At 59.9% G+C, this 66,941-nt stretch overlaps 5 protein-coding genes across 5 annotated transcripts in view; 2 read left to right on the top strand and 3 right to left on the bottom strand.

Moving 5' to 3' along the window:
* The window catches only part of LOC106498521 (uncharacterized), a 10,053-nt gene extending 5,558 nt beyond the window's left edge, over positions 1-4,495 (top strand). The window contains exons 5-7 of the mRNA XM_067313084.1: positions 2,200-2,381; positions 2,976-3,034; positions 4,219-4,495. Coding sequence (XP_067169185.1) covers positions 2,200-2,381; positions 2,976-3,034; positions 4,219-4,369 — 392 coding nt within the window. The 3' untranslated portion in view covers positions 4,370-4,495. The remainder of the gene's footprint in view (positions 1-2,199; positions 2,382-2,975; positions 3,035-4,218) is intronic.
* A 2,124-nt stretch (positions 4,496-6,619) lies between these two features.
* On the top strand, positions 6,620-9,544 carry LOC106498530 (bone morphogenetic protein 2-like). Its single transcript, XM_013959786.2, has 5 exons — positions 6,620-6,891; positions 7,072-7,208; positions 7,608-7,730; positions 8,120-8,318; positions 9,138-9,544. The coding sequence occupies exons 1-5, from the start codon at positions 6,621-6,623 to the stop codon at positions 9,542-9,544; spliced, it is 1,137 nt and encodes a 378-aa protein (XP_013815240.2). The 5' UTR covers position 6,620.
* Positions 9,545-12,334: 2,790 nt separating this feature from the next.
* On the bottom strand, positions 12,335-14,796 carry LOC106498531 (potassium voltage-gated channel subfamily V member 2-like). The gene is made up of 2 exons (XM_013959787.2): positions 13,549-14,796; positions 12,335-12,607 (listed from the first exon to the last, which is right to left on the bottom strand). Exons 1-2 carry the CDS (start codon positions 14,794-14,796, stop codon positions 12,335-12,337), a joined length of 1,521 nt encoding a protein of 506 aa, XP_013815241.2.
* A 2,259-nt stretch (positions 14,797-17,055) lies between these two features.
* NDUFA7 (NADH:ubiquinone oxidoreductase subunit A7) lies at positions 17,056-18,418 on the bottom strand. Its single transcript, XM_067312732.1, has 4 exons — positions 18,346-18,418; positions 18,183-18,232; positions 17,645-17,794; positions 17,056-17,318 (listed from the first exon to the last, which is right to left on the bottom strand). The coding sequence occupies exons 1-4, from the start codon at positions 18,394-18,396 to the stop codon at positions 17,222-17,224; spliced, it is 348 nt and encodes a 115-aa protein (XP_067168833.1). The 5' UTR covers positions 18,397-18,418; the 3' UTR covers positions 17,056-17,221.
* An 829-nt stretch (positions 18,419-19,247) lies between these two features.
* Positions 19,248-39,652, bottom strand: KANK3 (KN motif and ankyrin repeat domains 3). Its single transcript, XM_067312665.1, has 11 exons — positions 39,547-39,652; positions 29,371-29,452; positions 27,125-28,957; positions 26,710-26,809; positions 26,412-26,627; positions 25,542-25,629; positions 24,801-25,020; positions 24,254-24,396; positions 23,691-23,891; positions 23,465-23,563; positions 19,248-23,187 (listed from the first exon to the last, which is right to left on the bottom strand). The coding sequence occupies exons 2-11, from the start codon at positions 29,405-29,407 to the stop codon at positions 23,131-23,133; spliced, it is 2,994 nt and encodes a 997-aa protein (XP_067168766.1). The 5' UTR covers positions 29,408-29,452; positions 39,547-39,652; the 3' UTR covers positions 19,248-23,130.
* Positions 39,653-66,941: the final 27,289 nt, after the last annotated feature.

The following is a 66,941-nucleotide window of genomic DNA, read 5'->3' as shown; positions in this document are numbered from 1 at the left end:
GTCAAGTCAGTGAAGACAAACTGATCTGTCTTTGTCAAAATGAAAAGTCTTACTGAAGTGATTTTCCACAATTGCTTGCTAAAATCAGTTAGTTCTCTTTAAACTTGTTGATGTTATTTTATTGGCATTTCTGCATCTGAAACCATCCTACTGAAAAGCTTTCGGGCAGCTCTTCTTGTGACATGACTGTGCAACAGCCACTAGAGAGGGGCAGAGCCCTGCCGTCCTCATGGGGACTAGGAAAGCAGCAGTGGGGCCTGAGCTTAGGTGGGCTGGGAAGGCCAGATGGGTGGCCTAGAGGATAGGAACTAGAGGGGCTTTGCTTTTGGGTGGGTGTATGATCATCTGAGAGCTTTAGGAGAGATCTGTACACAGGGACTCTGTGCTCCTGCAACCGTACAGCATGTGTAAACCTGCAGCAAGACACTGCAAAGGGGAAGGAAAATTAGGCAGTGTGAAGTGGTTTTTTCCCGGAGTGGGAGAATCAGTGGAGACATTTACTTCCCAGATGTGTGACTGGAAGGTGCAGGTTGATGGCTGTTATCTCCAGAGTGGTTAATGGAAGATGGCTCATTCAGTGATAATGGCCCAGGGCTGGGAAATGCGGACTCACTCCCAGCTTTGCCTCTGCCCTAGGGCAGGTCTCCACACTTTCCTTCTGGATATTCCCCTTTAAAGTCAAGCCGGGTCCAGCCACAGTGGATCTGGCGCCTTCTCCTGAGGCCGGCTGCAGATACTTTGGGGGAAAGATGGGCTTTTTCATTTCATATAATTGGGAAGCAACTGGCATCCCTGAAAAGACCAGGGGCACGGTGGACACCAGGGTGAATATGAGCCAGCAGTCACCCTCGTTGCAAATAAGGCAAATCACATCTTGGGCTACGCTGGGAGGAGGGCAGTGGGAGGAAAGGATCGGGCAGAGGCAAGGCAAATGGGAGACGGTGGTAAAAAGCTGTCTTGCACTAAGGGGTATCCGCAGGGGTTGATTGCAGCTGGAAGCATCGGCAACCAGGCAGGTTGTGGAGCAGCCAGAAATTTCACATGCAGGATGGGTGGACGTTTGCTCCCCATCACGTATCGTAAAGGAGTGTGGATGGAGTGTGGATGGAGTCTGACTGTCTTGGGGTGGGCATCAGCAGGAGATGGGCTGACATGCAGCTATTTACTTCGCTAGGATTAGGAGGAATTTAAAACACAGGTGTCTCAAAGAGAGCTGGTGACCTGCAGCTTCTTGGAGCAGCTTCACCCAAACTTCACACTAGATATTGGGCGTACAGAAAGCACCTTGCTTTGGTGACCAGCGTGGCTGATGTGTGCTGATGCTCTGATTCCCTTTCTGGACCCTCTTGTCTAAATCTCTGCTGTCCATTTCCAGTCCAGCCCATTAGGACGGCACAGAAATAACCCAGTAAGGAAAGTGGATGGTCTTCTGCTCATTCGCGTGTGACTCAGCCCTCTGAATCGGAGGAGCAGAGCCAGCGCAAGGAGGGCGTTGGGAACCCATGGCCAGGGGACAGGGGGGCCGGCCTGCCCCTTGGGACCGCGGGGTGCTGCTGCATCGACTCAGCTCTCTGGCCGCGCGCCGTGGCGGCTCCTTGGCCGTGTGAGCTGCTCGGAGGTTGGGCGGGCTAGAGCCACCAACAGGGAGCTGGCTTGTGCTGGGGACGGCAGAGCTGGCAGCTGGGGGGGGTCGATCGCCTTGTGTGCGACGGCACCCTGAGCAACTCCAGAGAGAAAGGCTGAACGGTTAAATGGCAAATAATGTTCCCCAGCTCCCTGGTGTGAGAGCACATCTCTGGAAAAAGCTCCCCCATGAACATTTTATGTTCAAAGACCTTCTTTCTCAAAGATAGTGCGTGATGCTTCATACCGTCTCCCTAGAGAGGCGACTTGTGAGGGATCAGATGTTTCTGCTGGTATTCAGTGTTTTCATCCGGAATAACCTCACTTTGCCCCGTGGTCTGAAACTGAGAGGGAGGAACAAAATCTATGGCTGAGGCCCTGAGCTGGCAAAAGAAATGAGCCCCAAACTGTTAACCGAGGAACCTCACGCAGAAAGCCAGCACCTTCCACACCAGGCATCGGGCGCTGGCGCCTGAGCCGTGTCTGCTCCGCGCGTCGGACCCGTGGGGAAGAGGCTGCAGCTGCAATGGCCTCAGATGCAGCTCCGAATTAAATTTCCTTCTCATTTCCTTTCAGATGGACTTTCCTGCCTGCCCACGAAGTTTAACACTGCTCTGGTCAAAAACCCAAGTGGCAGAGAGGTGGTTCGGACTCTGGAGAACTGTGAAATGAAGGAAAAATGCTATCGCGTTTCCCAGGTGGAATATTATTACGAAATTGTTCACAACTCTGCGGGACACAGAGAGGAACGGCTCAAGGTTGGTCTCCTACAGCTCGGCCTTCCCTCCCGCAGGCTCAGCTGGATCGCTGCATCAGCATGCTGGATTTAAATGGTCCAGCGGATGCTCTGATACAAGCAACTTCACCCAGTAGAGCTAAGCACACCCTGGCCACAAACTATTGTAAAAATCACACATGTAAATTATTCTACCGGAGAAAATGTATTTTACTGCCACCAATTTGTTTACACGCCAGTGCCATAAAGTAACAAACTGCCATTTCTTTGCAGCGAGAATTTATTTTCGAAATAATTAAGGAAACAGGTATTTACTTAAAATATGTCTTATGCTCCAATAGTAGCATTTCATTTCAACAGAAACTACTCCCTACTTCAAGACAGGTTTTGTGCACAGGTGCCTGTGGCTCAAAAAGCCCTGGTACACCCCCCAAATACTTCTCCCTACAAATTTGCCTCCCTTATACTACAAGACCGATGCCCGGGTGCCCACGCCGCTGCGGTCTGGCTGTGTATTGAGCCCGAGGATGCAGGTGGAGCGCAGCTGGTCTCCTGGGGTGTCCCCAGCGTGGTGCTGCAGGGGATTTTCATGCCTTTGTTTTGCAAATCTTTGCAGGAAATTGATGTGGGAAGGTGCTTGGGCAGCTGCTCCGCAGGGGATCCCTGCTTGCTTAGGTAAGCACAGCTGGCAGGATTTCGGCCTGTCCCCCCAGTAACTTCAGCGAAAGCCCTACGGCTATGCAGGGTCTCCGATGCTGCAGGAGAGTTTTCCCGGCACGTCTTGTTCCTGGACATGTCCGCACACATTCACGGTCAGGTCTGAGCTGCCTCTGGGAGCCTTTGCCGTTTCCATTTGTGTTGAGTAACGTCTCCGTGGTTCCCGGGCAGGATTCGGGAGGGTAACGCAGAAACAGGTTTTGAGCAGCGCTCGGAGCTCACCCTCTTGGACATTTCTAGACGTGTAGAGACTGGCTGCGAGGTCAGGGATGAAGGGGAGCAGCATCTGCTCCATCGCTCCGAGGGATAAATAACCTGCCCGCGATGATGCTGACTTACGCTGGCAGCTGGTTATAGAGCGGTGATCCCCCAAGTTCGCCCCCATCCTCCCCAGACACGGATGGGAATGTGGTCCTGATAGCGGCCTTCTCTGCGGTCTGGGATGTGCCGTTGCCACTACCCGCTCTGCCCCACAGCCTTTCCCGGGGGCTGCGGAGGGGCAGGGGCCGGAGCTGCCTGCGGGGCGGCCGGAGGGGGCTGAGGAGGAGCGGGATGCTTTCGGGCAGCCTGGTCCGGGTTTGGGGCGGGCAGTTGTTGCAGGCCAGGAGAGCGGCGCTTTGTGTTGCCCGCAGACATACTCGGCACGTGCGGCGTGTTCGGTGCCGGGAACGCGGTAAACGCAGAGGGAGGCAAATCTCACCGCGGGGAAATAAAGAAGCCCTGTTCTCCGTAGGCAAGGAGGGAGGAAATGGTTTGCTGAGTTATGCTGGGAGTAAGGAATAAAAACTCCCTTGTCGAATGTCCCCTGGGAGAGAGCTGCCTCCCTTCTCCTGCCTCCCTTGCCCAGGGCATCTGCCCTTTTTCCGGGTGATAAAAAGCAGTATTTTGGTACTGTTCCTACTGCCTTGTCCTCAGTGCAGTGTCCATTGGCTTAACAGGGTACCAACAGCTGAGGGCAGGGGCTTTTTGATCCACATTTGTCACCTGAAACGAGCAGGACCCCAGACTGCGGCCTGTGAAGGCACGTGAGCTCGGGGAGCAGGCAGGAGCTGCCCCGTCGGTGGGGGACCCCGGGGTGCTGGGAGGGCCGGGGGCTGCGCCACCCTTCCCCGGGGAGTTACTGCCTTTGTCTCTAACTGCAGGGAGTCACAAGGTGGAGAGAAATGTCTGGTTCGGGGAGAAGCTACCTCCGGCCGCTGCGCCCCTCGCCGCTACGACGTGCACACGTTCAGGAGCCGCAGAGACCGCGTTCGCACCATCCTTGCCATCCGGCAGTGCAAGTGCAGGGGCTAGCGGCTCTGGGGACCGGGCATCGGGGCGTAAGTGTAGCCGGGCTCGTGCACTGCCGTGCCCGGTGTCCTGCAAGACCCCTGCCAGACTGTCTGTACTATATGTAAATGAGAGAAGGCTATTTTATGAATAAAAGATACTTTAAAACAGTGCTCGTATAAATCAACTGCCTACAGAATATTTGGCAGCTTTTAAAATAAGCATCATGGGCAATTCGCAGCTCCTTGGGGCGCCGCTGTTCGGCTCCCTGGCCCATCGACCTGCGCAGGCATCCCGGGATGAGCCCGAGTGCGGCGCCGCGGAGAGAGGATGTGGCTGTCTGGCACGGGCCGGAGGGCGTTAGGGGCCGGAGGGCTGCTCCCGCAAGCTGCTCCCATTTACAAAACCTGAAACAGGGAGAAAAGAAGGAAAGGGGGAGGGTGCGGTCCAGGAGAAGGCAGGGGAACATGTTGTGAGCAGAGGTGGGGATGGAGGTGTCCCCTCTGCAGTGCGTCTGAGCCCGGGTTGACCAGCATTATCCTGCGGGACGCACAGCTCTGGCTGGCAATCAGGAATGTGCCCAGGGAAGAGGAAGGAAAAGATCCAAAGGATTTGAATAGTTTCCTCTTTCGATTAACTCAAGCCTGTGCCGCATTGCCTGCAATTGCCTCCCTGTGTATTCTGGATAATTAACAGCCCTTTCACCCTCCAAACATCAGGTTAGAATAAATTATAGATGCCAACTGGCCGAGCAGCCTGCAGCTTTTCTCCTAATCGTATTAGCCTGGAAGTGTCTCTGCCCTGCGGCAGTGGGGATCCAGACCTGCCTGGCCGGGCAGCACGACTCCGTTTCCGCCTGGTCTGAGCCCGGAGCAGAGGTGGGCAAGTGGCCTGGCTGGGGCTGCGGCTAGAGATGGATGGTGCCTGCTCCGCTCTTGCGGCTCCCCGTTTCCTTCCCAAGCTGCTGGGGAGAGCCAGTATCTGAGGGCCCCGTTCACAGAGATTTCCCTATTCACGGGTCAGTCTAAGATCTAACAGATCTAATCCTGCTCCTTTTATCTGCTGTGCTGGTTTTTAATGTACAACAGTAATTTTTCTGTTAAGTCACGGGACATTAAAACAAATGCCAAATGTGAAGAGTCCGCACGTACCGTATCAATGCATCTACCTTTATCAACCCAGCTTCTCTCTGGTTTGGGAATATTAGCAAGGAATTGGCTTTTATCCCATCATCCTGAGTTCGTAGGGTTCTCATAATATTTCGCTAATATCAATCATGCAGAAGATATCAGCAAATGCCCTTTAATCTCTAGGAAGCCTGGTTGTTTGGTTTTTTTTTAAAAAAAAGCTTAATTTCAATTCTGTTTCTCCTGGTGGTGGTGAGTTACTGCTAAACCACAACACATGGCATCGTTGCAAAAGAAAGAACTGCAAACCCCGGTACTGGTTATTCTCTGCTGGAAACGCACTTTACATGATGTTTTTCTGCTTGCAGAGCTTGTTTGTGCAGATGGTTACAGCGGCGCGTGCCGGTGGGAAATGCGGGTTAGGCTGCAGTCCATCCGCAGCCGAGGTACGTGTGCCGCACCAAGGGTCCGGCAAGCACCAGATGAGCCCCCCTGCCCTGCACGTTTGGTATAGGGACGAGTGGCCAAGACACCCACGTGCCACGAAGCGCCCGGCTGTTCCTCGCTCCGGCGTGGGGCCGCAGCGGGGGTTTGCAGCCTTGTCCAGCCCGTTGAGGCTGCACAGTCCCTTAGCCCGCGCCTTTGGATACACAGCCGTGAAATCTCCGCCTGGGCTTCCCGGGGCCCTGAGCCACCCAAGAGAAAACGATGCTGCTCCTGCCGGCGGCCCCGGCCTTTCCTCTCCCTCTTCGCTCGGAGCTGACGAATTCCTCAACACAAAGGTCCTCCTGTTTGTCCCATTAGTGCCATCATTAAAAACCAGTTAGTCTCCTAGGGAGAGCAAACGCAGCCCAGCCCAGGCCATGCCAAGGGACCTGGGCAGCCCATCCCGCCTCCGAGACCCCGCGTCCCCCTCCGGAGCCCGGCGCGCGCAGGTGAGCCTTCCTCCCCTCGCGCTTGTGTACTGGGGCTAATTGGCGAAGGGCGCTCAGCAGCCCAGCTTCGCACCTTGTTAGCGTGGCAATTAGCTCTCTTTACCTTCCTGATGGCTCATGTGCATATTTGGCTCCAATCCATCTTTGGGCCGAGTTATAAATGTGATGCTGGGGAGCCGGCGGGAGTCGAGTTGGGGCTGGGACAGGAGAGCCATGCTGGGGACGGTCCTGCTCCTGCTAGCCCTGGTGAGGCCGGCGTGCCCACGTAGCCCGTCCCCAGACGATGCGGCGAGCTGGCGAGCCGAGGCGCTCAAGAAGCTCCTGGAGGTCTTCGGCATGGAAGACCCCCCGCCGCCCCCGGCTCACTTCAAGCAGCCGCCCCAGTACATGGTGGATCTGTTCAACACCGTAGCCAACGCGGACGGCGTCACCAAGAACCCCGGCATCCTGGAGGGGAACACGGTCCGCAGCTTCTTGGATAAAAGTAAGAGTCCTTGGTGGTCGCTGCGACGCTGGAGATGGGCTGCGGGGGCCGGGGGGGGGCGAGTCCACGTGTCTCTCTTGGTGCTGCATGAACGTGGGCTGCGGGAAGGGGCTGAGAGTGGCCGGCAGAAATTGCTGCCGCTGGGTTTGGCTCCGCTTTCTAACCCGTCCTTCTCTTCAGTTCACAGCGATAAGATGCGTTTCCTCTTCGTCCTGTCCAGCGTAGCCAAGAACGAGAAGATCCTGACAGCGGAGCTGCATCTCTTCCGCCTCTGGCCAAGGGTCACCGACGGGCCTAAAAGGCACCACTTCTGCCAGGTGAGGAGGGGGACGGGGACGGGGACGCGGGGACGGGCCGAGCCTGTGCCTGGGGACGCTGCTGGCTCTCTGCAGTCACTCGTCTGCAGGCAGGAGCCCAGCCCGGTTCTGGTTCATGCGTGGCCTCTCGGAGCAGCTTTCCTTCTGGCTCTGCAAAGTTAATACAAAGCGTCACCCCATTTCAGAAGCGCTGCAGAAGGAATTGCAGTGATTTAACTACGGCAATTTCTTAGACATGATTCCATTTGGGCATACACCAGCTCCGACTTCAGAGGTTTCTGACCTCCCAGACTGGCAATTCCCCCTATCGCTCTCTCTTTCTCCTTTTGAATCTCTATTTCGGTGGTATTTCCCCTCCGACAGGCCCCGGTGGTAACTGCCCTTTGCCTCCTTCCTCAGGTGAGCATCTACCAAGTTCTGGACAAGACCAAACCGGACTCCCCCGAAGGGAAGAAGCTGCTGGCGGCCAGACTCATCTCGCTGCAGGGCTCAGGCTGGGAGGTCTTTGCCATCACACAAGCTGTGAGTGCTTTTACCCGAATTTGGGTAGTACGGAGGGAAAAACGCTTGTACCCCGCTGCCGGCCCACGCCGCGCTCTTCCCCTCCGCTGCCGCAAACGTGCGGCGTGCTGCAGCCTGGAAGCAGCACCAGCCCCTTCCCCAGCCCTGGGGTGTGCGAGCCTGGGGCTGGGCAGCGCCGGTCAGCCCTTAGCAGGGCTCCGGGCTGGGGGACGGGGGGTGACAGCCTGGTGACCTGGACACCAGCCTCCTCGGCCCCCGTTCTGAGCTGCTGCATCGCCCAAGGGGCAGTGGCTCAGCTGGCCTGGCCGGGGACGCTTGTCACCTGCCATGGGGACACCCCAGAGCAGTGCCCTCGTTTCTCCTGCGGTGACACCGGTTTCGTTCCCCAGGTTCGCGACTGGACGGAAGACGAAAGCAGCAACCAGGGTTTGTTGGTCGTGGTCCACAGCCTGGGCGGGGGCCCGCTCGACCCCCCCGTCGTGCAGTTCGCCTCTGGCCGGGACCACCACGAGAGCAAGAAGCCCATGCTGGTCCTGTTCACGGACGACGGGCGCCGGGGAGCGTCCCTGCCCACCGCCGGCTTCTCAGGTGCGTCCCGCAGCTCGGAGGGTGCCGTGGTCCCCTGGCTTGCAGGTCCTTGCTCCGGGTGCTCCCTGTGCCCGCTGTGCTCGCTGCGACGCGCTCCCACGCAGAGCCGCTCTCACCTCTGCTCCAGCAGCCGCTCGGTCCCTGCTGCACTGGTGCTTTTAGTTATTACGGGTGTTGCTTGGGCTGGAGGGAGACAGGGTGATGGTCACTGTGCTGGCAGCTCCGACTGTACGGCTGGCAATCCCAGGAGAGTCCGGAAAGTCAGCAGAAAACTTTCCCCCCCACACTTTTCTCCCTTTATCCCATGTGTTGAGGAGGGCGTGCTCCTTCCCCGAGCCGAGTTCCCTGGCACACCGTCCTGTGCTCTGTAACCGCCTTTGGAAAGCCGTACAGGAGCTGTAAATGACAGCACTTGCTCCCTGCATGGTGCAGTTATTAAAACCTGTTCGTTTTGGGTTCTCCTGAGAAATGGGAACAGGGAATTTGTGAAACTTGTAGCTGGTACTCAGGAAAATTCAAGGCTCGTTCTCCAGCCAGCGGGAGCAAACTTAGCTGGCTTAGTCTGAACACGAGTGCAGGCTTGCAGGCATAAATCTGGACTTTGCGTGCGCTGGATCAGCTCCATTCTGGCAGCGTGAGGCTGTCGCCTCTTGGTGGCTCTGCCTGCCCCGGTCTGGCTGTGACCCAAGGGCTTGGTGTGCCAGGCGGCTGCAGACGGACAAAAGCCACGCAGAGGGGTGGCCAAGGCTGCTGCTTCGCTCTGTCCCTCGTTTCAGGCTCGTGCAATCCCTAATGGCATCATTTTCTCATTTCTGGTAGATTTACAGCCTCAGGCTCCCATTCTCCCTGCTAAGATGACGGTGCCAAAACTGAACGGGCCACGGAGCACTCGCTCGCTGGACCGGCTTCAGCCCTGCCAGAGGCATCCCTTGTCCGTGGACTTTGAGGAAATCGGCTGGTCCGGCTGGATCATCTCGCCGCGGGGGTACAACGCCTACCACTGCAAAGGCGCCTGCCCCTTCCCGCTGGGCGAGAACATGCGGCCCACGAACCACGCCACCGTGCAGTCCATCATCAACGCCCTCAAGCTGAGCGAGGGCGTGAGCAGCCCCTGCTGCGTGCCCGACAAGCTCTACTCCATCAACCTCCTCTACTTCGACGACGACGAGAACGTGGTCCTCAAGCAGTACGACGACATGGTGGCCGGGAGCTGTGGCTGCCACTGATGCAGGAGGGGCAAGAAGGCGCTGCCACTGCCACGTCGGAGGCCGGTCCCGCTGCCCGCATCCCTCCGAGAGCCCCGGGAGGCTGCACGGTGATTCCCCCCGATGCACAACTGCTCTGCAAGAGTCTCCGTCCTGCAAAAACCCTCAGCGGTGCCAAAGAGACCGGGGGGAGCAAAGCAAGGCTGGGCCTGGCTCTTCCCATCGTGGCCGGGGTGGCTTCGCCCCCAGCAGTGCCTGGGAAGGCTCGGGGCTGAGCTTTGATTCAATTGACCCAAACAAGCACGTGCGATTTGGGAGCCCGGAGAGGGGGATGGCTCCATTTCGGGGTGCCCTGTGCAGGTTTCCTTGCTCACGCGAAGGCTTCCTGCAGGCTGTACTATATGTATATAGCAAGAGCACTAATATATGACAGAAACCGCCTGTACAGTGGCCTGTAAATGTCTGTACATTGCTGCATATTTGTGACTTGTAAAATGAATTCAGAGAATTAAACCTGCAGTTCTCAGGGGAGGTTTCTTTTGTGACCGCTGCCCGATGGGGCTGGCAGGTACGAGGTCTGGGATGTGAGCGCCCGGAGGCAATCGAGGTCTGGGATGTGAGCGCCCGGAGGCGATGCTGCTGAGCGCGGACGGGTGGCAGGGAAGGACGGCTCCAGGGGAAGGCAGCCGGAGGAGGCTGCCCTCTGCCCGGAGGGAAGGTTCCTTGGGAAAGAGAAATGGGGAGAAAAATGGAGATGACCTGCACTGGGGGGGGTCGGGATCATTTCTGGGGGGGGTGTAAGTATAGGGGAAGTCAATGGGGGGACCGGGGAGCTGGTGTAGGTGTTGAGGGGGTCAGTGGAGGTTATGGGGTCCCCACCTCGCGCCCGCTGGCACAGCTCCGTTGTCCCATGCATGCTGTCCCCCAGTGGTCCAGGACTCGGCGGGAGCGTGTCTGAGCCGCAGGGCCCGTCCCTGCCAGACGGCTGATCCACTCCGAGCCTCTCTCCAACAGTTTCAAAATAGCAGCCGCTTAACCCTGGCCGCAGACTGACACCGGTGCCCCCGCCTCTCCCGCAGCAGCTCTTCGTCTCCGAGTTCAGCTTGCAGGTGAGGAAATTGCACCCCAGCCTGGCAGACAACGATCTCCCTGCCCGCCGCTCACCCAAAAGCGGCATCCGCGGCTGTCGGCCTTTTCCTGTGCCCTGCGGGGTCAGGCCCTGCCTGGGGTCCCTCTTCCCACCCCGTTCAGCAGAAGGGTGCATTCCCCAGGGATCTCGTTGGCTGGGTACAGTCACACACCCGAGGGCAAATGCTTCCCCTGCAGCCCATGGACACGTCCCCTACCACCACTGGGATGTGACCACAGGACAGAGCCAACCTGTGTGTCCTGCGCACACACAGACATTAAATTAAACTTGCTGTTTGCCCTCAATTACAAGAAGTTTTACATAAAGTGGGTACCCAATAATCCAAGATGATGAACTATTTTGGCCTGGTTTAGTAAATGCCCATTCCGGGCAATACTCGGGCAGCCTGCTCTGCATCCCCAGCACAGCCGGTGCCCGTGGCTTCCACCATCGGAGTGGCTCCAGTGGCAGCCTGCCCCAGCAGCGCGTCAGGCCCTGAGCTTCGCAGGCAGAGGTGCAGCTGGAAGGAAAGCAGTTTTGGCTGGATGGACATAAAACTGCAATCTTTTATACTCTGTGCGCAGCTAAGCCTGAAGAGATGGTCACACAGCTGCATCCCTCAGCCGGTGCATGGAGGACATCTGGCCGAGGTGAGCTGCAGAACGCCTGTGTCCTGAGAGTGTCTCTTCCAGCAGCTCCAGACAGCTCTGCAGCAAGGCAGGTTTGGTCTCCTGACCCCCTGACAAGCCCTGTGACCCTACCACAGCTTGCTCTGGGAGCCAGGCAGCAGCTCCAGAGGAAGGTTTGGAGCCTTCCCCCTTCTTCTTCCCATGAAGTTGATCACGTCCCTCCTCTGCACCCAGAGCTGAGCCCTTACAGGGGATCAGAGCTCCCTGTTGGTAGGACACCTGGTGACACTGAAGGAAATCCAGGGTTTGGCAGAGGGGAGCATGTCCCAGCCAGGAGCCACCCCAGCCCCACGGACACCATGGCCAGGCTCCTCCCAGGCTGCTGAGCGCCACCATGGGTCTTCACCCAGGTTTCCACGCTGGGCTGAGCCTGGTTTGAACTCTCTGTTTGGCTAGTAAATGACCACTGATCGCAGGCTGCTGCCTGGCAGGCTGGAGTAGGGAGAGCCCTTGTGTGTCCTGCTCAACCCAGGAGCGGAGCAGAGCCTGGGCAGGTATCACATCAGGCTTTATGTCAGCACATGTGTAGACTTCTACCACCCTCCACACGGTGAAAGTCTAGCCTGATGCACCCCACTTGCTTGCGTCCTGTGTCCTCAGGGTGTCCCATTCCCTAGCTGACCTGCCCCTTGATCATGACGGACAGACATCCTGCCATGTCTGTACAGTACTCCCTGTAGCTGCTCCTTTATTCATGCTCTCCAGGACAGCGGCATCCAGCATGCAATATTGAGGAAGGTCACAGCACAAGGACAGTCACGGCCATGCTTCATCCCTCCAAACAGCCTGAGCTGTCACAGGTACCTCTGCAACGGCACCTCCCCGCAGATGCTGCCGTGACTTGCTGCTCACTGTCACTCCCCATGTAGTGAAGCCTTCCTAGGGGACAGGACCTAGAAGAGCAGCTGCAGGGGTGGATGGCTAGGACAGAGGGCAGGAGATGTCACAGTGGGAGGCAAGCTGGGGTTTAAGGGGCTGTCTGGGGGTGAAGGATCAGTGGTGGCAGCGGGGATCGGCTCCACAGCACTCCGACAGCTTCCGCAGGGCTCGCTCCTTGAAGCGGATTTTCCTGGAGATCTTGAGCGAGAGGCTGGTCTTGTTCTCATGGGTCTTCAGCTTGGCATAGTAATCGGAGAACTTGTTGTAGAGGATGGAGATGGGCATTCCGTTCAGGATGATGCCGAAGGAGATGCAGCCAAACGCCACAATCCTGCCGAGCACCGTGTTGGGCACGCTGTCTCCATAGCCCACAGTGGAGAGGCTGACCTGGGAAAGAAAAGGATAAAATGGTATGTGTTCAAGCCCAGCAGACCTCTCCTGGCTGCTCACCCACTGAGGGGATTCTCATCCCTGGTCATTTAAACACCTGGATTGGCTGATTTCGCTAAGAGACACTTCCGCAGGGAGGTATTAATTAGAGGCAGGCAGCCTGTGGTGGTGGAGGGAGATTATAATAGCAGAAGTGACTGGTGGGATCATTTTGTCTGCAAATCAAAAACCCCTCGTAACCCCTGGGTCTCAAGTGCTTTAGCTGTTTGTCAGCTCAGAGTTAATCCCAGGTTTATTATAGCACCTGGCTCAGCAGAGCTGCTGGTGGCACAAGCAGGCAGCGAACAAGGGCAACCCAAAGGTTCCTGCCCCTGACTGCAGTGTGCTCTGGTCTGTGTTCTCTTTCTGGGCCTAGGCTGGAGCAAGGTGTCACCACATTTCCCCGGTTCCCATCCCTGCGCAGCCCTGGGTTCCTCTCCTCAGCCCCACCAGCGCTGACCCCTGTGCCTCTTCTCATGTCTCATGAGCCCGGCCAGGCTGCCTCTCCCTGGACAAGCCTCAGGTCAGTCCGAGCATCCATCCCCAGGGGATAGATGGCCACCCACGTGCTTGGGTCCCAGGTGCCATGACAGATAAAGCCCACACTGAGTCATGCCCCCCTTGGCACAAGGCCAGGCCTGGATGTTCCCGGGCCACCTCTGACCCAACATCCTGCTCCCGTGCTTGGTTTTGAGCATCTGAGCTTAGTCCCAAACTCTGATTTCCTCCCTCAAAGCATGCAGGGCTCTGGGCTTCCCACTGAACCTGAGCCAGTGGGAAAACTGGGCCCATTTCTGCCTCCTGATCAGCAGCTAATGGTGAACCCCTCCAGCACTGAGGCAGCCCCTGCCCGTGGAGTCAAGCCACACACCTCTCTGGAAGAGGTACCCACGCCTTACCGCTGCCCACCACCATGCATAGGGGATGCTGGTGAAGTTGGTGCCTGGGATGTCATGTTCCACAGAGTGCATGAGAGCAGAGAAGGTGAAGACCCCCATGGCGATGAAGAGGAAGAGGCAGCAAACCTGCTGGTAACACTGGCGCATGGTGAAGCCGAAGGCCCGGAGGCCGGTGGAGTGGCGTGCCAGCTTGAGGATGCGGAAGATCCTCATGAGCTTGATGAGCTTGAGGACTTTTCCCAGCTTGCTCACATTCTCCATCTTGTGCAGTTCCTCATGGTAAAGTACGTCTGCTTCATCCAGATTTTCAAAGAGAATCTGGATATAGAAAGGCAGGATGGCCACTAGGTCTACAGCATTAAATGCTGCCTGCAAAAACTTCTGGAAGCTGGAGGAGGATATGAGCCGCATGAGATATTCGGAAGTGAAGAAAATGGCACAAATCATCTCCAGCAGCTCCATCCACTTCTTCCCAGTCTTATGCTTTATCTCCTCCACTGTGCTCAAAGTCATGCTCACGATGGAGATGAGCACAAAGAAGCTTGACATGACAGCAATGATCTTGGCTGGGACAGAAGAGTAAGGGTTCTCAATGAGGTTCCAGACCATCTTCCGAAACTTCCCCATGCATTTGCCTTCAAAGTGCACTGTTGACAAGTCCAGGGGTTCCAGTTCTGCCTCCAGCTCCTTCTGTATTTTCAGGTAATCACTGAGTTCATCTTGCCTTTCCTCAAATAGGATCCGGCAGCAGCGCTGGGCGTATTTCAGATGAATTCCCCAGTACTCAGTTTCCTCCACAAAGTGACTGGGGCACATCTCATCCATTATCCACAGGACACCGCTGCGGTAGAAGTGGAAGATATAGTGGAAAATTGAAGGATCTCTGTCAAAGAAGTACTCATTCCTCTGCACTGAGTAGTCATCGCAGAGCTGCAGCTTCTTCATAGGGTCGGTGTAAATGGCTAGCTTCCCAATCCTGGTGATGGGATACCGGGCAGCTGCCTTGTAAGCTATCTGGAATGATTTGCCTCCCACATTAATGTTGAGGAAGTACTTGTTCCTTAGGATGGGAATTCTGCTTTTCTCCTGGTTTCTGTCTGTCACGTTCTGCATGGAGCTCCATTGCTTTATCAGGCTGTCCTGCGCAAACGGGATGTAGACTTCCTCTTCCTCCGGTGTCCGGCAGCAGCCCCGGTGATCCCCAATCTTCAGATTGGCAGAGAGACTTGCACGCCTCTTCCCCAGCATTGTGTCTGACCCTTCAAAGCAGTGATTCCTCTTACAGGCTGTGGGACAGTAACTTTGGCTTCACAGGAACATTCCCACCAGCCATGTGCGGACTAGGGCAAGTGCTTTCAGCTCAGAGGAGCAGTGAAGAGTTACTGCTAAGGGGCACTGCCTGCGCCACGTGGCACCTGCCAGGTTCCCAAAGCCGATTGCTTATCCGATTGAGATTTGCATTGTAGGAGCTGGAAGCAGCTAAGTGTCCGCTCCTTAAGACAATAATGAGATTGAAGCACTAACCCTTTATATAAGGGACTATTTCCAGCTCTGCACTTCTCTTTTTCCTCATTCTGTTCTTATTAGCTGTTTGCATTTGTCACATACCATCCTATTTCCAAGCAGGGCATCTACTATAGCAAGCTGAAGAGACAGCATGAACTTGCCTACATCTAACCTTTGAATGCCTCTTTTGCAAAGGACATGAAGGTGCAGACATGCATCATCCACCTGCGGCCTTGACTCCTAGACACTACAGAATCCCCAGGCATGGGAGCAGCTGAAGCCTCTGCAAGGAAAGTGCAAGGAATCAATCAGGCTTCCAAATCACCCTAAGATCAGCATTCAAAGCAGTCCCCAGTCGAGATGTGACCTTGAATAACCAGCTCAAGAGTGCCAACAGACCTTTTCCAATTTAAGCAAAGCCTTATTTGCTGTTATTGTGATTAGCCTATATGAACAGAGGGGGGGAAAAAAAATCCTACTGGAAAGGCATAATAGGGAAAGCAGGGAAATTTTCCTCACCCCTCTCAGATAGGGAGGACTATTGGGGTAACAGGAGAGAAAGCTGCTCAAGAAACCAACCAAGCAGAAAAGCAAGTAGAGAACCAGTTTTGCCTGCTCTTGGAAGTAGAAATAATATTTCCAGGTTGTCCTTCAGTTTTAAGTAGATTCCTATCCACTGAACTGTCACATCTTCTCACTACTGCTGGATCCTTATTCTTGCTCATCTCCTGCGTATGCCTCTGTCCAGCTGAGAGCAGCTTGGTCCTCCTATCCACACCTGAACTAGTAAATGAAATGTGCTGTGACCATTCCCTGGCACCAAGGCCAACTGATACAGAATAATTTTCCTCTGTCCTATTAAGTTGAAGTAGTCAGAATTGCATGTTCTGGAAGAAGGTACTTCAAAGGAACCTCCTGAGGGAGCCCTAAAGTGTTTAAATACTGTCTCTACAGGAAGAAGTTTAAGGTGAGTCTAACTTTACAGCGCTTCCTCTGCCCAAAGGAGTAAATATAGCCCAAGGTAAGTTACGATGAAGGCAACTGGCTCAGAGAGGCTAGAAGTCACATGATGGAAGGGTTTCGTCATGCTTATCACCCCCTACTCTTATCTTTATTATGTAACCAATAACACTGCAAGATCTCTTAGCTTCACCTTAAGTCAACTCCCCACCCCACCCCAGTGCTTAATGGTTTTACTACCAAAAAACGCTAGGAGAACCCCAACGCACAGGCAAAAAAAGCAGAGAAAACACTAGCAATTGATTCTCAAAGTCCTCTGATTTTCCCTCTGAGCTTGTAGTTACAGGGGAAAAGGAGTCTCAACATGAGAGCAACAGCCAAGGTAACAACAGCAGAGGCCCTTACCCACTCACCTAGTCAACTGGACAAGGTGGCAGCACGCAATGAACCTCCAGCTCTTGGTTTTACTACCACAGGGCAGCCCCACCTGCAGGGTTATTCAGCATACAGCCCTGCCTGGCTTGTTTGCCAGGCTCAGTGGGCCGTATCCAAATCAACTAAACAGCAACTGACCCTATATACAGAAGGACATAAGTTTGGAATGGAATGAAGTAGGCTTTAGCAACATCTGTATCCAACCATTCTTCTTAAATGGCAGCCTTAAAGATGTAATGTCAGAACAAACTAAGAGAGACTAAATCTGGTTATTTGACCAGGACTTTGAGGCTGCTGGGAAGCAAGTATTTCTAGACTGAGAGGGCCATATGCTATTTAACTGATGTCTCTTACCAATAAAACAGAGTATCAGGTCCTTTTGGGCTTTGCTCAACTCTGTCCTTAAGTGATATTCCAACCACATTTAGGGGTCTTACCTTGGATTAGTTATCATCGCATACAATTAACTTGCAAATCCTCTGAGCCAAAGCTCAAAGTTGTACGCTATGTTGCTATTCCCTCAAGAAAACAAGTTTATGCCAAAGTTGATATTAAAAATAAGTAATCTGTGTAATTCAAATAGAACAGACAAAATGGGAGACATCACAGCTTTAAATATATTTATTAGTCATGCACCAGCAAAACTAGGATAAATTCAATACAGACAGCATCATGGTAGCTGAATCCAATGTGGGCTTCCAAATTACTGTGCTGCTTCTTAATGAGCTATGACCTGTACATCCAGCACCTCCAGCCTCATCGTATTTATTTCTCACAAATAAGGCTGGTCTTTTGAAAGCTCCCACTTCTTAAGTACTGGCCCTGGCGTCACTGGTTTCTTCTCAGCTGTTGTCACTGCAGACCCTGAACTGGGAGAGAGGAAGGATGAGAGAGGTAATTAGGTTTTAATAACAGCTTATAGAGAGCACTCAGATTTAATCAAGAGTACAAATTTGATTAGTGCTAGAGTGTTTAGGTAAGTCAACTTCCAAACAACTTGTTTACTTATTCAAGAAGAGATACAGAAATAAAGTATTAGTTCAGTGTCCTTTTATTAACCTGCTAAATACAACATTATTTATTGGAAGAGTTCTGTATTTTTAGGGATCATCCAGGCACATCAAACTAGGCTCAACCCTGCTTATCTTGCAGAGTCACAGCTGTAAAACTGCAGGACAGCCTAGGTCAGACCTACCTGCCAGCTTGAGCCCCTGCAGCAAGGGTTTTCTGTGCCGACGCGACAACAATTGGCGGGAAAGCCTCTCTGCGTCCATCACGGGTGCAATAATAGTTATTTGCAAACTTGTGACTGGGACCCACTGGGAGCTGAGGTGGCGGCTGGGTTCTAGACAGCAAATGTTTCAAGAACTTCAGCACGTAAGTTATGATTAATAAGTCTCTGTATTAATGTGAAACAGAACGCAAGCGCTGCAGTGCTGTGCTCTGGCCAGCCTGCAGTCGCATCAGTTTTTACAACAGCTAAATGCACCCGATACAAACACAACCATGTGAAAACACAGAGCTGGGAAGTAACAGCCCCTTTGCCCCATCTCTGCAGTAACCGCCCCTCTTTCCGGAGGGCGCAAACAAGAACTCCTGGAACTGCGGGGCTAGAAAACGCTTGTGGTCCCGTTGCCGGCTCGGGGAAAAGGAGAGCAGGGAGCAGCGCTAAGGTCTGGCCGCCCCCGGGCGGCGGCAGGGCCCGCGGCGGGGAGCCGCCGCCCGCCCGTTACCTCTTGGAGATCTCGGTGTAGCGCAGCGCCAGCTTGGCCTGGAGGTCCCGCTGCAAGACAAGGCGAGAGCGGCTCAGGGGGGTGCCCGCCGGCGCTCGGCGGCGGCCTGCAGGGTGCGCGGCGCCGAGCACAACCCGGCAGCGGGGCCCGGGGCCGCCCTTACCCCCGCCGCGAAGTTGCGGAGCCGCTGGATGATGCGGGTGGCCGTCGCCATCTTGGCCGCCGTGAAGGGCGGGGGGGGGTGGGGGGGAAAGGGACGCGGCGCGGGCGGTGCCGGGAAGGCGCGCGGGCGGTGCCGGGAAGGCGCGCGGGGCACGCCGGGTCTCGCGAGACTTGGCGCTCTATAAAAGCGGGCGGGGCGGGGCCGGCCCCTTCTCTCTGCCGTGAAGCCGCCATGGACACGAGCCGCGTGCAGCCCATCAAGCTCGCCAGGGTGAGGGGCCGCGCCGGGCCGGGGGGGTGGCAGCGGGGAGGACCGGGGCCGTCTCCGCGCGCTGACGCCGTGTCTTGTGCCCGCAGGTGACCAAGGTGCTGGGCCGGACCGGCTCGCAGGGGCAGTGCACGCAGGTGAGCGGGGTTGGGCTGGGGCCGGGGCCGGGGCCGGGGCCGGGCGGGGGGGGGGCCCAGCGGGCCCGGCCTGACGCGGTGCCGCGCTCCAGGTGCGCGTGGAGTTCATGGACGACACGAGCCGCTCCATCATCCGCAACGTGAAGGGGCCGGTGCGCGAGGGCGACGTCCTGACGCTGCTCGAGTCGGAGCGCGAGGCCCGGCGGCTGCGCTGACCTGCCGGTGAGTCCCGTTTCCCTCCCCCCGCGGCGGCCCTTCTCTGCTCGGCCGGGGGCTGCCTGCCCCGGGACTCGCCTGCCGGCGGCCCCCGCTGAGGGATACTGGGCCCTGAAGCTGCTCAGACCTTGCCTAGGTCACAAGTAATACGAAATGTTCCTTTTTATTTACCTCTTCTACCCTTTTGAGCCATTCAGAGCAGCAGCTCTATAGTCAAAATGAAACGGTCTCCACTGTTTTCCTTCCAGGTGATGAAAGCCTTATTGCATTTGCTCAGAGCTGCTAGTTGACATCTACTCTGCCAGGCATGGATCACAGAAGAAGAGGACGGCGTTTGGAGTTAATGCAATAAAGTTTGTTTGGTTTTTTTTTCCAATAGTGTTTTCTCTAGGTCTCAGTTATTGAACGGGTGAATGTTCTGGCTTGTCTCAGTGCTTATGCATCTGCCTTTTGTAGTTGCATTCAGCAGAGGGACAAAAGCCTGGTCTGCTTATTGCAGAGGTTACGCTTACCCTTTTTGGATAAAATGCCTTCATCTTGATATTAACATGTTTTTGTGGTTTATATTAACCTGCCTTTTACAGCAAAAATAACTAGCTTTATCTTGATTACAGTGACCTTAATCATGACCTTTCCGATAAATGTTTCCCTCTGTATAACCACTGAGGTGACACTATTAAGCTTCATGGACCTTTTTGGAATTTCACTGCACTTCATAGTTGAGCTTTGGACTGGCTTGCAAGGCAGCTGCCTGCTGCTTCTGTTTTTCTGTGGTCAGTAAGCTAGTCTATAAATGTTACTATAAATATAGCTACTTGCTGTCTTTCATGGCAGTCACCCATAGATAGTGAGTGTTTGCGCCCCTTAGAGGAGCTAGTAAATCAGTCTCATTTAGTTTTGTCCTCAACTTTCCCTTCTGCCACAACATCAGCTGGAAAGGTTTATTGTTTTAGGCCATTATGTAGTGGTAGAGATGAGACTGAAAGGATTAGAAATGAGACTGAAAACTGCTGTGGTACAGGCAGGAGCAGGTTTGTAAGCACTTTTTTTGTCCCTGTGGCGGAACTGGCGTTTTCCATCAGTTGAGAGTGATACTGGTTTGTGATGTGTTTGAATCGAATCAGGAGGTCTGTGGCTCCTGATCCTGCATTCTTACTACATTGTTTTTTCTATTGGCAGTGTTCCTCCTCCCTGAATGTGCTTTACTTTTGACACTTTACTGGCAGGTGGGAATGACTTATCATAAAGTTGAGGAGGGCACGTCTAGAATAGGTGCTCAAATCACTAAACTATGGCAGATAGTGAGTATTGTTCAAGAGCGTTTGTGGTTTTTCCCCTGCTGAGGGCATGCGTGGTGTGCACAGAGTCAGGCCCGTGTGCAGTCTTAGACGGATTTTGCACGCTGGAGCAAGCCCTTGTCTAGTGTGTGCCTGTGCTGTTGCTTGATCTGTTTTTGTTTCCTCTTTGGTTTGGAGTTTGAGCATAGGGTGAATCTGTGTTCTCATGGTTTCTGTGACACAGCAGAGTACTCAAGAATTATCCATGGGGGTAGAGAGGAGGTGTCCACCTTGGAGTTTACTTCTCCAGCTGCTGTTTGTTTGCAGCACAGCTTTGGCAGGGACCAAAGAGTGTGTGTGCTCGTGCCAGGCCAGCGATGTGTGGCTGAACAGCTGTGACAGGCGCAGCGTGTGCTGAGTGACCAAGACGCAAGGGATCAGCTGTGATTCAGGGCTGGGATGGAGGTAAATTAGCAGTGTGTGTGGGGGGGGTTCAGAACAACTGTAGCCCTGCCCAAATATCTCTGCCTGGTCAGTGTGCTCCCCAGCCAAATGAGGAGGGAGGTGACCTTGCGTCCCCTCTCCCATTCAGATGATTGCTCTAAAATAATGCAGCTTAACAATACCAGAGCACCAAAACAAACCAAGCATAGCAAAGGGCTACGTTTGCTCCCAGCATTGTTTTGTCCTATCGAGTGATACAAGCCAGAAAACACCACCTCATGATACCTCAGTCCAGTTTCTGACTGTGGGGGTAATTCAGTGAGAAGAAAAGTGCAACAGATTTGGTCAGTCCATCAACTTGCAAGAAATGAATTGAAACATGGTGGCAACTGCTCACAGCAGAAGTTGTGCCCAGGCTGTCCCTGTGCTGAAGATGTGCTGGGTGCTTTGGCTTGACCCAGACGAGGAGGCAGGAGACTGCTGATGGTCACTGTGTTGTAACTTCAAAATAATTTTACTTTAAATTTTATTTGTATCTTAAAAATAAACATCAATATTAAAATATCAGTAAACAAACCTGTGAAACCAAGCAGTGAATATGAATTACATACAGAGCAGTGTACTAGGGAGTTGCTGTGAGCGTCTTGTATTAACCTCAGTGCAAAGCTGAAACAGGTCCATGGCAAGAACAGCAGGGTGTTGCTCAGAACAGGATTATTGGGGAGTATTTCCCAGCTTACAGCGTGGCTCAGACCAGGTCTGTGTGGCGCAAAAGCGATGGTGGAGAGGAAGATGGGCCAAGGAACAGAAATGGGGGCTGGGGCACTGCTTTCCTGCTTTGCGGAGGATTCTGAGAGCAGAGCCTGCTTCACATGCAAAAGCCTTTTATTCTCCCAGTCCTTAGTCCTTACCTTGCGTGTTCCCACCTGCCTTGCTGCACACACAGACACAAACATAGACTTTTACATACGCATCCATCTTCACAGGCCCTAGGCTTTCTCTGAGCTCTTATAGCTCTTCTTTCCCACCTTTTTCCCCGGAGTGGTCCTCAGCCACTCTCCTCCCCCTTGAGAAGGAAAGTGGGCAGAAAGGGACTTATTTGTTGGCTCTAGTTGTCTTCACAGTAGGTAAGAGTTTAGCACGGGCAATGTTTACAAGGTAATTTCTGTCTCCCTCTGGAGAAGGTCCCTGCTCCCAGCGGGGGGTACGGGCTGTGCACAGTCTCGGACTCTGCGTGAATTCACGGCTGGTGGCCCCCCTTCTGTCGGCAGTGCTGGCTGCAGCCCCGAGCAGCCAGGAGTTTTGCTCCTGCTGAGCAAAGCAAAACACTGATTTGATGATGAGCTGTGTTTTTTGACTAAGCAATGTAATTTTTTTTTTTTTGCATGCACATGCTAGGAAAAATTCAGATGGCAGCTGGGGAAGGAAATGCCAGAAAAAAAGAGGGCAAGTATTTGAGTTTGGAAATGCTCCCAGTGTATTTCTAAGGCAGTGTTAATCAGCTGTCTTGTGTCCCTTCTCCGGTCAGTAAGTGGGGCTTTGCCTTTCCCAGCTGGCCCTGTGCAGCAGGGTTCAGGACCCAGCCAGGTTCCTGGCCCACAGAAGGGATGGAGACCAGGAGGAATTCAATCAGGAAGTCTGGTGAGACCTTGCACTTTTCTTCTGTGGTAAAAATGCTTAGTTTGGCCTTTTCCTATTGGCTTTAGCTGTTTTTTTTTTATATTCAGTCTCCCATTCAAAAACACTGAAACTTGCAAGCTTTTCATTTCTTTTGAGGGAAGAAAAGACAATAAAAGCATGTTCTGCTGGGTCTAGTGACAGATTTACTAATGGCTTGCAGCTGCCAGAGGCTGGAAGACATGCCGGCTTGCTTCAGAGGGGCTCTCAGGTAGAAGGGAGAGAAGTGCTCGATGCAGTCTCTGGTTCTGCCTCCTCTCCTGGCTGCCGAGCCGGTGTTCGCCCTCTCGCAGCCCTGCTCCCCGATGCTCCGCTCTGCTGCCTTCCCTGAGCTGCTGGGAGCTTGCTGAGAGCAGGAACCGTGCACCGTTCTGGCTGGGGTGGTTTTCTGTTGTTCTAGTGACTTGCAGAGGGCTCCGAGCTGGCACAGCTCCAGCGGTTGTGACTGGAAGCTGGGCTGATAGGGACCGGGAGGGGACAGGGCTGGCTTCAGCTCGCTGCGTTTCCTACCCCACGGTCACTCGACGTTTGGCTCCTCTGTCGCTTTGCAGAACGAGGCGGCCGAGTGCGGGCTGCTCCCCTCAGCAGACGCAGGCGAGCCCGAGGGACGATGCCCGCTCTGTTGACAGGAGAATAAAAACATCTGCAGCCTCAGAGCGCGATACAGCACACAAAGGAGCGGCGGGAGGGGGACATAAATTACAGCCCGGCACTGATGGAAGCTGGCTGGGCATGTGGCTGGACCCTGGCTGGATCTGAAGGTCGCTCTAATTTGGTTTCTTTGGGCTCGCAGGACTCTTGGTGCCTGTCGGTGATGTCCCCTGCTGCAGAGAGAGAAGACAGTCGCTAAATGTCTCTAGAGACCCCTGCAGTGACTCGAGGTCAGAGTGAGCCACGTTGGTGCTCTGCTGGAGAGTGTGGCCAAGGATCTGCTCTCCCCTCCACAACCCCCTCCCTGGGGAGGTGTCCCCCCAAAAGGGACCGCTGGGCTGTCTGTCCTCCATGCGGCCGAGTCAGTGGCATGGTGCTACTTCTGTGGCCGCTGCATGGGACAGGGCAGGTGGCAGCAAGCAGGGAGCCGGGGGGCTCTGCAGTACTCACGGGGGGCTGCATCTTTGTGCTGTTGAGGTGGGCGTACATGAGCGCAGCGATGTTGCTGTGGCCGGCCTCCAGCGCGATGGCGACAGCGTTGTTACCATCCTAGAAAGGGCAGAAGAGCAGTTGGGAAGAGGTTTGGCAGAGCAGTGGGAGATAGCAGAGAGCCCAAGGGCATCTGGGCACGAGTGGCGGAGGGCTCGTGCCTCCCGAGCACCGCTGCGGGGCTTACGCTGTCCACGATGGAGATGTTGCAGGGGGGCTGAGCCAGGAGCAGCTTCACCGTCTCCACGCGGCCATGCTCGCAGGCGCACATCAGCGCGGTCGAGCCCTCCTCGTCCTGCAGGTTCACGTCGGCCCCGCAGGCGAGCAGGGCTTCCACCATCTCCTGCCGGCCGTGGCTGACGGCCAGCATGAGCGCTGTCTGGCCAGCCTGCAACGCAAGGGACGCTGCCAGGCTGCTCCAACCTGCACGTGATGGTGCCAGCCCCCAGCTGTGCCTCCTTTTCAACCCACTGCCCTGGGAGGCTCCACTGCTGTCCCCAAGTGTCCACACAGGCTATGAGTATCTTCTTGCCTGGAGACCAGTGGAGGTGCAACCAGAGCGCCCTGATGCTGGGCAAAAGGAGCTCCTGATGTGATGCCTTCCCCATGCACTGGCCCTTCCAGGTTTGGAGACCACAGTCCTGTCCTCGGGGTGGAGGCAGGAGGTGAGTGTGGCACTGGGAGCTGCTGGGGGGGGGGGGGAGGGTCAAGACACGGCACCAGCGAGCAGAACCCCCGGCCCACACCAACCTGGCTCGCCTTGGCGTTGACGTTGCCCATGCTGAAGAGTCTCCTGACCACGTTCATGTCCTCCTCCTGCTCGACGGCCGCCAGCGCCGCCAGCATGAGGGCCGTGTAGCCGGCTTTGTTCTGGTGGTCCACGTTGCAGACCCCTGCGAGGGATGGGCAGAGTGGGGGACTCGGGACACTGCTCCCGGGACAGCGGGGCCCGACGGGTGCTGCGTGCTGGGCAGGACCATGCTGCGCACCCTGCTCCCTCCCCTGCTTTGCAGCCCTGCAGGCACAGACCTGCTGCTAGGTTGTCCCCCCTTCCAAACCTGGGCTACCAAAGGGCCAGGGGAAGTTGCCCAGACTACCTGGGCTGGTGCAAAGCTCTGCTGGTGGCTAGAGCAGAGCTGTCCGGGCCAGGGGCTGCCCCAGGGCACGGCAGGAACATGGTGGCATCCCAGCAGGAGGGCATTTCTCATGGGAAACCCAGGGATGGGGAGTCGCGAGGAGGCCTGGAGCAAGGTGAGGTCCCCGGGGTGGGAAAGCAGCAGAGCCAGGGACCACTGACCGGTGTCCAGCAGCAGCCGCACGATGTGGAAGTTGGAGTGGGAGACGCTGTAGTGCAGCGCCGTGTTGCCGTTCCCATCCGCCAGGTTGACCACGTGGGCCAGGAGGGCTGGCGAGACCTCGGCGAAGGCCAGGAGGTGGTTGGCGACGGTGTCGGGGACAGATGACTTCTGGCTGGACACGCGGAACCACTCCTGGAGCACCAGGCTGCTGCTGGCGAGCTGCAGACGGCGAGCGGGGCTGAGCCGGGAGAGGTGGCTCCCGGCCACGGCCGAGCCTGGGCATGTCGCCACGTCCCCCCGGCACCCATGTTACCCTGATGGTCCCAGCCACCAGCTCCAGCCCCAGCGCCCGAGCAGTGCAGACAGGGAGCAGAAATCGTCTCCTTGCCTCCCGGGAGGGGAGGACCCCAAAACACAGCCCCTTGCTGGGATGCCCCATAGGATGCCCCTAGCTGAGTCCACGCGGCTTTTGGGGTATCTGGAGGATGTTCAGCCCATGGAGCTGCTTCTCGGGCAGAGGGCTGTGCTCTCCGGGCTCTGGCTGGAGGCAGCCAGACCTGGACCTCCAGCTGGAGCAGAGAACAGGGCCTTGTTTTGGGGAGAGGGGCGCTTGGTCAGGCTTTTCTGGCCAGTCTTGGGGGAGACCAAGCCCCAGCGGTGCCCTCCAGCCGGGAGCAGCCAGCCTGGGACCTGGGGGAGCTGCCAGGACCGACCATCCCACCCGCAGCACCCTGACTCACTGCCTCTTTGCTCTTGGTGGCGCCAGGGTGGCCCAGGTGGCTCTTGACGATGAGGCAGGCTTCCCGCATCCTGGGGCTCAGCTCGAACCTGGCGGAGCGGGCGAGGGAGACTCTGAGCGCGGGGCCGAGCCGCGCGGCCGGGTTGGGCTGCGGGGGTTGTCTCACCCCACCGAAACAGCCCTGGCAAGGAGCACCCATGCCCACCTCCACCTCCAGCCTCCCCCAGCCCGCGACCCTGCGGAGCGGCTGCTCCTGCGGCTCCGAGGAGGTTTTTGGCTCCTCTCTCCAGCCGCATCGAATTCCCTTTGTTTCCCAACCGTGCAATGTTCCAGACGGACTTTGTGTCCCGGCTGGCTTTCAGCCTCTGCAAACACACGGCGGGCAGAAACGCTTCCCACCGGGGCAGAGCTGCCGGGAGCCAGGGGAATCGGGGAGCCGGACGGAGCCGCTCTCCTGTCCCTGCTAAGGCTCTGGGAGGGCCTGGGCAGAGCTGAGCCTTATACGGACTTGCTTCGACGAGATTTGCCCATTTTTAGGCCGAATTTTTTCCTTTTGTTGAAAAATGCCACGGAAATTGTTTTTTTCTCCAAATTATCTCCCCCAGAAAAAAGGCAGCTGCTGCCACAACCTCCTGTTTGCCTTAGGAGACCCGAAAAGCTGGAATGATTTCTTTTTTTTTTCCCTGCTGAATGGTTTCTGCAGGAGGCGAATGTGTTTTTCCCGTCAGCTGCACCAAAACGCGGCAGCGACTCCCCGAGGGGGCAGAGCTGGGGCCAGCACCGGCCTTCAAAAAAGAGCACTAACCGCTGGCGGCCGAGCGCTCCCGGGGAGCGGGAGCCTCCGCCGCCGGCAGCCCCTTCCCGCACTTACTTCTCCTTCACCTCGGTGGGCTCCGGCTCCGGCACGGGTGTGCTGTCCTCCGGCACGGCCCCCTGCTCCGGGCTGCCTGGGTCGCTCTCGCCTGCCTCGTCCGAGGTGTCTGTGTCCTCCTGGACGTCGCTGTCGGAGCTGTCGGCTGAAACCTTCTCGGAGGAGCTGTCTCCTTCATCCTCCTCCTCCTCCTCCTCGCTGGAGGTGCTCTCGTACCTGCGCGGGGGAGAGGGGCAGCGGTCGGGAGCGCTCCGGCAGCTCCCAGTCTTCCCGAGCCGCGCCGTGCCCTGGCACCTACTCGCCGTTCAGCACCCCCACGAACTGCAGGCTCTTCTTGCTGCCTTCGGCCTCGCTCCTGGCGGTGCCGTCCCGCTTCTTCATGATGGACTTCAGGGCTCCTGGGGGGGAGCAGCATGGAGATGGGGTGGTCACGGCCGGGCGAGCTCAGCCCCTGGCACAGGCGGACGCGGCGCGAAATGCCGCCGGCACCGACTCGGCCGCGGTCGGCGCCCGGCACGCGAAGGACGCGGGCAGCCTCTGAGACCGGGCGCTTGTCGTGACACGTGTAGCGCTGGCCCTGCGCATGCAGATCCTGCCGTCCCCGTCCCCAACGGGGCCACCCTCCTGCTGCCCTCTCCCTAACCCTCACCCCCGCAGGAACATCCCGACCCGCTTCCCGACCCGGGTGCCTGGTGCCCCCGGCACCGACTCACCAGCCGCAGGGCTGGGGGAAGCTCCGCCGTCCCGCGCCGGGGTCGGGGCCAGTCCCTCGTGTCCCGTCTCCGGCACCGCTGCCCCGGCGGCTGGGATGCCCAGGCAGGTGCCCTCCTTCCTTTCCGGCGCCCCTTCTCCTCCCCGCGGTGCCGGCTCCGTGTCACCCTGCTCTTCGGGACTTCTCCGGCCGCCTCCGTGCTCGACGCCGGCCGTGCCGCAGTCCAGCACCGCGGCCCCCGGGTCGGCTTGGACGCCTTTGTCCGCACGTCCCAGCGCCGCATCGGGCCCCACCGCCACGTCCCTCCCTTCGAGGCGGCAGCCGACCCCGACCGAGGCGGTCGGCGGCGAGCAGCTCACGCCGCGGTCCGCCGTCTGCACGGGGTCGCCCGCCGCCTGGCTCCGCGTCGGCACCGCCGCCTCCACGAGCGCTTCGGCCACCTGCGGCTTGGCCGTGACCTCCTTGTCCGCGAGCCGCCGCAGCCGGCGGGCGCACACCTCCACCCGGAGCTCCTCCAGCTCCCGCGTGGCCTCCCGCAGGTGGCCCTCCATCAGGGCGATCACCTCCTTCTGGTGGCCGACGGTGTGCTGCAGCAGCTCCAGCTCCCTCTCCGCCTCGGTGGGAAGCCCCAGCGAGGACTCCAGCACCCACACCGCCGCGTCCCTGCTCTCCTTCTCCCCTCCGGCCGCCTCGGCGCAGCCCGCCCGCTGCGACCGGTAGTAGAAGACGGCGTCGCTCATGTCCAGGTCCTCTCCCACGGCCACGGAGCGGCACGGCCTCTCGGCGGGCCTGGCGGGGCGGGCGGCCCGGCTGCCTTTGCCGTTCCTCTCCGACACGGACAGCTTCTCCGTGAGCTTCCTCAGCTCGGCGATTTTACTCGCTCGCGCCTTCGCTGGCTCCGCGTCGCTCTCCGGCTCGCCCCCGCTGGCCGCCCCGGCGCTGGGGGGCCGCGAGGGCAAGCGGAAAGCCTCGCCGGGCTCCGTCGACAGCTTCTCCAGCAGCTTCGCCTTCTCCTCCTTGAGTTCGCAGATCTTCATCTCCAGGACGGGGATGGTCTTCACCTGCTCCTCCAGCTCCCGGAGCTGCCGGAGGGCGGCAGCCATCTGCTCCCGCACGTGCTGCAGCTGCGCGGCGCTGAGCCCCGCGGCCGGCGTGCTGTGCCCCGAGGTGGAGGGACTCATCCTGGCGGAGCCCGTGAGCGAGGAGCTCGGCGCGACCTGGCCTTCGCCGTTCCCACCGGAGGGGACCCACGCGGGCGGCTGGCTCGGGGCGACCGGCGCGCCGCTGGGGCCGGCCGAGCTGCTGCTGCTGCTCCAGGAGGGACTGAGTGGTCCGGGCATGACGACGTTCCTGCTCTCCAGCAAATGGCCCTGCTCCTGCTCCAGCCTCCTGCTCGTCTCCAGCAAGGTCTTCTCCACCCGGGGGTTTCGCACGAGGCACTTGCGGGCAGGCGGCGGGAGCAGCCTTAGCGCCGGCGTCGGAGACACGGGGTGGGAGGCTTGTTTGCTCCGGGGCTCCCATGTCTCCAGGGGAGCCCGGCCATGGGGGGACAGCAGGACCGTGGTCCTCCCCTCCTCGCTGGCCGTGGAGGTGAGGGACTCGGTGGACGTCCAGCCGCTGGCCTGGCTGCTGGGGCTGCGCAGGGCGCCGGGCTGCTGCCTGGCCCCTTTCACCCTCCGAGGCAGCGGCACTTTCTTGAGAGTTTGGCCGCTTTCGATGTCATCGACGTATTTCAGAAAATCCAGGTCTAAGAGGAAGCCGTAGGGGGTTTCCACCGAATACGAGCTCTTCTCCCCATCGTCCTGGTCCCTGTACAAGAACGGGCCCCCGAGATCTGCAAGACAAGCAGGGGCAAGCAGGGAGATGCTTAGGCAGCGACCTGACGGAGACAGGAAGGCTTTCCAACTGGGTTATACTGGGCGAGCTGGGATTTGCAGCCTGCAGCCCACCCCTCCGAGACAGCTGCAAGGTGGCACGAAGGACGGCTTGTTCCTGGCATCACAGCAGCTTCGCACCCAGCCTGAAGGTGGAGGTTTTACCAGGGAGCTTGGTGCAGTTGGGTGCTTCAAGGTACCCGCTCTGCTGTGAGGAGCTTGGTGCCGGAGCGAGGACATGCCAGGAAACCCATGTTAAGTCCATCGTGCCCTGGCGGCTCAGCCCTGCCGCCTTCCTAATGCTCCTTCCGCTGTCCCCTGCGCAGTGACGGCCCCGCCATGTCCCCCCGCGAGCGGCCACCGGTCCCTTTACCTGGGAGGTTCTGGTTCAGGTGCGCGGGCTGAGCCATCTTCTCCCCGGGGACACCAACGCCACCGACCAGGGGACCATCAACCTGAAACGACAGGGGGTCCCGGTTCCGCGAAACCTCGTAAATCGGACCGGCGCCAGCTGGCGAGCCCCATCCGACCGGCACGAGCCGGGTGCCCAAACCCCAAGCCTGAGGAGCATCCCCGTGGGATGCGGGCTCGCCGCTCCCCAGCCATCAGCCAAGCGCCGGCTGCCTCTGTGCCTCCATCGCAAGCCTGCGAGATCCGTCCCGGCTCCCGAAAGCCTCCGGTGCACCCGCTGCCGGGCGGCTCGAGCGGGGCAGTGTGGCCACCTCCGGTTGCGGGCCGGCTTCCCGGGCGGATTAGCATCGAACCGCCCTGCGAGGCCGGGGATTGTTTGTACATTTAAGGAATGTTTCGCAGCCCGGTCTGGGACGGCCGAGGCCGCTCAGAGGAGGCGCTGCCAGCTCCGAGCGTGCAAAGCCGTGAGTCAGAGCTCGGCCGCACGGGGGGAACGGGCCGGAATAACGAGGCTGCCGCGGGGCGCCGAGCCGTTACGGATACGATTCTCAGTGGAGAAATTTGCTCTGGAAAAGAAAACGAGAGCTCTCGCAAAGCCACGTCACCGTAGGCGGGTCCCAGCCGCCGGCGGGTCGCTCCGTGCCAGCTCCGTCCTCGCTGCCGGGGGGGCCGAGCGCTGCGGAGCCCCCGGCCCTGCCTCGGCCGCCGCTCGCCCTCGGAGGCCCCTCGGCGCCCGGCGGGACGCGGGGAGGGAGCCGGCTCGCGGCTGGGTGGCGTTGCAGGCGGGCAGGGGGCCAGCGGATGAGCCGGCTTGGTCCCCTCCCAGGTAGAGCCCAGGGCTCGTCCGAGCTTTTCTGCTTTTGCAAAAGCCCCGTACAGCTTGTCTCCGGCTTCGGCAACGCCCTTCCCGGCCGCAAAGTCTCCCAAATGCAGGATCTGGGCCGACTCCAGCTAGTTTTGTCCAAAACGCCTCGGATATCTGCAATGCTGCTCCCACCCCGCGTGGGTTCATCCCTACATCCCGGGACACCCCAGCTCCGCGGAGACAACCGGCTCCCGTCCCCGGGACGGAGCTCCCAGCTCCCTTCCCGATGTGCTCGGGGGACAACCCAAATTCCCGGGGAGCCCCGAAGAAGCCGCTGCTCCCCTGCTCCCTCGCAGCCCAGCCTGGGTGCCGCAGCGCAGCGCCGAGCCGGGCTTATCCCCTCCGCGTCCGCCCGCGCTCGGCAGCTCTCGGTTATCCGCGGCGAGGGGCCGGTGGCTCTAAAATTAGCTCCCTGTGCCTGCAGCACTTCCATAGTAGGTGCAGAGCAGGGAGAACCTCTGCTGGCTGATAACGCGGGATAAGGCACGGCAGGGAGAAAAAGAAACGCGATGAAACCCTCAAAATAGAGCGATAAAGCAGCAAGCTCCGAGCCAGCTCGGCTCGTCCCGGGCCGCGTGCCGGGCGTTTCGGGTTGCCGGAGGCCCTTCGCTCCCGCCAAGCGAGAAACCTGCCCCTAGAAAGCGGAGCTGCCAGAAACGTCCCAGGCTGCTGGCGGGGGGGCAGCTCGGGACCCTGATTTAAGGGAAGAAGAGGCTAAATGGCATCTTCTGGCTGGCAGCGGGTCCCCACTGCCCGCCCGTATCCCTGCTCCATCTCGGGCAGAAGGATATCACCGAACGGCTCCGTAGGTGACACACGCAAGGGCTGGTCCTGGCAGAGGCCCCCGGCGAGGAAGACGAGGGTCCCGCAGCAGGGCTTTGCGGGGCAAAGCAGGGAGGGAGAGAGTTTCTAGCCACACGAGCGTGGTTTTTCCCGGGAGCCAGGCACGGGGCTGGCACAGCACGGAGAGCCAGCGGGATACCCCTGTCCTCCCTCCGGCATCCAGATGCACACGAGAGCCTGGCATTCAGCGCAGGGCGGCGGGTCCCGACCATGGCGCGATACCGGCTGCTCGGAGGGGGAAAAGGCGCAAACTCCCGACCGCGGTAAAACCAAGCAGACTTGCAGGAACGAATCCGCAAGCCCAAGAAAGCGAGAGAGGGAAAGAAACGCCGGCGCGGGCCGCGGGCCAAGGGGTGACCTCACCGCCGGCGGAGGCCAGCAGATGCGATTGTTCGGCTCGGACCTGCTGGAACATCTGTCTGCATCTGGGCGCCGGGGCTGCGGGAACAATGCTCTTCGGTCTTCTGGGAACGCGCTGGAACAAAGCGAGCCCTGTGTCGGGAAGAGAGCTGTTCCCAGCGAGCTCCGGGCCCAGCGGCTCCTGATAAGCCCCTTCCCAGCCAACGCCTGGAGCCAGGTCCCGGGGAGATCCTGGGTGTCAGGATCAACTCTGCCCTTTCCTCAGGGAAAGCGTTTCCCTTGATTAACCAGTGCTGCAGGCAGTCGATGTTCCCTGCCTGCGGACTCCCATTTCCAGCCCTTCTCTGCAGGGAGACCCTCAGCCCTGCTTTATTCCTCCTCCTTGCCTGAATTCCTGCTTTGGCTGACAATTTGCAGAGAGGCCCGTCCAGGCTCCAGGGATCTCTACGTTTTCACGCCACGTCCAAGGAGCGATTGCTCCCAGGCCACGTTTTGCAGGTTTGCTGGCACTGCACAGCCGCTGGCTGCCCGCGCTCCGGGCCAGGCTGTGGGCTGCGGCGATCCTGCCCGGCAGCATCCCACGTGCACGCGCCGGCTCGTCCCCTCCACAAGCACTTACGTATATCAGCAGCGCACAAAACCCTCGGCTGCTCCAGGCGCCTCTCGTGCCGCCAGCTTGGCAAGGGGCAGCAGCGTCCGGCTGGACCGTGCTCCACGCTCGCACATCCTCTCTGCCCGCGCAGGCAGCAGGGTGCCGGAGCCGGCGTCCCGGTGCCTCGGCTCTGCCTGTCCCGCGGCCCCGGGGAACGCAGAGGCGCCAGCAGGCTCCAGCGCGGCCGATGCATCGTGTGAGCGGCGCTCAGCACCTCTCGCCGCCGCAGCGCCCAGATGCCAGGAGACGTCTAACCAGCTTGGCACACGGCTGCACCAGCTCCTCCAGGCCGGTATCGAATACTCCTTGGACTCCGTACAGACGCTGTCTCGCGCCAGGGTTGCGATGGTATCGCCTTTAATCAGGGCTCTCCTGCCTCGTGCAGGAGGCATCTCCCGGCATCCTCCATCCAGGAGGCATCCGCGCCAGGAGGCATCTCCCGGCGTCCTGCTCGTGTCTGCTCAAAGCAGCCCGTGCTGACGGCGCAGCCCATTGCTCCTTCCAGCTGCTTTCGCCATCAGTCGCCTTGGCTGCGAGCCCTGTAATTACGCGGTTAATAACAGGCATCGATAAAGCAGCAACCTGCCATTTCCTCCCGGAGTTGCTGCCGTTTGCAGCCTCGTTTCTAGGATACGTTTGCCAGGAGCTGGCAGGAGGGGAGGATCGTAGCCTTAACGGAGGTGGGCGTTCGCGCCCTACGTCGAGCCCTTGCAGACAGCAACCTTCACCCGAGCACCAGCTTCCCCAAGAGCTTCCGCAGAGCCCCCGGGTCCCTGTCGGCTGCTAATTACCAGTTGTCCCCGTCCCCAGGGTGCGTGGGCCAGGTCTGCCCCGGCCGGGCTGGCATTGATCCGAAGGTGGAGGTGATGCTGTGGACATCTCGCTTTCATGCATCACGTTGACCAAGTAAGACGGGTCTGGGGGGGTCCAACCTGCTCCCCGGAGAGATGCCAACGCCGTGCCGCCGGGGCGGGGAGCCCCCGCTCGCGGGGCAGCCGCGGAGACGGTCACCGCAAACGGCATCCCGCGCGCGCCGGCAGCTCTCGCGCACCCCTTCGCCCTCCTGCCCGCTCGGGGAGGCCCCGGGCGCCGGCGGCGGGGCGACGTGCCGCGGGCAAAGCCGGTGCCCCTGCGCTGCCGCGCGCGGGTGGCGTCGGAGCTGCCGAGCGCAGCTGTCGGCCGGCCAAGCCTTTGGCACCAGGCTATTTTCGGCACCATCAGGAAGGGACCGTCGGACAAAGCGCGTCGCGTGCGTCGGCGGAGGCCGCCGTCGCCTGCAGGCCAGGGATAGCACGAGGCGGGCGGAAAAGCTCAGGAGCCTCAACACCCCCCCCCCCCCCCCCGGAAAAGCAACTCAAACACAGCCCTAAAGGAAGCCGGGACTCAGCACTGCCGGGAGAAGGGTGCAGAGACCCACAGGATCAGGCCTCTGCCCAAACTGCGGAGAAACGCCCGGCTCCAGCCCCAATTCCTCCTCTGCCAGCGATGCCCCATGGGACGGGCGCGTGGGGCAGGAAGGGGCACGGTATTATTAGCTCCGGGCACGAGGCCGTCTCCATCCCTGCTGCCAGGCACCAGGTTCAGGAGTTCAAGCCACGCGGCGACGGCCTGTTCTGGAGCCATCGCTCCGCAAACAAACCGATCCGGCGAGCGGAGGCGGCAGCTGGCGAGGAAGCAGGGTTTCGCCGCGATTTACACCCCGCGGCCGCGAGCAACGGCTCCGTTTTTGCCTGCCCGGCGCCCGGCACGGCAGACTCGCTCATCCGCCCCATGCGCTTCCCGGCCTCTCCCTGGCCACCAGCGAATCCTGCACATCTTCGTCTACTTCCCACCGCCCTCAAGCTCTCCCTTGCACCCGGGCAGACTCTGCTCGCTGTTACGTGCGAGCCCGTCCGAGCAAAATAGTTCTGCGTTCACGTCTGGGCAAACGAGGGAGGGCGCACGGAGCTGCCCAACGGAGGAGATGCCGCAGCGGCTCCCCCATCGCCCCAGCCCGGTTCGGGGAAGACGCGCTGGCCCCGAGCCAGGACCCGGTGCACGCCGCTCTCCTGGATGCTGCTGCCTCCTCCGTCTAGCATTTCTAGGCTAATTCCGCACGGACCCAAGTGCTACACCCTGTTCCCAGCCGCATCCCCCGCATCCGAGCGGGCTGCAGGCCAGCCCTTCCCCAGCCCTGGTGGCTATTTGTGTGGTCAGCGAGCCCCTTGCTCGCCCCGTTGCTCGCTCCGGGGAGGAAAAGCTGGGATTCGGGGGCAGCTGCCAGGCCAGGCCCGGCCCTTGTCCGGAGCTGGACAAGGCTTGGGCTGGGGACCCAGGCGATTTGGCTGCTGACCCCAGGCCAGAGCTTTCTGCCACGCGAGACTAAAGCTTCCCTCCTCCAAATTCCTTGGAAAAGGCAAACCGGAGTGAGTGGGTGACCAAACCTCTGCAGTCACTTTTCCTCTCCGGGGAAGGGATGCTGTGGGTTTCCACCCTTCCCACTCCTCCACAACCCGCCACCGCCAGCCCCGATGCAAAGGGGTCAAAGCGGGGAGGGAGCAGATGTTCCCACACCTGGGGGGGGGGAAAAGCCCTGAGCTGCATCCTGGGGCTCTCCCGCTCCGCTGCCGACCCATCTGCAGCCGGATCCCTGCACACACGCCCCGGAGACTGCGACCGCTACGTCCCGCGGGGGCTTCTCTGCTCCCGCACCGAGCTGCCCTCCGGGCCCTGCCATTCCCACGCTTCGCACCCGGCGAGGGAGCCGCACGGAAAGGCTCCGCGCATCTCCCGCCTCCTCCAGCCCGGCCTGTTCTGGGAAAGGGCCGACTTCCTTCTCCGCACACGGCGGTGCTCCTTCCTCCAGGTAATTAAACAGCCCCCGGGCCAGGATAAACTTCCCGCTGGGCTTCGCACGCGCTGTAAATCAAACGGGAGGAAGAGGGACGGCAGCAGGAACGACCACGTGGCTCCGGCGCTCATCAGGACGAGCGGGGGGTCGCTTCCTCTGGGGAAGCGGCGCGGCGGCTCCCTTCCGCTGGGAGACCGGCTATTGTCCCGCCTGGGGCCAGGCCAGGAAAAACCACCGCGCTCCGTCCCCGGCTTCCCGCAGAGCTGCCGCCTTCAAAGGGCCCTGCCGGGAGCCGCGCATCGCGCTTGCTTTCCGGTGGAGGTTCCCGCTCACGTACGGCCGAGACGAGGCTCGGTCGCGCTCTCGGAGCGCTCCAGCCTCCGCACGAGGCGCATCTCTGCCCCGCACCGCTGCCAGCTGTTGCTCAAGCCGAGCGGTCCATCCCGCCTTTCCCAACGCCCTGCTCCTTGCACAACCCCTGGCAGCCGCCCCCCGAGCCCTTCCCGGCTCCCTTCGCCCCGGCCGCGCTGCGAGGGAAGCTGCCGAGGACCCTGCTCTCCCCTCCGCTCCGGCGACCCGGAGACGCGCTGCTCCTCTCTCCTTCGCCCTCGGCAGCTACAAAACGAAGCCAAAACGCTCCTGCCATCGGCTGTGCGAGAGGTGAAACGCCCGGCCAGCTGCGCGCTGCCCCGCGCCGGCCGCAGGGCTCCGCTCCCACAGGCGCTTCCAGCCTGAGTCACGTTCCCAATCCATGCACAATGTCAGGAAACGGCCGCACGCCAGCGCTCAGGAATGCACAAGTGGCCCAAGGGGCTGGCCGGGGCGGCGCGGGTGGGAGCGGGGCGAGCGGAGCAGGTACCGGGGGCGGAAACCCTGGAGTTTGGGGCTGTCGCTGGCAGCCGCAGGTGCGATCCGGTGTCCCCCGCGAGCACGGACTTGATTTGCGGCGTGAATCCACTGCATTCACGTGGCCCGGCGGGCGCCTGCCCAGCTGCGGTGCTCCCGTCTCCCCCGGCGGCGGGAGATGCTCGGCAGCTCGCTGGCAGCGCGGGGTGGCAGATATCCAGGAGGCAGGGGCACATGCCGGAGGCGAGTCGGATGCCTGAGCTGCAGAGTCCGGCCCGGCTGGGCGTTGGGAACCTGCGGGCTCTTGGCAAGGTGCAAACCGCCCCGGGGCAAGCGGCAGGTTGGGACGAGAGTTGAGCGCCGGGCCGGAGAGGGAGGCTCGCGTGGTTATTTGCACAGCTGCAGGAATGAGCCGCGTCCAGCGCGCACAAAGCCCTTTCCTTCCTCCTTCCCCCGTCTCCCGGCTTCCTCGTGGGGTCCCAAGTCGCTGCCGGCCTCCCTTGATCCTCGCTGCGCCGATGAACCCGGCAGAGCCCAAGCGCCACCCGAGAAACGGAGGCGGATGCGCCCGGCGAGGCCGCGTCGGCGAGAGGGTTAAGCGGCCGCACCTGCGGCCCCGCCGCGGCCACCGCCTGCACAAAGCCACCCTTGTCCTCGGCCGGCCCCGAACGCCGGTTCAAAGGGAAACCGCTCTCCAGCTCGGCTTAAATCCCAACGGGGGAGACCGTGTCGGCTGCTTTGTTGGAAGCGACCGACCTTCTGCAGCCTCGGCGGCCCCGCTAACGCTCCTCCGGGAGCGCAGAGCTCGCGCGCTGCTGGCGCCTGGCATTGCCCCACGTTGTCCCCTGGCCGCGCATGGGGTTGGGCACCTCGCTCTGCGCCCCGGGGAGGAGACGTGGGTGCACAGGGACCTCCCGGCAGCTCCAGCAAGCCCAAGCACAGCGGTGGGGCTCGTGCCAGCACCAGGTCCTCGAGGCAGGTGAACCCAGGACAATCTCAGCTTCCTTCTGAAAAATTAAAGTGTCATTTCTAGCCCTTGCATTCACACATGAAAGCTGGATGGTGCAAACAGGAGAAGCGCAGCTGGGGAAGCCCATGAACAGGAGGATGAGGATGTGCAAGGCCAAATCACGATTCTGTGGGCAGAGGCAGGGTCACGCTTTACTATGGGGCCGCTTTTCTACTCCATCCTCTTGCTGTGCGTTTGCACAGATACCAACACGCAAAACTTCGGGCCCAAACTGGAGCCACCCAGCTCAAGTACGCTAAAAAAAGCAAGTCCCGTAAGTGGCATGTTGGACACCCCCGCTGCGAGGAGCGAGGCAGATGGCCGAGGATCTCGGAGCGCGGTCGGGTTGTGGCTGGCCGTACGCGTACACCCACGCCAAAGTCACAAGCTAAACTGCGCCCGCACAGACGAGGGAGCAGCTGGCAGCTCTGAGGCCTTAGCTCTGTCCATACAGAAACCGAACCAGGGTGAGAGCTTCTTCTAAAGCTTTGGATTCCTCTGTGCCGCGCTTCTTTAGCGATCGGCACAAGTGGAAAGCACGGCTGCTCCCCGGCTCCAGCTCAGCCTCTCCCGGGGAAGCGCCTTGGACCAGCCAGAGTTGCTCAAACACCGTGGCTGCACTGGGGTGACTGCCTGGGGCTGGACGTGCTGACGGATCTCACCAATTATCCTCCTAAGCCAAAATATTGAGGTCATCAGGAATGCGAGAGGAACAGAGTCCAGAGCAGCCCCGGCCAGCGCAACTTGATTTATCTTTGAAAGGCACGTTTCCCTTGAAGCTGCGCGCAGGCGATAAGCCCTAAAGCCCAGGGCTGAGGCTGTTCCAAAGTTGAAGGGAAACCACTGAGCAAGCAGACGGCTTCCTCTCCAGCGAGCGGCCGGGGAGCTGCCAAAGACCCGCTGGGATTTGGGCCCCTCGCACGAGAGCTGCTGCAGCCCCGAGCAGGACAGACAGCTCCGGCGGGTGCCTGGCTCTCCCGTGCGCCCGGCACCCCAGGTGAAAGCCAGGGGAGCCAGAGGCCACCGGCACTGCAGGACGGACACGGCTGGGAGGTTTCCAGCGCTCATCACACCTCCACGCTGCCGTTCCTGGCTGCCACGCTGCCTCTGCCCCGGCCCTTCGGCAGGAGCGTACGAGGCCACTGGGTCTGCCCTGCCACCTGCCCACCTGCAGTGCTGCTCCACGACGTCCCCGATGCCCCACACGCCACCTCGGCCACCCAGGCCGTGCTGTCCGGGCAGGGGCTGCTCGGCTCTCCCACCGCCGCCTTCGCGGAGGAGCCCCGTCCAGCGCGGGGTGTGCCTGCGCTGACGCAGCCGGGGCCCGGCCGGAGGGAAGGGGAAAAAGCTTAGGATGTTCTCAACAGCCTAATTTGAGGGTTGGGCTGTTATTTATGGAGTTGCTGTTGTCATCGCCTCCCCGGTCGGTCGGGAAGCGGCGGGGGCTGCTCGGGCTTTGCAGAAGCATCGCTCCAAAGCGCGTCGCGCCTCGCTGAGCTCATGCAACACCTGGACAACAGGCGCACGGGCCAAACGCCGATGCACTCACATGGGTGTCAGCGCTCTGCTCCCCGGTCACGTCTATAGCTCTGTGCGTGGCTCCGCTAGGAAACAACACTGACCGCTCGCCCTGGACCCGTGCAGCAGCTGCCCACCAGCGCTTTTCTCCAAGACCTCCCCAGTTCCTTCAGGGCTGGCGACAACATGCGCGGAGTTTGCGACAAGCCCCGACAGCCTGAGATGCCTCCTGCCGCCGGGAGCGAGCGGGGAGCTGCTCCTCGATGACAAGGCTTAAATTTACGCTCAGGACAGACAGGCAGGGTCAGGGTGTGCTGGGTGCTGGCGCACAGCGCCGGGCGCAATCCCGGAGCAGGCTGCCTGCATGCACGCGTGGCTGCGCACCCACCGCAGCCCCCCGGCCTGCCTCGGCCTCGCCACCTGCCCCATTCGGGAGCACCCTGAGCCCCGCAGCACCCTGGGGTGCCCTGCAGCATCTCAGGGAGCCCCACAGCAACCCCAGCCCTGCAAGCCCGCCAGCACCCTGGGGTGTCCTGCAGCATCTCAGGGAGCCCCACGGCAACCCCAGCTCTGCAAGCCTGCCAGCACCCTGGGGTGCCCTGCAGCACCCCGCAGCACCCTGGGGAGCCCCACGGCACCCCTGCCCCATGGGCACTGCAGCACCCTGGGGAGCCCCACGGCACCCCTGCCCCATGGGCACTGCAGCACCCTGGGGAGCCCCACAGCACCCTGCAAGCCCCAGCACGTCGGGGGAGGTTTGCTGCCCGTCCCAGGACACCCCGCCGGGGGCTCCCCCGGCTCCCCCCGCCAGCCGGGGTGCACGGCCCGGCCCGGCCCCGGCAGACCGGAGCCGCCGGTCCCGGTATCACCCCGCTGTGGGGCAAAGAGCCCCGTTCCCGCTTCCGCAGCAGCAGTGAAGCAGTTCGCCCGGGCCGGGGTGAGGCGGGGGATGCCCCGGTGCCGGCCCAACCCCCGCCGCGGTCCCAGCGCGGCCCCGGGGCTGCGGGAGCGGCGCCTCCGCGGGGCCCCGGGCGGCTCCGTGCTGCCGCCGCCGCCGGGACGAGCCGCCGCCCCGGTCCCTCCGCGCCCGGCCCGGAGCCGCTGCCGGTGGCGCCGCTGCCTGCGGGGCCCCGCGGGGGCGGAGGGCGCCCCGTGCCGTGCCGTGCCGTGCCGTGCCGTGCCGGGCCCCCGCCGTCCCGGCCGCCGCCGCCTCACCTTGCCGGGCCCGACGTGTCGGCTCCAGCCGGGCCCCTGCGCGGGCGGCCGCTGTCCCGGGCCCGGCGGCTCTGGGCTGCACCGCGGCGCCGGGCAGCGCTGCCCGCCGCAGCCCCGGGCCGAGGGCGGGAGCGGGCGGGCGGCGGGGCCGGGCCGGGGCGGGGAGGGGAGGGGAGGGGGCGGGCGGCGCCCCCGGGCCCGATCCGCGGCCGCCGGCACCGCCCCCGACCCGCTCGCCCGGGGGAAGGGGGGGGGCTGCTCCCATCGCCTCGGGGCAGGAGGGGTCCCTTGCACCGGTGACCCCGGGAAGGGGCATGTCCCCTGCCCTGCTTCCCCCCCCCCGGGACAAGGGGTGCCCCTGCTCCAGTCACCCTGGGCGCGGGGGTGTCCCCTGGCCCAGTCATCCGGGGGGGGAGGGTTGTCCCTTGAAAAGGTGACCCCAGGATGGGGGGTGTCCCCAGCCCTGGTCACCTTGGGGATGGGGGTGTCCCTTGTCCCAGTGTCCCCAGGAAGGGGGTGTCCCCTGCGCCACTCACCCCAGGCTTGGGGTGTTCCTTGCCCTGATCTCCAGCACCCGCTGCTGGCCCTGGGGGCCGGGAGCCCTTTGCCCTGGCTGGGCTCCCCGGGCCCGGCCCCGCGGCGTTTCCTGGCCGTCCTCCCTCGTGCCGGCAGCAGGCTGTTTGTCTCCTTTTCTTGCCAGCTTTCTTCCCCGCCTGCTTTTTGTGCTGGTTCACGCGCTGAGGTCCGGGCCGTCCTCCATCCCACGGAGACCCCCGGCAGTTTAACACCTTAAAACTATCCCCAGCTTTCTCCGTGCCGGCCTGGAGCTCCCCCTCGCTACCTGACCCGATCAGAGATTGCTCTTTGAACGCTGCAACTCTTAGCAATGATTTTGTTTCTTTTTCTTTTCAGCTTCAGCTGAATCAGTGCACGATTGCTGAAGCTCAGAGTATTTCCTACGGCCAGCGCTGCGGCGGAGCAGCCCCGCGCGGTGCCTCCGCCGGCCCCTGCTCTGCGCCCGCTGCTCACGGGAAGAGCAGAAGAAACAAGACGTGTTTCCCGGCAGGTCCCTCCCATGCCGGCAGTCAGCTCCAGGACTTCCTGAGAAAGGGTTTGCATCCGGACACTCATACCTTAATAGCCCCCATGGATCTACCTCCACCGATTTACATAATCCCTCTTCAAGCCATTTACACACTTGGCTTCCGAGACATCCTGTGCTAATGAACTTCATGATTTCATGCCCTCATTCTTTACCCAAAGCAAGTCTAAAATAGCGCAGCTCTTGTTGATTCAGTGACTGCTTGGCAAATAAAGTTTTTGGCTCCTCCATAACCATGCTGCTTTTGTTCCTGCTCTATATCTGGAGAGGCAAAGTCTGTCGTGACGTGCAGGTCCCACTGGTGCCTGCTTCCCAGGAATGTTGCAGAGCTCTCTCCCCGCTTCCCAGCCCACGGGGCAGTTCGGAGCAGGCTGCCGCTTCTGCAAAAGGCCCATGTCTGAGTCCCTCGTTCCTGGTGTTGGACATCTGACAAGAATTTCACCCATCGCTAAACATTTCTTGTTTCCTCCTTGTGAATGTAAAAAAAAAAAAAAACTTAAAATAAAAGTCTGAAAAAACGAGCTTGGAAAAGCAGGCAGTCTGAGTGCAGGGTTCAGCTCACCTCGCCTGTGCAACCTGGTGCCACCCTGGCAATTTATAAGGTGCTAGCAAAGGGTATATATATAAAAAAAAGCTGTAAAATGGTGTTAAGGCCTCAAACATCCCATGTCCCCAGAGGCAACAAAGACCTTGGGCTGCCGGGGTGAAGAACTGTGGTAGCTCAGAGATGTTTCTGACTCCAGGTTGAAACTCGAGAGCAGCCTTTGAACAAGAAGCGCTCCGATGCTGCTTACACAGAGCAAACTCCCCTCTTGCTGTGAGTCTCTGGCTTTAAACTCTGATGACCAAGAACAGTTAAACCCACGTCCTTATTTCTAACACTTGTGGTTTTCTGCTGAAATTCTGCAAAGCTCAAAATACGAAGACCCAGACAGAGAAGTCACAAGGGCTGCTCAAAGTTTTAACAGCGCATGAATTGCAAATGCTTCTAGGAGGCAGCATGGAGAAAAGCACTTTATAAGTCTCAGATACTGGACTAAGGGAGGATTGTCTGACTTGCAGTTTCCCTGCCAGCGTGATGGCTTTCCCGAGGGATGCAGGAGGTCTGAGCTGCCGGGACCAGTATGAGCTGTGGCTCCTGTCTGCAAGGGACGGCAGCCGCAGCCCAACACACGCTTGGAGGCAGGTTGTGCTGCCTGGTGTTTTTCCTGCTGCTCCTTTGCACACGCTGAGCTGTGAGTTAGTAAAGGTACGTTCAACCTTAAACCGTGCCGCATTTGCAAGTGAACAGATCAGGAATGTGGATCACCACTGCCTGGGGCCAAGCACCTCTGTTTTCAGCATCCATCTCTGTCACCCTGTGTGGACTTGCAACGAGGGCTGGCCAGATTTTCATTGCTGGTGGAGGGGCAGTTTTGCCCAAAATTCTGGGTTTTTTGAGCCTGAATGTTGTGCTTTCACGGCACTGTGGCAGGGTCCTGGCACCGCCGTCCCCACAGCCCCGGACCTGGCACACCAGCGTGCCCGTCGCAGCCCTGACCCTAGCAGCGAGAGCAGCCACCTAAGCAGGTCTGCTCCATGGGCACCAGGATCCTGAACCCCTGGGCATCTCGGTCCGCTCTGTGGGTAGTGGGCTCCTGAAGCCCTGGGTCTCCCTGCCGGAGCCCATGCTAGTGGTGGCCCATGGAGCATCCTTGGGGAGCCGAGTGCGCCTGGAAGAGCAGCCAGTTGGGTTGGTTTGAGCCGTTTCCCGGCAGGCAGAGCTAATCTCCAGGAGCCCCTGGTCCCGGCTCCGTTACCCACCTCCTGCCCCGCAGCCTCGACACCCCGAATGGGCCGGCCAGGCCGTGCACGCTGTGGGATCCGTGGGCCCACCTGGAGGGGAAAGGCAGACCCGGACGCTCCGTCTGACGTGGCCCCCGTAGGAAAGCGGTGCGCACATCTCCGCGGTGGATAAATAAACCAGCCCGGCAGACTTCCTTTGCCTGCGGGCTCGGCGGTCCCTGCTGAGCTGGGCGAGGACCGGCCCGCAGCAGGATGTCCTTGTTTTCTGCCGGCAGGTTTGGGAGGGGGCAGGAAGCCGGTTTCCTCTGTTGGCCTCTCTGGATCCTTCTTCTCCGGCACGTTGCAGCAGCAGCAGAACAAAACGAACAGCCCCGGAGTGGGGCAGGAGCAGCCTCCCTCGACTGCCTGACCTCCCTGGCCATCTTCACCTGTCCCAGGGTCCCCCTGCCATCCCCATATGTCACCCATCACCCCTCCACTGCCAGCCCAGGCATCTCCCCGACATCAGGTGGGTCGCAGCTGCAGCATCCCGGGCTGCTTGTGCAGCCACAGCTCCGACCTTTCCAGCTCAGCGGGGCTGCAACACGGAGCGGAGAGCAGGGCTGCGTGAGCCAGGTTATGGCCTGGGTCTGCAGGATCCGGAGAGCCCCGGCTCAACAGCGGCTGCTCACTGCAATTCGGAGGTCTCCAAACTCCTCCCTGGCTGCGGCCATCTCACACCCCCTTCCTGGTCCCATCCCTTTGCCCACCCTGCCCTCCCTCTTGGCCAAATCCCCTCCGCTGCGGTTGCATTTGCAGCCTTGGCACCGCTGCGTCCGGGCCCCCAGGTGGGGGTCGGCCCCCACGCCTGGCCCTACAGCGAGCGTCCCCGGTCCTGGAGATGCAGCGGGCTGGGGACGAGGGGATGGTGCCACCTGGGGACGCTGTCCCCATCTCCCATGTGCTCTCCCCGCTCCATCAGCTACCCTGCACCACCTTCGCTCCTGGGGGACACCCCAGCCCCGCACCCCCAAATCTGGGGGATTTAGGGCTGTGCTGTGGCGCCTACCTCAAGTACAGAAGACCTGTAATGCCACCCATTCCTTGGGGACCTCCTGCTCCATGTCACCACCTCCTATGTCCCCCCTGAGGAGCATGACTCTATAGCCCTACGTGTCCTCTCCTCCCCGGGGTGGCCCTGCAAGACCAGCCCTCGCCCAGCTGCAGGGTGCCCTTGTCCCTCCATCCCCTCTCGTGGGTCCCCTCTGATCTAGCCGGCTGCAGGTGACATTTCCTGCCCGAGCGGCACGTTGGTGCTTTTATCTCCCTCAATACCGAGCGTGCTTGGCACGGCACCCAGGTGGCCCTCGGCGGACGGGGAAGGCTGGGGCGGCTTGTTTTGTGGCTACGTTTCCAGCCCAGCCTTATCAGGGCTGCTGTGTGCTTTCCACGGCGGGGATTTACATTGGCCGGACTCCAGCCCCGCCAGCGGCACCGGTGGACCTGTCCCGGTGGGCCGGCAGCTTCCTGCCATTACGTGGCTGCAAACGCTCCCCAACGGTCCGTGGAAGCCGCCGCCGGGATGCTGCCGGATCTGTGACTTCCCAGGCTTTAGCTTGGGGCTGTGGTCAGCCTCGGCGCTCTGTCTAGTTGTTGCTGCTGAATTGCATGTGGCCGGGGACATACCCAAACCAGTTGGGCTTACTGGTCTGTGCAGGCACCCAGTTCGTGCTGCGCACGCGGGAGTCGCAGCCTGGGCAGCCCCTGCCTCGAAATGCTGCGGGAGCGGCTTAAATCAGTGCAGTTAGCAGCACTGAGCAGAATTAGTGTGGGTGCGCGCTGGGGGGACAAGCAGCTCTGAAACACCTCCTTCTTCTGGTGCTCTCCAGCCTTTAGCATCCAGCAAAGATGCCAGCCAAGTCCTTAAGGCAAAGAGGACAAGAGCCCTTCAGACAAAGGGCGTCCTTCCCAGGCGATGCCCTTCTGCTCAGCCACAGCCACCAGCGAAGAAATCTCTAAATCCGTCCATTCACAGAATGGGAGCGTCGCTGCCAGCCGCTTCCAGCTCTCCATCACCCTCTTGTCCCAGCTCCGCTTCCCCATCGGGCTCCCCCGCGCGCCGCCCTCCGCAGCCGAGAAGAGACTTGGGGTCTACGGCATCCGACTCGCTTTTGACATTTCGAACAAAGATGAAAAAGGCCGTGTGTCTCGGCACACAGAGCACCCTTCTCCGCGCGGCGCCCCAGGAGCAGGCAGGTCCCCGGCTGCCGGGGGTCTGGCGACGGGGTCAGGGAGCCGCAGTGGGAACTTCCCCGCGGGAGCCGCATAGATCTCCTATTGAAACCCGGCAGAAAGCCTTTCTGTGCGGCCGCCTGGCAATGGCACATCTGTTCCCAGCGCACAATCGTGCTATTGAGGCCGCAGCGGCAGCGCGGGGCCAACAATATGGTGTTTCCCACTCCTTCCCCTCCGTGGGCTGCTTCGGAGCTGCGGGAGCCTTCCCAGAGCCCGAGTGCTCATCCCGGGACCACTTTGGTCATTGCTTTCCGCTCTCTAATCTCAATCGGGAACTTCTCACCTTCCCAGCCCAACTGCGGGACAGAAGCAGGTTTCCCAAGTATTGCACCGTTGCAGCCGCCTCGGAAGGCTGCTGCTTTGCTAACCCATTTTGGGTGACAAAAGGCGTTTGCTTTGCGGGACCCCAGGTGTCCTGGACTCCGCGGTGAGGACGAGTGTCCCAGTGCCAGCACACAACATCTGTTTTATTTGTGCAGCCCAGGAGGCTTTCATCGAAGCGGGCAAAGTGCAGGCGTATGCGCTGCCCCTGTGATCTGTTTGGAGGACACAGGCAGCCCCCAGCGTATTTGCCCTCAGCAGGCAGAATGAACCCAAATGGGCCTGAGCTCCTGAGGGTCATTTCTGGCCTCGGGGCTGGGTGACCCGGCTTTGCTGGCTGGGCTTTGTGCTGGGCCTGGGCTCTGGCTCATCGGCCCCTGCAGTTTGTACCTGGGCGATTGCAGAGCCTCCGCTCTCAGCTCTCCTCTCCACCACGCTGTGTCGCTGTGCAAAGCTGGGAGATGCCATCTCCTCCGCACACACAGGCGGTCCTGGGCCCCTGCAGCTATTAGCTGTGCAGGGATGTGGCACATCCCGGGAGGAGAGATGCAGGTCTCCCCGTCCCAGGTTTCTGGCAGCAGGAGCTAAAACGTGGCTGGTCTACAGGTGATTTTTCTGCAGGTGATGCACAGTTAAGCTAGGACCTCTTTGATCCAGGACACTGTGAACATCTGTGGTTTATACAGGTTCAAAAATTACTTGACAACTCCATGGGAGATGTGTCCACCGATCTGACTGCTGGAAGGGGTCACTCCCAGGTCTCTGGATTGTCATGTTTTCCTTGCTCTGTGCTTGCCCTGTTCCTATGCAGTTCCATATATATTTGGGCCAGCAAGAGGTTCTGGAAGGAGATGGCCTGCTGGGTGCTATCAGAGGAGGAGAGAGCAGGCGGATGTGGTGGGGGTGCTGAGCAGAAGATAAGGTGCAGGGAGCACAGTGGAGCGGCCCTGGACCCACCTGCACGGCTAGCAGGAGCGTGGGGACACGTGACAGCCCTGCGGTGACTGCAGGGACAACCGGAGCTGCCAGGCGTGCAGGACCCGTGTCCCTCCTCCTTGAGGAGCAGGACGAGAGGGGCAGCGTGGCCTGGCCCCGCAGGCGCAGGACAGGACGTGAGTCAGGGCTGCGCGGGGGCACCCACACCGGTGACGGCACCCGAGGGCTGCCAGGCGGAGCGCCCGTGGGTGGCAGAGGTGCTGGGCTGGCCCTGCCCAGGCGCTCCCTGAGCTGGTCCGGGGTGGCTCGAACCGCTCCAGCAGCGCAGCTTTGCCAGCCCTGGTTGGTTGGCCGGGATGGGTTAGACATTAACCCAGCAGGGTGAGGAGAAGGGGAGGCCGAATCCAGGAGGGGGGGGTTGGAAGAGCCCCACAGGAGCCAGCGGGTCAGGACCCCGGGGCGTCCTCCGCGGTGAGCAAGCCCCCACGGAGCCCCACTGATGCTGGGAGGAGCTGCCCTCCAGGGACACGGCTCCCTGCCGAGCGCTGAGATGAAGTTATGGTGTCTCCTGCGGGTTTTTTCCAGGAGCCTGAGAGGGGAATGTGATCTAGACTAAATTGGGATGATGTGGGTGCAGGTGCTGGGTGGGGGGCGGCGTGCTGAGGGGTGCCCAGCTGTGGGCAGCAGGCTCGTCAAGGGGTTCGTTAGCAAGCTGAGCAACGGGCGCCAGAGCACCAAGCTGAAGCTGAGTCTGCAGGAAGGGGTGGGGAGCACGTAACCGAGAAGCAAGCTGCAAAATCGATGTCGCTTCGGGGAGGTGGAGAGCAGGAGCCTTGCTGAGCGCAGGAACGGTCGCCGGTGCAGACGCAGCCTGGGGAGGGCCCATCCGGCCCCGCTCTGAGCGGGACGGCAACGCCGCGAGGCGGCGAAGGTCTGAGCGCTGCAGCCGGTGCGCAGGACCAGGCTGCTCCTCAGGCTCCGCACCAGCCTTGGCCACTTTGGAAAGCTCCGGCCCAGCTGGAGGAGAGCGGAGATGGCGGTGAGAACGAGCAGCAGATTAGAAAACAGGGCACGTGAGGAAAGGGTGAAGGAGCTGGATTTGGGGGTTAGAGATAAGAGGTTTCGGTGTTGATAGCAAGGTAAGAAAAGAGCAAGAGAGCAGCTTGCAAGCCCATAAAAGGCTGCAGCAAAGAGGGAAAGAGCTGTTCTCCGTGGCGAGGTCAGCGGGGCCACGAAAGCGTGGGATCCAGCTGCGTCAGGAGAGATTTAAGGGCAAAATGTCAGGCACAGCTTTAATTGCGAGGACGCTGGGGCCCGGCTTATCCCGGGGGGACGGGGATGGTCGCGGTGGAGGCTTTGGGAGAAGGTCGGAGCAGCCAGCGGGAGCAGCGGCCGCGGCGGCCGGGAGAGGGCGACGCCGGCCCGGGAACCGCCGCTGCTCGGGGCCGGGGCACCCAACCCGGGGTAGATGGGGTGGGACGGGTGCCTGCGGTAGGTACCTGTGGTGAGCCCTTGGGAGGGGTTATTGGGGTGGGTGCCCTGGATAGGTACTGAGGTTTGGTGCCTGGGCTGGGTCCCTGGGATGGGAGGGGAGGTGGGTGCCAGGGGCAGGTGGCTGAGGGAGGCACACGGACCCACCAGGAGGTGAGGGCAGGACCAGCCAGCACCCTGGGAACCAAATGCGCTTTTGGATGATGTTTGCAGAGGGTGCAAGAAACTCCGGGATGGTTTTCCATGAATGATGAAAAACAGCCCCGAAAGCCTCTGCTGGAAGTGGTCCTCCTCTGAATGGGCTGGTTGGGCAGTGCCGCTGAGAGGGGCTGGGGCTGGGTGGGACCGTCCTTCTCTCAAGGGCTCCCCTTCAAACCGGGAGCCTTTTGAAGGATGGGCAGATTTCCTGTGAGGCGCCTGTCCCACCACTATCTGTGAGGAAAGAGCTGTCACCAACGTCAGTCCAGCATGTTGTTACCGGGAAGCCCCCAGAGAAAAGGTGCTGAGAAAATATTTCCCAAATAACATTTTCAGGTCCTCCTCGAGGGTGAGGAAAGGTTTCAAACACGAGGTTTTGCAAGCAAATCCCTGGAGATGGTCAGTCGTGTGCCCATTTTAAGTCTGGCCATGGTGGGGCTGGGAGCCGCAGGATATGCCGGGAGCGAGGAGGGTTGGAGAGGGACATGCACACGCGACAGTGCAGCTCACGTCCCTTTGCACGTGGTGGGACGATGACAGGAGGGGTGAGAGGCCATATAGACTAGGATAGAGCAAAGAGGCTTTTTGGCCCCCAACCATGAGCGGTCCATAGGCATCTCTTCCCCATGGGGTGACCGCCAAATTGGGCTCGTCCTGGGGCCCTGGGGATGCTCCACCACCAAAACCACTTCAGCCTCTCCAGCAGACGGATGGCAGCGTTATATCTTTAACGCTGGCTTTTGCAGGGGGTTCCTGCCGTGCCGGTTTGCTCCCCCGTGGATGAGGCCCAGCGTGGTGGAGGGGACGGCTGGGGACAGGGACGTGCGGCAGCCCTTGGGGAAAGCAAACCTGGCGCACTCTGAGCTCTGCCGCAGAGCGCGGGGCACCGGGGCCGCTGGCCATCAATCATTTAGAGCTGTTAATTTTTAATGCGCAAAAGTCGCTTTAAGTGAGGGGTCCGGCCCGGAGCAGCGCTGATGATTAATTCAGAGCGTGATGCAGGAGCGCAGAGAGCCGAGCCGGGCTGCAGCCTGCGCCGGGGGTCCCGCTGCAGCGCTGCGGTCGCCCGAGCTCTGTTCCCGTGCTGGGGCAGACGGGGATCCGCCTGCGTGTCCGCGCGCACGGATGCCCTCCTGGCCTTGCATCCTTTTTGGAACAAAGAGGAAGAGGCCACGGAGCGAGGAGGGAGGCTGCAATGGGACAGGCCTTCCCACGTGGCCGTTGTCATATGTCACTGTCACACTGCAAGCCCCAGTGGGGCCCCAGGTAAGTGATGCTGTGGCGGCAAATACTGTTGTCCTCCCTGGACCGGCCAAGGCAGGGCTGATATTCCTGTTGGAGCAGCAGAGGGGTCTTGGTTGTCCCCTCTGGGGTGTCGTGGCCGAGAGGCCCCAGCAGGACTGGGGTTATGAGGACAGGAGCTGTTCCTTGCTTCAGGCACTGCAGCTGTTGGTGTCTGACCCCAGGACGTCTGGCAGCTCCTCCATGCTGACGTCTCCTCTGATCCTGCGGGGCTGGGCCAGGCTGGGGAGAGCACCCCACTTCCAGCCCGTAGCTGTGTGCCAGCAACTGCATGAGCAGAGACTTTTATAAGCGATGAAACCATCAGGCGAAACTCACTTCTCGTGGAGCTGCAGCTCCCTGTCCCCTTCCTCCCCGCGAGAAGAGCACAAACCGACCTCAGAAAGGACGAGCCAAAACAAGAGGCCGTCAGTGGGGCATGAGTGGACGAGCGAATAATCCACAAATCCTTTAGCAGCAAGGCAGGGAGGAAAAGCACACAGAGATAACCGAGGTGATTCAGGGCGTTTTGCTCCAGCCTTTGCTCATACCGGCAGCGACTGGGGAGACGACATGGTTCGCACCAGTAAGCAAGATGAGCTCATCGGCTGGGCCGGGGAAAACAGGGTGGAGAGCACGTAGCCCGAGATATGGTCAAGTCAGCCAGGCTTTCTTGAAGAGCCGGACTTTTGGCTCAACCCCAGTGGCAGAGTGAAGGGCTGGAGGATGCAGGAGGCAGGGACGTGGGAGGGCAGGAGAAGGACTAGCCCGCTCGGCTCGACTCAGTTCCCAAAGGAAAATGGGGACGGAGAGTCAAAGCTGTTACTGCGAGGACCGAGGCGCTAAGGAGGCGGTGAGCCTCGGGGGTCTGCTAAAAGCCCCGGCCGCTCTGCGGACGGCGCTGCTCGCGCCCTGGCCGCGGTGCGACGCTGGGGCTAGACTGCCGCAGCAGTCAGACACTGTCTGCAAAAGCAGCGCTACTGATCATCCAGCAAGTCGAGCCTGATGGGAGAAGATTAAGGTGAGCCCAACCCAGCTGACCTGCTTAAACTGAGACACCACCCTCAGGAGCTCTGCCCAAGGAGAGTGATTTGTTGTCCTGTGGACATCCCCGTGAGCTCCACCAGAAACCCTCCCTTCTTAACCATGCTAACCGGCTGGTTTTAACAACCAGCTGTGGATCCCTGCAGCACAGGACTGTCCTCAGGCAGCTGTACCAGTGCAAGGACATGCATTTTTCTGGTGCTAAAATGCAGCTGCCACATTTCAGAAGTAAATGGAGAAGGTGTTCCCTCAACTGTGAAGGTGTTATTCCCTTTGGGGCTGATAATTGCATTTCTCCAACGGTTTCTTGAACCTCCAGGCTTTAAACCAAGTGTTTGAAGAGCTCTGTTCATCATTCTTGCCTTCACGTTCAAAGGCAATTAATCTGGGGGATGTGTCATTTCAGGGGTTGCCATGGGATCTACCCTACAGGGAACCATCATAGACATTTTCAGCTTTGAACAACTTCACTTCTTGGTACTGAGTGCTGGAAACAGAACAGTAAGGGACTTTCCTATTTTAGCAGAATACTTCAAGAAATTAAACACCTTGTTGTCTCAAGATGCCCCATCTGCCAGTGTTTCCATGTGTCCCTTGGCTTATGATCTGGTTGTGAGCTCTACTGAGGCTGTACAACCTCAGCGCAGGGATTGAAGGCCCCGCACATGGGTTTGCTGGAGACCTGGTGACAATAGCAATGACAATAATCAATGCAATTTTGGGAAACACGATGGCAATGAAATGAGTTAAAAAAACAGCGAAGTTCTGCTTTAACTGTAAGGTCTTTGCGACTTGAATCCCTTTTAGTGTCTGCTCACAAAACACTCTCCCTCCTTATCTTTGCCAGCACCGCTGTCCCTGGATGGACAGAGCAGATGGGTGGGGTGACCTGTGCGCGCAGCGGTGCTGGTGATCTCCACCGAAGTGCAGACTTAAAGTGCAGACTTTATGGCCAACACCTCTGCGCCCTGCAAAACTGGGCGCCGTTCAGCCTGGAAGGCAGAGGTGGGCGACGCAGGGCTGGCAGCTCTAGCAGCTGCACGTGATGCCTCTGCTCTGCCCACGTCGCTCCAGCGGGCGCAGCGATCGGGGGAATCAGCTGTCCAGAGGGACATGCAAGATTGCAGCACAGTCCTGCCGGTCCCCATCAGGTTTCAGGATGCTTCCGCCTCCCAGTGCCCCCGTTGGAGTCACGGCCTCTCCGGGCTGAATGTGGACCTGTCCTGTGTGTGCTGGAAGTCCTCAGCTGGCCCAGGAGGAAACCTGCTGCTCTGCAGAAATGCAGAGCAATAAAGTGGATTTTCAAGTCCCCAAACTGCACAGGAGGCACAGAGGAAACAGTGATAATGGAAGGGCTCCACTCTGGGAAGAGAGGTTTAAATAATTAAGAGAAATAGTGAGGTGGAAACGAATGTGCAGAGGGTTTGGGGCTCCCTGGAAGGAAGCAGAGATGAAAGGAACGGCCTTGCTACAATATTCATAAAGCTCTAAAGGCAAAGGCAGAAGTGCCCTGAAGAAGGTTTACTGCATGAGCTGTTCTCTGGAGACCCTGTGTGCAGCTCCGGGAGGTTGGGGCTGCCTGCACAGGCGTGGGAGGATGTGCCTGGGCCCCGGGGTGCTTTTTATGTTTTATGGGGCGGCCGTGGGCCTCGTGGCTTTCTGTTAATGGTGCTGTGTCCAGGAGGACGCCTCAATTCAGCCCAGCCCCAGCTGTGCAGGGGGCTTGCTGCAGAGCCCTCTGGAATGCTCTGGGATCGCTCTTGTGGCTGCTGGGAATGACGCCAAGGCGTCCTGACTGCTGCTGCTGGCAGCAGGAACCAGCCCTGGGCAAGACATCGCTGGGCTGCACGAGGAATGCCGGCGCCCTTTGCCCCCCTGTGCAATCCCCCGGGATCCGGGTCATTGCAGCCCCACGCAGGCAGACGCAGTTCCTGGGCAGTCGGGGCTGTTTCTTGGGAGATCTGGCTTCATTTTAACATTCTCCACTTTGGACTTTCCGTTAATATAGTGCAGAGACCTGGGGCACTTTCCACCTCCAGTGCATCCCTGAGTGCTTGTAGCCTGTGCTGGTTTGGGCTGCTTGTCTCATCCCGGGTAGGAAGAGAGCCCTGTTCCCGTATGTCCCCCCTTCCTGACACCCATGAGGGAAGGGTGTCTCCTAGGGAAGGAATTGGCTCCAAGCTGAGCTTTCTACATGACTCCTCCGTAAGAGCGGGGAAATGCTGCAAAGACTCTTGTCAGTCAATCTGTCCAGGGAAGATCCCTTTGCAAGTCCTTACACCTGAGGTGGGCACCATGAATCTGGAATTGCTCCCAACATCTAGTACCCCACTGACCGCTGCCCCGGGGAAAACATGTTTGGAGGATGTTACTGCTGGAGGCGGACTGCCCCGATGCATCCTCCATCTGAACCTGATGCATCCAGTGTCCTTAGGCCTGGCCACATGGCTGATCGCCCTGAGGAGAAGCACAGAAACTCCGATGAAATCAGTTTTGCCACTGATCTTCATTGCCTCCAGCCAAACCAGGTTTCCCAGGTAGCTCCACACCGCAGGCTCCGTTGATGCTCCAGGCAGCATGGACAAAACTCCCAGAATTTGCTGCTTTCCTCGCTCAGAAACAGAGGTGGCAGTTTGTGCAAACCACAACCAGCTGATATCTCCTGCATTTTTTCTCTCCATGTGTTCCTCATTTTTGGGTGGACTTGGTTGGCATTCAGGAGAGCCGCAAACATCTGGAACATCTTTTAGAAAGAAGAACCTAATATGCCTTGCCTTTTCCGGCTGCTAACTTGCTAGGGACCCCAAGCCTCGGCTCGCAAGGGATTTCCATTCCCAGCATTGACACGGGCCGCTGAGCCAGCGAACTGCCCAGGCAGTGCTACAGCCCCTTCCCGCATTTCCCCGCTGCCTCTGCATCTCTTCCAGCACGCGGCTTCCCGGTTCGGCGTCTGCAGATCTTCCTCCAAGCGGGATGCGGTAGGCTCTAGTCTAGCAGCGCGTTTAAGCGTGTGCTTAATTTTGAGCGTGTGAGTAATCACTGCTCTCCAAAGCGCTGACACCGGTGCACGGCTTTACCAGAGCCGGGCTGGGCCCCGAGGCTGCTGCTGCCTCTTTGCCCTGCGCCCTCGCGGGCTCCGATAAATGCCGTTGTGAAACGCACGCTCGTTTGGAGCCGCTCTTTTCTGCGGAAATCTAAGCAAGCTGCTGCCTTTTTCCCCCGGTGGGCAGAGGAGGGGGTTTTCCTGGTTGGAGATGCCTGCAGATGTTTACTGCTGTGTTAATGCGAAGCCTGGCGTGCTTCGCTGCGGCCGCCGGCACAGGCAGCCTCCTCCTCCTCCTCCTCCTCCTCGGGAGCGCGGGTCGCTGCTCGCTCGCCTTCCGCCGAGCTCTCGTCGCGGCAGCCATCGTCTTGCTCGGCCCCGGCTACCCGACGTGGTGAAAAAGACCCGTCGCATCATTTAGCCGCCGCTCCGGTTGCAAAATCCCATGGGGTTTCCGCAGGAAACAAAAGGCAGAGCCCCGCAGACGGGCCGTCGGCAAAGGCGCCCCGGCTCGCCGGTGGTGTGAGACGCAGATCCGACGAAGCGCAGCGCCGTGCCGTGCCGTGCCGCGCGCCCGAGCGAGCGTGCGACGCCCTCGCAGCCGGCTCTCCCCCGGCTCGGAGAAACGCCGGGACGGGAGGATTCGAAGCCGGCTTGCGGCCCGATGGGGAGACGCCGGCTCGCCGAGAGGGAGCAACCGGGCTGCTGTGCGCGTACGCGACCTCCCCTAATGCACGGCAGGGCGGTGGCCCCCCCCGGCGCCGCACGCCAGGACCCGCAGCCTTCGGCCTCGGGGGCTGCTCAGCGCAGCAGCGGCTTTGCGATATGATTTTTTTAAGCTCCCCGGGTTGCTGAGCTCCGTCGCCATGGTTACTAACGGGGTCGGGCTGCTAACGAGGTTTCCGGGTGCTTGTTCACCTTCCTCCCACCGTGACCCGGCTGCCGCCACCTCTCCCCGTCTGTCCCCGAGCCCTCGGGGACCCGGAGAGCCAGGGCCACCGTGGCTGGGCGAGGGCAGCCTGGGTTTCCATCAGCATGCAGCAGGGAGCCCTGGACAACCTCCTTCTCCTCCTCCTCTTCCTCCACCTCTCTGCCCAGAGCTGGTGGGGTGATGCCAACGGCACTAGGACCGTTGTCACACCGGGGGACAGAGGGACATTTTGCATTTGCCCGCCTCGCGCACCCCTTTGACCCGCCACGCTCTCCGGGGCGCATCCAGCGCAGCCCCCCCCAAATTCACACCTTTCTCTAGACCTGGACCCCATGACTCCCCCCCCCAGACCTTGCAGACGACTCCCACGGAGGCAGTTCACACCCCAGCCCGGGGAAGGGGGCTGAGGACACCCCCAGCCCGCACCGTCCCTACCCCGCTGCCCTCGCCCAGAGCCCCCTTTCTGCCCCCCCTGCCAAGGCAAAGCCCCGGGGGCCGGGGATCCTGCGCCTCGCCGGCTAGGAAATCCTGCCAGCTGCCTCCTGCCAGCTGCCTCCTGCCAGCTCTCTGCTAGCTGGCACAGCATCAACGGTGGCTGCAAAGCGTCCCGCGCGCTGCTAACAGCCTTCAGATGGGGAGCGCAAAGTCTTCCCCTCCATTCGAAGCGGAAGGCCAGCGTTTCTTCGCGGTTTTATTGCTCTTTATGTCGGTTTTTCGCAGCAGTCCCTCTGCCTTCTAGCTCCGCTAATGCCGACCTGGGATACTGGGATCTGCACCCAGGGCGAAGCCCCAGCCGCAGCGCAGGGACCGCGGCGATGGAGAGCGGGCAACGCGCAGAGCCTGCAGCCTAGCGGGAAATGGCCTCGGAGTGCTTCGTAATGAAGCGAGGGAATCGTGTCAGCCTATTTATAGGAGTTTCTCGCAGTGAAAGCGTTGCCCCTGCTCCTCGGAAGGGGTGATGGCCTTGCTGTAGGGGCGCAGCCGAACGCGGGACATTTAAGGGGGCATCAGGGCTGTCACCAAAGCCAGTGCCCATGCTGGAAAAGCCCTCCCTGCCGCTCCGGCCGCAGCCCCAGCAAACGCTTTGTGCACGGAGCATCGATCGAGCCGGGCAGCGAGAGACCTGGCTGCTTGCAGCGTCTCCCCCACCAGCCATCGCCCTGCCTTATCCAGGGTGGGCAGAGCTGTGTCCCTGCCGCCCCAGGGCTGGGAGGGTCCTGGGCTGTGCTGTGCGATGCTGATGCCGATGGTGATGCCGCGGTGCTCAGGACCACGGTGGCATGGGGGTTGCACAGACGCTGCTCTGCACCGGAGCGCGTCTGGCCAGGGGTCTCTGCAGCGAGGGGAGCGAAGGGTGGGGATGCAAAAGCTGCTTAAAGGATTTGAATTCTTAATCCCCGCTAGAAATTAATGTCCAAATCCCTGGAGTGGTGGCAAATCCCACCCCAGAACTTCATTTTTCTTAAAACAAAGAAGAGCAAAAGCTGCGAGCGTGCGGGCGCTGGCAGGCGCGGGAGCTGGGCTGGCGTTTGTGCCCAGAGCTGCTCACCAGCCCAGGTGCCCTTCGGGAGAGTCAGTCTTATTTTCCCTTTGGACACTGGGACCCACTCAAGCCGGCTGAGTATTTTGAGGCTTTTGGAGGGGAGAGATGTGTCTAGGTGCCAGGGTGCCTCCCAGCAGAGTGGCCAAGGCGTGCTGCAAGAGGGGTGAGTCCCGGGTGGGCTTTGGGCCAGGCTGTGGGGTCAGCAGGGTAGATGGCATCTCCAGCGGCTTGTTTTGGTCCTTCCAGCTGGTCCCAGTGAGGAGTGGTGCTGCTCCACAGGACTGTGCTGGATTCACGGCCTCTCCAGTGGTTTCCCCCACACCCGAGCATCACCCAGGATCTCCCAGACCGATGTCCAGCACAGGGATGTCTCTCCTGAGTGGGGCTGCTCTGGGCGCCTCACTCATTGCAGGATGGAGGCAACCGAGCTCTGACTTGACAAGATGAATTTTGACAGGAAGATGAAGCTCCTTTTCCACTTGGGAGAAAGAGGAAAGGGAGGAGCAGCACGTGGTGGAGATGGAGCATCCTGGCTGCTTGTTTCCAGCTGTGGGGGAGCAGCCACGGCCGCGACTGCTTTTTGCATGTCACCTCTCCAGCTTGGGGATGCCTCTGTCCAGCTGCTCCCGGCCCGTCCCTGGAGCTGCGCTAGGGCCCTTGCGGTCCACTGGGGTAGGGAGGTCCCTCTGGGATGTATTCATGCGATGCACTGGGAGAAATGTCTGAGCTGAGCCCCGTGGTCGGCAGGGAGAGGAGACAAGCAGGAGCCTTTCCCCGGGGTGAGTGCGAGAGGGAGCGTCCCACAGTCCTGCTGCCTCTGCCCGCCGAGGACACAGGCCACGAGGCTGGAGAACACTTGCAGATAGGTGCTCAGCATGCAGGAAAAGCCAAAATTCGTGATATACGCACACCTCGGCTCTGTCCCCCAGGAACCAACACCGGGACTCGGTCATGAGTGTCTCAGCGCGTGGCAGTTCTCACACAATAAGGGTATAAAGTTTCTTCCCTGAAAGCCAGAAGTGTGTGTGCAAAGCACGTTGTATTCCTCCTCACCCCACCGTAATCTCATTTCCTACCTGGGGTGGCCACCAAGGGGACACAGCTTGGGCCCTTGCCCAAGTGCAATCTTATCCCTCTCCGGCCTGCACGTTAGCGACTTCCTCAGCACCCTCCTCCCAGGCGCTTGGGAAAATACTTTCCTCTTCTTTCTGCTCTTGAAAGCGGCTGAGCAGCCGTTCTGCGGGAATCCCTGCAGATTGCACTGCTTCTAAAGCAATTCCCGTCTGACTTAGCAAAGGGCTAAGTTAATTTTACACATGACTGACTTTCACACCGTCAATAAAAGGCAGCCTCCTTCTCGATGAGTTGTGCATATGACATATAATTTGATTATTTGTTGAATGAGTGAGAACAGGCAGCACAGAAACTGCGTTTGATTCCCTAACCATTGGAAAAGGACTACAGACTTCTCATTGTAGAAGTAAATTGAAAAGTGAATTTTCTCCCTATACAGATATGACTAAATAAATATATCCGCGGGGAGGTGTGAACTGCCAATATTGAATTTGGTTGTTTCTTTACGCTGAGATTCATCAACAAGGATCACTGCTCATGTTGAAGGTGAAGAAAAAGTCTGGGTAGGAAATAGTCTTAAAATCTGGCTCTGCACGGCCTTTCCTTTGCATTTCTGCCTCTTGCTGGACTTCATGAGAAGCATCTTGTCTGGCTGCATTTCTGCTGCACAGGTGGTGGGATGCAGAGCACCCAGTTGCAGACCAAGCGATGAGCGGTGACTCTAACAGGACTGGGACAAACCCTGTGCACACTGGGCCAAATTCAGGCTGCGCTTTACCTTTCCTGCTCTTCATCTCCGATGGAAACCCCTGACCTGGGGCCAAGGAGATTCATGAGACCACCTCAGGCGGCTCCTGGGATGCGAGAGGTTGCGGGAGCTCCTGCTTGGAGGAGGACAGAGCTGCGCAACCTTCGCACGACATGGGACCCCGCACCGTACGGCCACTAACAGCAGCAAAACGCTCAAAGCAATGGTCCTCGATCCTGCCCCGCTGATCTTCTCCCTTTGCACGTTAAGGCAATACGTGCGTTTCCCTGCACCTCTGAGAAAAGCTCCTGGGGGAATCCTGCTAGAGGAACCGAGCGTCGTTTTCACACCTCGCGGTTATCCTGCTGCGGACATTTGCAGACGCGCACAGGCCCGTGCCGGATCGCCTCCGGCAGGGTGGGCAGCAGCACGTCCCGACACGCATCGAGGAATGGAGACAGCACCAGCTGCGCGAGCGGGGGGCAGCGAGGAGGAGATGGGGACCTGGGGGGGACGTGGCGGCTCTGAGGCTCGGGAGCAACCCGTGCCGATCCGGAGCTCCCGGAGCTGTCGGACCATGCGAACCGGGCGCCGTGCATCCCGCGGGCAGGCAGAAAGGGAAGGAGCTGAAACGAAGCTGCGAACGGGTTCATCGCAGCCCCGCAGGATATCTCCGTTCATCGGAGCAGGAGCAGCCCCAACGCTAGGTCGGGGTGGTGGCGGCTTTGGGCAGCCAGGTTTCGGGACCCCCCAAGGGAAGGACTGAGATGGCCACGGCTCTGGAGACCTGTCCCACCTCCAGGGACGGTGCTTTTCCTTGGGTCCCACCTGAACCTCTCACGCTGCAAACGGTGCCTGCTGCCCCTCGCTGTGTCGTCCGGTGGGAGTTTGTCTCCATCATCTGTAGGCTGGGACTAAATCCCCCCTTTGCATCCTCTTTGTATTTTGTCCCAAGCCTTGTGAAACTTGGGCTTTCACTGTCCCCGCATCCCTGGGACGAGGGGCAAAATTCTCTGCTGTAGCATTTCTTTAAGTGATTTTGGGGGTCTTTTGCAAAGAAAGGCTTTAAAATATCCACTCCACAGGGTCAGACTGAAACTGCCCCTTAGATTCTCTGACACAGTTCAAAAACAGTGAACATTTTTAATTTCCATGTAAAACAAAGTCTTAAAATTTTCTGACAGACTGAAAGGCTTCTCTTCCCAGCAGAGTAAGGCAAGGTTTCCTACCCGCATGAAAGGCCGCCTTTAAAATACAGAACAGGAGGAATTTCTAAACAGGAAATAGTCTGGATTTGCCAAATTTGATTTAACAAACGCCGAAGCCATTAGTTCTTTTCAGAACTGGGGGAGGGCTGCTGATCCTCCTGAGAAATTCGGTCCCAAGCGACCCCACTTCAGAACTAGCTCAGTGGCCCCAGCTCTGCTAAAACTGCGGTCCAAAAACCTTCTCCGGCAGTGCCCCGTGGCCAGGCTGCCCCTGGCACCCAGAAGAAGCCCCGAGCACCCCGCACGGCCCCCCATCAGCCTCACGGGTGCTTGGCACTGAGCCCTGCGGAGCAGCTCCGGTGCTTTCTGCATCTGCCCCTACCCGAAGCAGTGGTCTGGGTGCCGTCAGCGATGCTGGTGGGAGCAGGCAGATTCATCCGGAGGCCACATCCCGCCGGAGAAGAGCTGCAGGCCATCGGGGCAGCCGCAGCCGCTGCTCCGTAACTCGCAGGAGAGCCTTGCAGGCGCGTGCCGGCAGCGGGCTGGTGTCCTCCTTGCCACCTCTGGGAGCTGGTGCTCGCCTGGCCTCGGCTCGGAGCAGGTGGCATCAAAATTGAGTGATGGGCAGAAAGCCTCAGGATGCCAAATGGAGTCTGTCGGATGGGCTCCTCCTTCCCTCCTGTTTTCTGAGCCTTTCGAGAGATGCCAGCTCAATTTTAGAGGCTTTTTCCTTCCCCTGTGAGGACTCAGGGTAACCTTGCCTCCAACGAGGGCGAAGTTTTCCTGCCCCAAGGGTCTGGGCATGGAAAATGTCCATGCATGCTGGTGAGACGCAGCGTGTGAGCAGGGCCCCGAAGGATGTGCTGTCAGGGCAGGCTGATCCAGCAGAGAGGCTTTGAAGTGGGAATTTGGGACGTTTGCTTTTGCAAACCGAGTGTTGCATGGGAAATGGCTTTTAACCTTTGTCTCAGTTCAGATGCAGAGCAGGGCGCCCTCACCCCGGCGTCGGTCGCGTGTCGGTCCTGGGTCCCGCTAGCAGACAGTCCCCAGACCTTGGCAGCTCCCAAGTTTTGATATAATTTACTTGCACGGCTGGTAATTGTAACGAACATCATCACCGCGAGGGCGTGCAGAGAGAGCCAGGCACCGTCAGCCGGAATGACATTTTAATTCAGGTTAATTAAAAGGTTCAGGCAAGAACAAACAAGAAGACAGTCTCCTTGAATCAGGCTGTGTGCAAACTGAACCCAAACTGACAGCCGCCTCTGGGAGATGGCCAGACCCTGGGCGCTAAAGCAGAGCGCAGGGGGAAACACTCTGCTTGCACTTGCACGGGGCACAAAACCGAGCTGTTGTGTGCGGGTATTTGGAGTTTCACCCAGAGACCCCAAGAGATCAGGGAGCAAAGGCCCCGGTTCTTCTCAGGACCTGGCGGGTGCCCAAACCACTGAGCCAGGGAAGCGTTTCTTGCACCAAATGGCCTGAAACGAGAACGAAGTCTGCAGGCAGCTGTGGTCCCTTGGGGTTAGGGCAGGTCTGAGCGAGGTGCACCCCGGCTGCTCAGTCCTTTGCGGGTGCCTGGGCAGCCGGGTGCCCTCCACGCTCCGCTGCCTCACTCCCGTTAACGCATCCGGGCTGGGAGGGATGTGCCTGGGCTGAACCCAGTCTGACGCACTCGTCCCACACCGACAGCACTGTGGATTTGCACTGCGCTGAGGAAGCCCTAAATTGTCCATTTGGGGTTGAGTCAAACTCAAACATTCCCACAGCCCCAGCACCAGCAGCGCTGGACCCGGCTTCCTGCCGGGAGTGGGGTTGGGGCTGGATCCCGGCTCGCAGGCGGCTCTGCCATCCTCGCCCCAACACCCAGAGCCGGTCAGGTAGGTCAGGGCTGTGCTGTGGCATCGGCGACCCCTTTCCATGGGCACCCAGCAGGATTCAAACCCAGCTCACGCTGCTCCTCGCACGGGACGGCGGCTCGTGCGATGGGCCCGCGATGCCAGATCCACCAGCACGTGGTGCCGTCGTCCCCAGCGCGGCGAGTCGTCCCAGGTCGGCAGAGCGTGGCTGCATGCAGCGAAGGGCTTGGCCCCAAATCTTTAACGAGGCGTGATGTTTATTTGCTCAGATGTGATGGCAGCTGGAGTTCAGGACCGGACAGGCTTTTCAGGCTGCGATAACCTCCAGAGAGCTCGGCTTTCTGCATGCCAAACTCCCAGCGTTTGCTTCGACAGGGTCATCCCGCGTGTGCAGGGCCAGTTTGTGCGAACCTGCCTGTTTGGCCACCTGCCTCCACACACTGCAGGCGTCAGAGAAATCCTGGATGAAACCAGACTTCTGACCACTCTGGGATGGGGCTAACAGGCTTTCGGGCAAACCCTGAACCCGTCCTGGAGCAACACGAGCCAGCGTCCGAGCAGGGTTTTCTTGTGATGCAGCGTGCAGGGTCTGCCCTGGGTTGGACGGAGAACGATGCTCAAAATCCGCACTACACCTTTTGCCTCTCTAATAGTAACTCTGCGGCTGAGAGAAATCAAAAAAACCTTTATTTCTGTTACGCTGCTTTGGGTGTTGGCTGTGAGTGCTGTTGGCAAGTGGGTTCTGGCCATGCACCCGTCCCTCCACTCCTCCCTCCATCCCCAGGTCCACTCACCCACCCCCGTGTCGGTCCCCGCAGCATGGCACCAGTTACAGAGGGTCACACTGACCCCAAAGTCTTGGCTACCTGGGATGCAGTCAGCCTTGGCTGGCCTCGGAGGGTGCACGCATGGAGCGTGAGTTGTTTCCTGTTTTCACTGCAGAATCCTGCTTCTGAGGGATGCGTTCATGAAATATAAATGAACGACCTGCTTTACGTGGGCAGAGCCTGGAGATGAATGGAGGGACGGCGCAGGCGAAGGCACACAGCCTTTCATATTGCATCTGCAATTAATAAAATATGATTTTAAAACAGGAGCTGGGAGCCAGGAGCCCTAAACGCCCCAGTGCCTGTCAGAACTCGCTCACAGCACTGTGTCCTCATCATTTACCAGCACAGACAGGCACCGTCTCGAGCCCCACAGCCACCCAGGGCCACTATAGGAGAAAGTCTGTCACAAGGGATAGGGGTGTCACCAGGGGACAGCGGACATTGGGGTACAGGTGACACGAAAGTGAGTTTGACAATGGGTTTCTTGAAGCTCTTGCTACTCAGTTCCTCCTGGGCTGATGGTGGGTGGTGACGGGTGGTGATGGGTGGTGATGGGGCAGCTGATGGGTCGTAAGGGCTGCTGATGGGTGGTGATGGGGCAGCTGATGCATGGCAATGGGTGGCGATGGGTGGTGTAGCTCTGGGAGGGGACAGTGTGAACACAGGGCTGTGGCAGTTCACAGAGGGACAAGCCCAGCTTCAGCAGGGCAGGAGCAAACAACTCCAATTACTTCTATTACCAGTTACCAAGCAGCTCTGGACTGGTTTGGCTGCCAGGGCAATGGCAAGGTCCATCAACGTGGACAGACATCTGTCCCCTGCGTGGGTGCTTGGTTGCACAGCACCCTTCAAAGCTGCCGTGGAGATGGCTCTCCGTGGCCATCGTGCCGGGAGGGCTGGTGGCATGCCCAGGTCTTGTGAGCCAGGGGAGCAGGGCCATGGTTCCCCATTACAGCCTCTGTCTCCCCACGGCTGGGGAGAGCCCCGCACCCCTGGAAGGCTGCACCCCTGGGGGGGCATCCAGCGACCATCTCTGAGATCCCTTCCTGCCCCATGGCACCGTGATGAAGCAGAAATCAGGATTTCAAAACGAGTAAGTAAGTGTCTCATTTTGGGAGCTGGTCCTTGCACCACCCCATTGTTTTCTCCAGCACCAACCGGCCTGGGCTCAGGTGGTATTAGAGGAACTAAGCAATGATGTCTTCTACCCAAAGGCTATTGGAGCCGGTGCCCATACACACAAGGAAATGCTTCTGGCAAAGCAGGATATTTTAACAGCAGCTCTTCAGCATAGAGCCTTGTCTGGGGATCAAGCTCTCCATAGGCTTTTTGGGCCATTTCTGTAAGTGCTGTCCCACCTGGGGCTGGTTTCTTGAACTGGGGCTGCAGGATGACCCTAAAGTATGATAAGACTTCCCAAATTTGGGGCAGAAAGGAGGGAAGAGGGACGATAGGGCACCTGTGGGTGGCTAGATCTGGATGGAAACTTCTTTTCATAACTGTTCCTGGATGGAAAGTTCAGTTTCCGCAACATCAGCATCCTCTTGCAGGGAAAACGAACCAGAACATTTCATTTTGAGTGAGCTGACGCTCAAGTGCTGTGCCTGTGAGGCAACGGGTGCTGGGCTGAGGCTCAGGCAGGGGAAGGGGAAGTGCTTGTACCCGAGCAAGGGACAGGGCTGAGCTGAGTTAGGGCAAGATCAGCGACTTATCGCGGGAGAGGTGCATACGAGTGTGAATCCTGAAGCGACAGCACGTAGGCATCACAGGCCTTGCATATGACAGGCTTTTTGTTAAAAACAATGATGTTGCAAGGAAAGGCTTTAAACTTCGGTTGGGAAAGACAGGCAGCCCGGGGTGAGGGCAGCTGGGCCCCAGGGGAGAGGAATAACCTTTATCAAGTTAAAACAGCTTGGAAGAGCAAAGCCCGAGGTCGGCAAGGCAGGAAAGGTCCATCCTGGAGCCAAGGGTCCAAGGCAGATCCGACACATCTCCGTCCTTTGCTGAGCGACTGGGATGGTGTGGGGCTGCCAGGGGTCCAGGAGATGAGGCGCAGCTACGGGGCAGGTTGCCCAAAAAAGCAGGGCAGGCAGTCACAGGGCTGCAGGCAGGGTGCAGGGTGGCTGCAGGCAGGGTGCAGGGGGGACAAGCAGGGTGCAGGGATTTACGGACAGGGTGCAGGGGGTACGGGCAGGGTGCAAGGGGGTGCAAGCAGGGTGCAGGAGGCACCAAGAAGGTGCAGAGCTCATGGACAGGGTGCAAGGGGGCTGCAGGCAGATGTGCAGGGGGGTGAACAGGGTGCAGGCGTTTACGGACAGGGTGCAGGGGGTACGGGCAGGGTGCAAGGGGGTGCAAGCAGGGTGCAGGAGGCACCAAGAAGGTGCAGAGCTCATGGACAGGGTGCAAGGGGGCTGCAGGCAGATGTGCAGGGGGGTGAACAGGGTGCAGGCGTTTACGGACAGGGTGCAGGGGGTACGGGCAGGGTGCAAGGGGGTGCAAGCAGGGTGCAGGAGGCACCAAGAAGGTGCAGAGCTCATGGACAGGGTGCAAGGGGGCTGCAGGCAGATGTGCAGGGGGGTGAACAGGGTGCAGGCGTTTACGGACAGGGTGCAAGGGGGTACGAGCAGGGTGCAGGGTGCAGAGACAAGGTGCAGGGCTGTCCAGGGCTCCCTGCAGCCCGTTCCGTTCATCTTGTTCGGCATCTTTGATTTTGTGGATCTGAATCAGAGACTTCTTCCCCATTGGGAAGAAGTTGGGCCCAGGCTGGGTGTCACGGCTCCTGCTTGCCTGCGCCCGGGCTGAACTTCTCCCTCCCGGCTTCTGCTCCGTTTTCAGCTCTGCTAGAAAACAAACCATTTGGGTTGGTTTTTTTTTTTTTTCCTTTCTTTCCTAAATTAGTCCCAAGGCCCTGCAGGCAGATAAAGGCAAGTTTATTCCTTTCCTTCTGTTTATGGCTGTGCTGGAACATGCCGCTCCCGCAAATGTTACATCAAGGCAGCGTGGGGAAGGCTCAGCTTCCCGAGCGCGGCTTAACTCTCACCTACATCTGCCGCCTCCGGGCAAACAGCACCGAGTGGGATCATCTCCCAAGAGCTCAGGCTGCTTCGCCCCGTCTGGGAGACCAGCGCGCCGAGGGCTGCGTGTCCAGACACGGCCGCACGTGCCGGACACCGACCAGGGCTCCCGCGAGCTGTCATCTGTTGGAAAACATATCCCAGAGCTTTTTGCAGCTGGCAGCGATATCTGCGCTGTTGTTTAAAATAACTGCAGGGGACTTGGGAGGAATCTCCGAGATCTCTCCCTAAAAGGAGCTCCGAGGACTGGTTTGAGCCAGGACTCGCGTTTCAGCCCACGCCGCGCTCCCCGTGCGCGGGGCGGCTCTCTCTGCGGGCCGCCAGCCCGCTGCCTTCCCGTCATCGCGCACTGGCGGCCGGGATCACCGCGTCCTCCAGACCCCGACATTGGCCCCCGTCCCAACGGATCGGCTCCCGCTAGGCTGCAGGAGCCTCCAGCGTGCTGCTCCGCGTGTCGCTGCCCCCGGGGCCGCTCGGGCGCATGTTTGCAGCCCTCGGCCGCTGCTCGGGCGCATCCTTTTAGTTGCATTTGTGCCTCGGCCGCTGCTGCGCCGCGTGCGGGAGCCCTCGCGGTTCCCTGTGCCGCCCCACATGCTGGGCTGGTCCCGCTGCCAGGTCCGGCGCGGAGCAGATGGCTTCACTTCGGCCGCGGCGCCGGCTCGCCTGCCCACGGTCTCTGCCCTCCAGCGCTTCCCGAGCGTGCCGGGGCAGTGCCAAAAGCCCCAGAGCGGGCGGACTCCTTGCCCGGCGCCGGCGTGCGGGGGCAGAGCTGAAAGGCTGTCGGCGAATCTGGCGGTGCGGTTTGCCGAGATAACCCCCGTGTCCCTGGCGGTGCTGCTCCGCCGGCCCCTCTCTGCCGGCCGGGGCAGCGGGTGCAGGTCGCGCAGACCCCGTGCAGCAGCGCAGCGCTGAGAGCGCAGCACCGAGACGGGGCTGGAGCGTCGCAGGACGCGTCTGTGCCCCAGCCTCGTGGGATCCCGGCTGGACTCGGGACCATGCTCCTGCCGGACTGGTGGCAACAGGGACTGGGAAGCACGTGTGGGACACGTGTCCCTTGCACGCCAGGACGTGGTGGGAGCATCAGGAGAACTCAGCCCTCCTTTGCTCTCCTCGCCTGGGGAGGTAGCGGTTAGCCCCATCCCACGGGAGAACAGTCCTGGAGGAGCTGGGAAGGCTCTGGCACAAGTGTAGGAGCAGGTTTCTCCTGGCACGAGCTGGGCCAGGCCTCCTGGTGCCTGGGAGAGAGGGAGCAAAGGCCGGAGCAAGCCCCAGGTCCTGGCCAGGTTCCAGCCATGCCCAAAACCCTGCCACCCTGCGCCTCGGGGCTCGCGCGCCCTTGCGAGCAGGCTCAAAGCAAGCCCAGTGCTGGGACTTCTCCTCCTTCCCCGGAGAAAAAGCTCCCCTCAGCCTTGGCTCCGTCATCGGCCACGCAACCGCCCCGCTACGCCTCCTGGCCCCGGAGCGCTCGGCAGCGAGACGGCCCCAGCAGCCCTGGCGGCGAAGAGCCGTCGCCCGGGGGCACCGCGCGCTTCGGAGCCGTTGTCCCGAGCCGGCTGGGCCGACCTCAGCAGGCAAATGCCCGCAGCAGCAGCGCGGCCCTGGGGGCAACGGCCGCAGCGGCTTCCTAGAAAACACAAACCAGAGGAGCGGACGCTGCCGGAGCCCTGGCTGCTGCCGGCCGCGGGCACAAGCTCGCGCCGGGCTGCGAGCGCCCAGCCATGCGGGCAGCACGTTGCTTCCACGTTGCTTCCACGTCGCTTCCACGTCGCACGTTGTCGCAACGAAGCACGAGGCTCCGAGCTGTGTTTGCTTTGCTGGAACAACGTGTCACCGCCGTTCGAATCCCAGTTGCGTCATCCCGGCGGGGACGGTGAAGCGGTGCCCAGGCTCCGTCCGCTCCCCTCTCAAAAGGGAGTCGCTGGCTACAGGCGCCCCGTGGCAGGACGGAAGGGCAGAGGGAGACGGGAGAGGGCAGGAGAGGAAGGGGGAAGGACGGCTTGGGGAGGGATGGGGGGAGACGGCGCTGAAGAAGGAGGGTTCGCTACCGGCAGGAAAGAAGCTGGGGGTGAAGAGCACCCCGAGGAGCTGGAGGGAAGGACTCTGGCACAGGGCTGGAGGTTTTAGTGGCTGCTCACCAATACAACCGGACTATCCCCTGCAGCGCCTGGCGGGTGAGGGATGCCAAGGAGACCTGGCGGAGGCCTGTCCTTCCCAGCCGCAAAACTGTTCTTTGAAGGAGCTCAGAAAATCAGGACTAGAGGAAGTTGCATCATGATTTCAGCATCTTCCAGGGCAGGGGCATGTCTGCACCGGCTCCCGCACGGCTCCCGGGCAGCGGTGCTGGGGCTGGCAGGGTGTTTGCAACCAGACTCGTCCTGTCTCCGACCGCCTGCTCGGGCAGGATAGAGGTCCCCACTCTCCCGTGGGAAGAGCAGCTCTGCCTGCCCGGCTCTGCAGGAGCTGCCCGAGTCCAGCAGGATACGGGCGCCGGGGACTGTTTCCTCTGTCCCAGGCCCTGAGAGACGGAGGCTCCGGTGCAAACTCAGCAAGAGCAGCTCCCTTGCGGTGCCCAGCACCCAGCACCCACCCTGCTCCTTGCCAGCAAGATTTGCCTGAAATGCAAATATCTGCCTGTCTGAGCTGGCTTTTAAAA

The sequence above is a fragment of the Apteryx mantelli genome, chromosome 30, assembly GCF_036417845.1.
Source record: "Apteryx mantelli isolate bAptMan1 chromosome 30, bAptMan1.hap1, whole genome shotgun sequence".
In the NCBI taxonomy this organism is placed as follows: domain Eukaryota; kingdom Metazoa; phylum Chordata; class Aves; order Apterygiformes; family Apterygidae; genus Apteryx; species Apteryx mantelli.
The sequence above is the reverse complement of the archived record's forward strand: the minus strand, read 5'-3'. Positions and strand labels throughout refer to the sequence as shown.

Bases quoted from the DNA above. Each gene is read 5' to 3' on its own strand.
- LOC106498531 (XM_013959787.2), bottom strand. From the start codon at position 14,796: ATGCTGGGGAAGAGGCGTGCAAGTCTCTCTGCCAATCTGAAGATTGGG. The intron at 12,608-13,548 runs GTAAGGCGTGGG...TTTCTTTCCCAG, and splicing joins ATGCATGGTGGTGGGCAGCG to GTCAGCCTCTCCACTGTGGG.
- NDUFA7 (XM_067312732.1), bottom strand. From the start codon at position 18,396: ATGGCGACGGCCACCCGCATCATCCAGCGGCTCCGCAACTTCGCGGCG. The intron at 18,233-18,345 runs GTAAGGGCGGCC...CTTGTCTTGCAG, and splicing joins TCCGCAACTTCGCGGCGGGG to CGGGACCTCCAGGCCAAGCT. The intron at 17,795-18,182 runs GTAACGGGCGGG...TTTGCTGTCTAG, and splicing joins TACACCGAGATCTCCAAGAG to AACCCAGCCGCCACCTCAGC.
- LOC106498530 (XM_013959786.2), top strand. From the start codon at position 6,621: ATGCTGGGGACGGTCCTGCTCCTGCTAGCCCTGGTGAGGCCGGCGTGC. The intron at 6,892-7,071 runs GTAAGAGTCCTT...CCTTCTCTTCAG, and splicing joins CCGCAGCTTCTTGGATAAAA to TTCACAGCGATAAGATGCGT. The intron at 8,319-9,137 runs GTGCGTCCCGCA...CATTTCTGGTAG, and splicing joins GCCCACCGCCGGCTTCTCAG to ATTTACAGCCTCAGGCTCCC.
- KANK3 (XM_067312665.1), bottom strand. From the start codon at position 29,407: ATGGCTCAGCCCGCGCACCTGAACCAGAACCTCCCAG. The intron at 28,958-29,370 runs GTAAAGGGACCG...CTTGTCTTGCAG, and splicing joins CCTGAACCAGAACCTCCCAG to ATCTCGGGGGCCCGTTCTTG. The intron at 25,021-25,541 runs GTGAGTCAGGGT...CGCCGTCTGCAG, and splicing joins CCACCAAGAGCAAAGAGGCA to CTCGCCAGCAGCAGCCTGGT.